Source organism: Haliotis cracherodii, unplaced genomic scaffold (assembly GCF_022045235.1).
Source record: "Haliotis cracherodii isolate W230 unplaced genomic scaffold, xgHalCrac1.p SCAF_7, whole genome shotgun sequence".
Classification (NCBI taxonomy): domain Eukaryota; kingdom Metazoa; phylum Mollusca; class Gastropoda; order Lepetellida; family Haliotidae; genus Haliotis; species Haliotis cracherodii.
The window spans coordinates 48,510,501-48,582,589 of NW_027266330.1; the positions used below are offsets into that span (position 1 = coordinate 48,510,501).

General features: G+C 40.2%; 4 protein-coding genes and 1 pseudogene across 5 annotated transcripts; 4 read left to right on the forward strand and 1 right to left on the reverse strand.

The window, feature by feature from the left end:
• The first annotated feature begins 967 nt into the window (after nucleotides 1-967).
• On the forward strand, nucleotides 968-3,153 carry LOC139448106 (uncharacterized; annotated as a pseudogene).
• A 2,454-nt stretch (nucleotides 3,154-5,607) lies between these two features.
• On the reverse strand, nucleotides 5,608-12,910 carry LOC139448153 (uncharacterized protein MCAP_0864-like). 2 transcript variants are annotated; one of them, XM_071229672.1, is made up of 3 exons: nucleotides 12,475-12,910; nucleotides 11,967-12,336; nucleotides 5,608-6,362 (listed from the first exon to the last, which is right to left on the reverse strand). In XM_071229672.1, exons 1-3 carry the CDS (start codon nucleotides 12,865-12,867, stop codon nucleotides 5,938-5,940), a joined length of 1,188 nt encoding a protein of 395 aa, XP_071085773.1. In that variant the 5' UTR covers nucleotides 12,868-12,910; the 3' UTR covers nucleotides 5,608-5,937. The 2 variants fall into 2 exon arrangements, with proteins under 2 accessions (XP_071085773.1, XP_071085772.1); XM_071229671.1 differs by having other exon boundaries at nucleotides 11,967-12,910.
• Nucleotides 12,911-19,394: 6,484 nt separating this feature from the next.
• Nucleotides 19,395-21,801, forward strand: LOC139447727 (uncharacterized protein MCAP_0864-like). Its single transcript, XM_071229198.1, has 2 exons — nucleotides 19,395-20,776; nucleotides 21,352-21,801. The coding sequence occupies exons 1-2, from the start codon at nucleotides 19,437-19,439 to the stop codon at nucleotides 21,743-21,745; spliced, it is 1,734 nt and encodes a 577-aa protein (XP_071085299.1). The 5' UTR covers nucleotides 19,395-19,436; the 3' UTR covers nucleotides 21,746-21,801.
• A 4,132-nt stretch (nucleotides 21,802-25,933) lies between these two features.
• On the forward strand, nucleotides 25,934-29,053 carry LOC139447887 (uncharacterized protein MCAP_0864-like). The gene is made up of 2 exons (XM_071229366.1): nucleotides 25,934-27,757; nucleotides 28,625-29,053. Exons 1-2 carry the CDS (start codon nucleotides 25,956-25,958, stop codon nucleotides 29,007-29,009), a joined length of 2,187 nt encoding a protein of 728 aa, XP_071085467.1. The 5' UTR covers nucleotides 25,934-25,955; the 3' UTR covers nucleotides 29,010-29,053.
• Nucleotides 29,054-69,257: 40,204 nt separating this feature from the next.
• Nucleotides 69,258-71,830, forward strand: LOC139448937 (uncharacterized). Its single transcript, XM_071230446.1, has 2 exons — nucleotides 69,258-69,406; nucleotides 69,853-71,830. Exon 2 carries the CDS (start codon nucleotides 70,055-70,057, stop codon nucleotides 71,828-71,830), a length of 1,776 nt encoding a protein of 591 aa, XP_071086547.1. The 5' UTR covers nucleotides 69,258-69,406; nucleotides 69,853-70,054.
• The last annotated feature ends 259 nt before the right edge of the window (nucleotides 71,831-72,089 follow it).

The window sequence follows — 72,089 nt, forward strand, 5'->3', positions numbered from 1 at the left end:
AAGGAAGACCCCGGTTATACTCCACAAACTTATGTTACATAATCAAAGATGTTTTTGAAGCATCCCTGCAACACTTGCAAAGAGGTCTCCGAAGCGTCTTCACAAACCTATCAGGGGTAATTAAATATGCTTTGAACCATCCCAGCAAAGTTCTTAGGAAGTCCCCGAATAGTCTCCACAAACTATTATCAGGAAATGAAAGATGTTTCTAAAGCATCCCCGCAACTCTGGCAAGGAAGTCTCCAAAGCGTCTTCACAAACCTATCAGGGGTAATTAAATATGCTTTGAACCATCCCGGCAAACCTTCTTAGAAAGTCCCCGAATAGTCTCCACAAACTATTATTAGGTAATCAAAGTTGTTTCTGAAGCATCCCAGCATTATATTATTCCAACACATACTATTGCTCATAGATAAAATGTCACACAGTCATAGCTTTATAGGACTAAAAGTCCATTTTGAATAATTACCTATCTAACATGTTATATACAATTTCTTTTCAGAATTGGGCCCACAAAGCAAAGCACTCCTGACGTTCTTGATGCTCCTTGCACAAGTGCTGCAGAAGGTCAAGAGATACATTCAAATTTTAAGGGATATAATTGCCTTTCAGTTTCATACATCCATAAATGCACACATGGCACTTTGCTTAATTCAGATCCACATTTAAATAGGCTTCAACTGACTTATCTCATTGTCAAAATGTATGTGGATGGTTCATGCTATTCAAAAGAAACATTTCTACATGGTGAAATAAATTATTCAGTAAATTATTCAGCAAATTACAAGCATTTTCTCTTGTATGATTTAAGATTTTGTATTTGTTTGTACATTATCATGTGCCATTGATTGTTTCAGGACTCACAATCAGTGACCTGTTGACTGATTATGTCCAGCAACAACAGAGGGAAGAGGAACCTGCTAAGAAAGATGAAGGGAATGGCACCCAGGCTGAGCCCAAGTCAGAAATGGACCAGCCCATATATGATGGACATTGGATGTCCATAGGCTTAAGCATCACCCTGATATCATTGTTTGCTATGTGTCACTTTGTTACCGGTGCCATGTTGGCTGATTTACTGGTGTTGATACGTTGATACGTTTGCACTGTATGTCACAACCTAAAGCCCCGCAGAGTGTTAATATGCTAAGAAAGACATTTGCTTCTTTCGAATCTCCCCTGCAGAGAGTCACTTTTTGTTCCAAGTCCCTCTTAGCCTCTAGTTCTAAGAATTTCTTCCCTGTGTTTCCACTTTACCGTCAGTTGCGTTCCTTTTTCAAAAACCAAACTTTTGTATCTGGCCTGGGCCACCGATTCCTCAGCCGGAAGAAAAATGCAAGAAACCTTGAGGACATATATGACTCAAACGTATATCAACAATTTGTTGTCAATGATGGTCTTCTTTCAGAAAAGCATCCATACAACATATCATGTGGCCAGTATATTTGATGGTTAATGAACTCCCATTCAAACAAAGGAAGTCCAAAACTAATATGCTTATGTATGGGATATGGTTTGGGCCAACAAGTACATTTTGTGAACCTCTTCAGGCATCTTTGTTAGACCATGAAACAAATGGTGTGCAGGTTGAAGTAAATGGTGAATCTGTTATTTGCCATTGTTTTCTTATTGCTTTGACTGCTGATCTACCTGCAAAAAGTGCTGTATTAAATATGGTTCAGTTCAATGGATCCCACAGTTGTCTTAATTGCACACAAAAAGGTAAAAACTTCCGAACTGATAAAGGTGGCAATGTGCACACATTCCCTTATGTTGAAGCGGACCATAATGGTCCAGCTCGTACCGCCACTGATTCAGTTAGAAATTCACTAACTGCTAGCTCTGTACAACCAGTTGAAGGAATCAATGGTTACTCCTTTCTTATGAATCCGACAAGCTTCGATTATGTTCGATCATGCAGTGTAGACTACATGCATTGTGTTCTGTTAGGCGTAACTAAATTGCTCCTTACCTTATGAAGATATGGTTTTCTTCAGCACATGCTGCAACAAGGTTTTTATTATTGCCATATGTTGATTCTGTTGACAATTTGCTTTGTTCAGGAAACCCACCATCCATCATATCAAGGCTGCCTAGATCTTTTAGTGAACATTTAAAATACTGGAAAGCTGCCGAATTAAGATCATGGCTTCTATTTTACTCAATTCCAATTCTGCGGGGATGTTGCCTTGTGTGTATTTTTATCATTACACTTGTTTTGTTGAAGCTTTCACCTTACTTTCAATGGACAGTATTTCTGAAGCAGATGTGACAAATAGTCAGGTTTTGTTAGAGTATTTTGTCTGCATGTTTGCTGATTTGTATGGAGAGAGATACTTAACACTTATGTTCACTCCCTTTTGCATTTGCCCTCAACTGTGCGAAACCTTGGTCCTCTCTTGGTACATTCTTGTTTTCCATTTGAAAATCTTAATGGCAATCTCATGCCTATGTTCCATGGTACTCAACATGTTGACTTACTAATTATGAATGCTTTTAACATGATGCAACTGATGCCTTTAATGCTATCCTCTGTAAAGAAAGATTCTCCAGCATATTAATTCCTAACAAAACTCTGCAAGAATTCCCAACACTACTTGCAAGGAGAGTTGGCCAAGACTTGTAAATTTATTGGTAAGGGCTTCAACAAGAAGCTCTGTGGTGTCCATTATGTTGCATTAATAGATTTCTTAGGAATTGAACACATGGACTTCATGGTCTTCAAGCAGCTTAAGTTGAGAGGAAAAACCTTTCATTCCAAAGAGTATGTCAGATCTTTGAAAAGAAATTCATCAGCAGTTATCTTCAGAGAAAAAGAAAACAAAAGAAGGGGTGTTATCAACTGGTTTTGTTTCACCCAAGATGTCAATTGTGTTTGTGTAAAAACCCCACTGTGATGACAGTTGTAAGATGCCGGCCTGCATCACTCCATATGATGTGGATGCAGGATCCATATTTTCTTCTTATGAGGATGAAGTTGACAACTTTCTTGGTATTGAGCCATCCCATGCAATGTTGGTGAAGGCACAGGCTGAAGACATGGGGGTAGTTATTGTACCAGTCAAAAACTTAATATCCTTATTGATCCCAGTTGTTATCGATGACACCCTTTCTCTTTGTGAACAACCCAACACCATATAAGGTGACCTGTAATGTAATTGAACTAAGGACATCATGAAATAACTCTAAATTGGCTTGTCTGGGACATTCGTTGAAAATATTAAAATAATTCAAATACATGAATAGTGAATCAAAATGTTATTTTTTTTATTGCATTAATGTAAATAACCTCAAATCAATATATTGGTAAATGCATGCATAAGAAACAAATACTTTATAAACAATTTTTCTACAACAAAAGAATATATTTTTTTATATTTTCATTTTCCAGAATATTGTATACTCAAATTCCTGCATTTGTTTTTACTGTGTTTAATAAAAAATATACCTAGAAGCATTAATTGTGTTGAGTATTTCATTATTTATATCTTTGTTGACATATATAGGATTTTCTAATTCATTGCATGTGAATTTATAAAATCAATAGTTATAAAGAAAATTCAAAATAAATAATAAAGATCATGTCATCAAGGTACCTAGATTTTGACTGAAGCTCAGTGTATTCATCTGTATTAATTGAAACGTATGAATTTAATACCATACAACAGTCCACCTTTAGAATTCACAAAATTATCGTAGGGCTAAGACTATCGCAACTCACATACTTTAACAGACTAACGACTGTCGTTGCGCTACAATACGATCGCCTTGTGGAACGGGCCTTGCGCCTCAAAGTTTACAATAACGTCACAAAACCCGATGACGTAATTTGTGGAATTTTGTTGCAAGATCCATCAGCGAAACAATGCAGTGTGACGTCAGCCTAGCAACAAGGTTGCTGGGGTCATCGAGTGTGCATAAGCTCCTCTCAACTCAACTCGACACGCAATGTCGTTGAATAAGCCAAGGGGTGTTAAGAGCTTTCAATATTTGTTCATGAAACGTGTTCCGAGAGTACATAAGCACGCTTTTTGGTATTACACAATGTGTAATACAGCTGTATGTTTATTAACGGGTGATCTCTTCACGCGCAAGTAATAAAATATACTAGTGCGCGTGAACGATATTGCACCAGTGCACATACGATTTTTAGTAACTCGATTTTTTTCTAATCCTATAGGTAATTAATTATTTTTTGTGATTTATGAGACTTTGTTCTTGCCGTTTGGGCAATATAGTGACATGTCTTACCCGATGTATTTCATTTATTCTCCTTAATAACTGTCCAGAATATACTGAAATTAAATATATATGAATATAAACATCAAACCATTATGTTTTACCCAAATAACTGGTAAATAAAATACTTGGAATGCAGTTTTAAGAAATAAGATTTTATTTGGGTTCTTAAATCCTTATTCACCTAACGTTCCAATTCGGCTGTATTTTATTTACTCCAGTACGTTTGTAAATACAGTACGACACGAATATAACGAACACGGATAGAGCGAACAAACGGATGCAACAAAATCTACGATTTATCTCCTATATACTATCATATAAAATTTACGTACATCACGAACTCTCTACAGCGAACTAACGGATATAGCGAGCTGATATCTGATCCCCGACGAGCCCATCTACCACTAATTCGTGACTTGTAAAGCGAACTGAGAAATGTCATTCATTGTCAAGTGTCACTGACAATCTAGTCTATATTTTGATTTTCCAATGTTAATTAAGTCGGTAGGATTACATGAGTTGGGTCGACGTATATCACGATAATGCCATATAATAGAGTTTTGTTGTCTGATCGGTGACCGTCTAACTAATGGAAAGTTTATCGTATCTTTATTCTAAACAATAATACTTTACATACACAATGTTCAACAATATATTCCTAAAATCAGTCTGCAACGCCATTTTGAAAACCGCGCCCTCTGCCGGCGGCAGTTGCCAGATCATTCGATTACACCCGAGCGCCCGCGGAGAGCGCTAAGTAAGCGCTCAGAAAGCGCTCAGAAAGCGCCTCGGCCTATTGAACGCATGCCAGGTGAAAACCATGGCAATTATGACCCCAGTGTGTATCACGGAAGCAGTTTCCAATGTACTGCGTGGATGGACAATGTCACGCTGCATGTCATGCTTTGGCCTTTCATCCGCAATAAAGTTAGATTTGTATCCATATCAGCTGGTCCCCATATCCATATCACCCCTCAGCCTTATAAAACACGGGCCTTTATTAAGTATTGAATGTATAATTTATTCTAAAGGGACATGATCCCACCAAAGTATGTGTAGTAATACGATGTTGTGTGAGTAAGATATCTCCACCCACCCCTCCTCCCACTTGTCCAGGTGGGTGACAGTTACAGCGGAGGCATCAGGGTCATCAATGTTCGAATATATCTCAATCCATCTAGCCGCCATGTTTATTCCTCCTGACGTAAATGCCAGTGTTTGACTTGGCATGTAGTGAACAGTTTGACGGAACATGTGGGTACTTATGTACGCCTCTGTACTAATTCTTGCAAGGAAATCCCAGGGGTTCCCCAATAATGTGGAAACATTCCGTCAAAGTTTATTTCAAGAATACAGTCTGGAGGAAAAAGTTTGAACGTCAAAATGTGTCGTTGATCCGCTTATTTGCGTCAGTTTCTTGGTCGTTTGAACAATGGAATTGAAAAGCGGAATATCCTGTAAATGTCACTTTAAAATTTATGAGCTAAAATCTGATTTGCCTTTGTTGAGAGCTGCATGGATGGACAATGTTGCAAGTCATGTTTTGGGCCGTAAAGTACAATCAGCTGAGATCTGTGTATGATAAAACTGTACACACTTAAACTTGTCCACCAGCCTTAGAAAAATAAACAGGATCCTGTATGAGGTACTGAATGTATTGGTTACAGTTTAATGTAAGGGTATAGTATGCTACATTCAACTTATGCGTTCGTTCACAACAGCTGACAGCATGACCCCACCAAAGTATGAGGTGCCATGTCCTCCATAGATTCCATTTGAGACACTTATCTCCACCCACGCCTCCTCCCCCTTGTTGAGATGGGTGACAGTTACAGCAGAAGCATCAGCGTCATTAATTCCCGGGTCTGTTTGTGCCAACCCGGCTGCCAGCTTCACTCCTCCTGACTTCATGATGAGGACAAACAAGTACTTGTGTGACCCAAACAGTTCCAGCTGTGTCCAGAACATGTAGGTTCCAGAGACAGGTGCAGTGAACTTCCCAGTGTTGTTGTACGCAGAGCCGGCGTTGTAGTCGACCTGACTGAATGTCAGGGGAGTGTTAGAAGGTGGCTTGCCAGGTGGGGAATGCGCGTGGAATGCCACATTTCTGTTTTTCGATGCTAAATGAGAGCAAAGAAATGATTACTAAATATAAAAAAGACACGAATCCGTTCTGAATAACATAAAAGGTCAGTGTAATAAATGTTATATTTGGGATAAAACTTTCTTAGTAAAGTACAGATGCTTGTACTTTACTAAGAAAGTGGTGTTACATTTGACCACTTTCTAAATGGCAGTGTGTATTCATAAAAGATCAGTACAATCTTTATCCAGAAACAAGAGTTAAAAGTGACTTGAGGTAAAATTGGGTTAAAAGTGGCGTTCAAGATTGTTGCATTGTCATAACGTACAAGATCTCTATCGCGCGCGCGTGTGTGTAAGTGTGTGTGTATGTGTGTCTGTATGTGTATGTGTGTGTGAGTCTGTGTCTGTATGTCTGCTTGTACTACTGTAATCGGCTTTGTTATCTGAAAGCACATCATCCCACACAGGCTACAGGTGCGTGTCTTTTTACCAACAACAAAACAATAACATCATAAAACCATAGTGCAGCTGTTTTATACAAATACATGTTCATACAATGCAACTATCCATTGCGTTATACATACGTCTATATTCAGTACACGAAGATCTATGGTATAACGGGCATGGTGCTGACAAACCTCGAAAAACCCGTGAAGATACTGGTTAGAATTGATCTTCAGCATCCCATGCTTGTTGCGAGAGCCGACTATGCTTGTCGTAAGAGGCGACTAACGGGATCGGGTGGTCAGGTTTGCTGACTTGATGGATGCATGTCATCGTATTCAAAATGCGCAGATCGATGTTCATGTAAATCACTGGGTTTTAATGACCGCTTCAGATGAGCTCTATTTCAATGAAGAATACCTGACCCCAAAATTGTAAATTATGGGATTTAAATTAATTTACGAAAAAGGCTGAGGATAGGTATGGTAAAGTAGGATGAAGAGAAGGTAAATACATGTATATACTAGTAAGTACACTTTTTAAACACATTTTATGTTTAACTATGAAATGAAACACGTGGTTAACAAAGGTACGTAAAAGAACTGTAAATATGAGTTAAGATAGCATATGAGGAGGTAAAATGAAATCATGTATCATATGAAGTCTCAAAAGTAAAGACAACAGAGGAAAAGCGGCTGGTGATGGCCACGTTGTGGTAGCCCGAACAAGGGGTGGATTGACCTTGGCTTAATTGAGCTTAGGATTAAAATACTCGGTGTTTTTACAGTATGAGCAGTTTATGAAGGCGAGTTAGGTAAAGGTCTTGTTGATTGTGTTAAAAACTGTTTTAATGTTGCTTTGTTTGTGTGTTCTTATTTAGGAATTAAACAGTTACACTGTGTGAACCTCCGAGCTTCAATAAACACATCCAAACTGACGTTCTATTCTTATAATTTCATACTTTGTAGTTTACTGATCTCGCCGAATAATATTGTAACAATGTTTGCTTAAATTTGAAGTCCCCAGTTTCGCCGAAGAACATTTCAACAATGGTATTATGTCGGTATTTGCCGGCTCTCGGTCACATACTTTTCCCGACTCATATTCAGTTACGCAGTGAAAAATAGTTCTTTGAATATATACAACATAATCTAGAGATATGTCCACATAATTTCATTCTCTGAACAAATTAACAAACAATATTTGGGATAAATCAAATCTTAAAAATAGGCAACAGGAAAGTGAACAAAAATATAAACATGACCTCGACGCACCGAGGCGATGTCAACCTTCAAGCGCGGATTTATATATGACGTCACATAAGTTTGTAAAGAGGTGCATTTCGAGTCGAACGGGAGCATGAGGATGAAATTTATTCTTACTGCTGTTGAAAATGAAGTTTATGCAGCAGTTATGGAAAACACCCCGACGCGTGAACCATCTCATTGCCCTAGCAAATTGGGAATATCACCGATTTATGAACGTGTTGCTTGCGTTTGGATAATCACAAACCAATTCGGACGATGTGGAATGGACTGTTGGGGACTGGACGGAGTGCTCTGAAACGTTTTGAGTTAATTTTCAACGTCAGGGTGTGTTGTATTTGCAGTTGAGGATTTGTCGCGTGTGCTGTAATACTTTGCTTAGCTGGTGTTTCTTGTCACCTGAGATGGACCAACTGTATGACCAGATGCCAGCTTCATTTCTGTGCCCCGTCATTCCTCATGTGCTGCCGCTTCTCGGCCTAGAATGCATGGAGTAGGTCGGCCAACTCAGAAACCGGAATAGTAATTCCGTCTTCGGATATTTTCTCGTCTCGATGACCAATCGGTAAAACAGGTAGGCAAGTTTTGTGTTTTTAAATTTTTTAAAATTTTCTTTCCTTACCTTTTTATGTTTTATGGTTTCTCAAAATCTTAGCTTTTTATTCCCGATAAGATAGTGAATTGGGTTTTAGTTTGGGATTGATCAGGAGCAGTCACTTTGATCTATGTTAGCGGCCCCATCTGAGCAGGATACAACATTGTTTTCATTGGTGCTGGATTCCTGTCATTTCCAAAAACAAGGCATCAAAGTCAGTATCGCTATTGAAAGATCGCCATTCCATATCCACATCACCGTAAGGACAATCCATTTTGTTTCATCTAGCATCTAGGCGACATTAAACACCAGAACCAAAGCATTTATTTATTTTTAAGTCATATGAAATGTTACAAGACAAGGCAAAAATACTAAATTAATTATATTCCTGATAAATGCAGGGATTAAAAAGAAAACCGATCGAGAATTCGGGGATACTCCGGAAAGTAGTTCCGGCAAATGTTCACACGATCAATTTCACAAAAAATTGTTCACGTGAACGCCAAATATCAGATCACGTGACTACCCAATTCAGCCAATCAGCATGAAAGAAACAGTGTAAACTTTAAAGTATGAACTTATTAGGTAATGTATTGGTTATAGTGTGACCAAGCCCATGAATTGAGGTTAATTTGATTTTGCTTAAGGCGGATAGAGGTAGAACCTCAAAGTTTTAGTGAGTTATTGAATGAGATACCAGTTCTTGTACCCAGGGCTATTTTATTTAGTTTAGATTAGGTTGTTAGCGTTTCGAACCTGAGCTGCAAAGTCGAGTTTGGATTGTGTAAAAGTTTTATACACTCTTCAAAAAACGAAACGCACAGGTGGTATGTAGTTTATTGAACCTGACTACACAAAAAATCCGGTATAAAAATTGGATATATGTTATTGGAAAATGTTGGTGGCCTGATATTCGACAAACGGCGAGATGGAAGACAAGGTGCTTTACGTAGTGGAAATGAGCGTTTTGCCCCACGTACGTGAATTCGACAAATTCGACAATTTGACAGCAAATCACTACATTAATCAAATTCTTCAACCGCACCTTCTTCCAATCATTGTCCGCCAGAGGGAGTTCCAACGCAGTAGACTACCTCCCTAATGCCAACATCAACCTCTTGCTCTGGCCGTCAAGATGTTTGATATCTCTACCCAATCGAATATCTCCTTGATGAACTCGATCGACGTGTACGTCAACGTCAGAACACACCGCAGGCACCCCCACAACTGGCCAATGTGTTACAAGCAGAACGGCGCAGAATTCCGCAGGACACAATTCGTACACTTATCCAGTCAGTGCCGAGGAGATGCAGAGCCGTGATTGCTGCCCGGGTTGGTCACACGAGATACTGAGTTCAGCGCAACCTTGTGGCCTTATGTGACATGACAATGAACTGTTTTCAATGCCTTTGTACAACGACAACATGTGACTATAGAGCTCCAAAATTTCATATTTGTATTTATGATATTAAATTAAATATATCGACTTTAATGTGTACAAAAAGTTTACTAAAAATCTACCTGTGCGTTTCCTTTTTGGAAGAGTTTATATGTTTAGTGTTTGTTTAGCAGCACGCCTGCCAGTGCCGCTGATGGCCCTCGTTAGGTCTATGTCGTTTTGACAGGAATTGACCATGTTACAAATGTGGTCTGTACATGTTAAGCGTTGATCAAACGTTACACCTAGAAATGTTGCTACTTTTTGGAGTGTCATTTCTGCCTTGTTTAAGTGCAGTTTTGGTGCTGAATTTGGCATGAAAGCCAGTGTTTTTCAGTGCTAATTTTGAATCCTCAGTTGGAAGACAGGGCATTCAGGGCTGCTGCACCTGCTTTTGGGACCATACTCCCCTCAGAACTAGAAAGCAAAAGTTTCTTCTTGAGACTTTCCCGTCAATTTTTTTTTATGCCAGTCTACTGTTTTTTATCACATATATGTAACAGCGCCAGTTAGCAGGACTGGTTGGAAATTAGACGCTTTAATTTTTTAATTTTATTTATTGATACATCTTGTACAGTTGCAGTCACTAGTGTATATATATATATATACTTTTATTCCTCCATAGGAGAGTTACAAGGTATAATATTAAAGATAATTACATGACAATAATTACATTGTCAGAGAATACCACCTTCTGCTTCCAATCGTCCGACGGCGTTGTTCTGTTGGGCTTCAGTTGGAGGTGGCATGCATTCGAATTTGTACAGTTGACATTCCGACCGACATACCCTTCCAAACTTGCATTGTATACAGTAATTTATGAAGTTTCACGAGTGGTGTAACAGTTACTTTTCTGTATTTTCCTGGCTAAGTTTTAATGATTCCAATATTCACATATGTGTTTATTTTTGTAGGAACATAACTTGCATTTGGGTAAATAAGTGTAGTGAGTGAGTGAGTGAGTTGGGTTTAACGCCGCTTTGAACATTATTCCAGTTATATCACGGCGTGTCAGCTTAATGTGGGAGGAAAGCCAAAAGAGATGCAGGTCTCAGACGTAAATAAGTGTAAAACAATTGACTTAGTTAGTAATCACAATCCAGATTGATGTAAGGAAATTTCATTGTTTAACTATCATTATGTGTAGTTAGTTGTGGGGCTCGACACAGATTTTCTTTGTTTGCACTGTTGTCAATATGTACCTTGACGTGACCTTGAAACTTCGACCATACTGAAAACTGTTTTTATTGCTTTTTCGTAAAAAAAGTAATGCTATTTGGTACATGTGTAGTTATTATTGGAGCTTAACATATATGTTCCATTTGTTTTTCACCTTGTTTGACAATGCTCTAATATTATCATAAAATGAATATTTGCTTGAGTAAACTGTTTCTCATCTAAAATTGCCAAACTGAGGAAGCTGAAGTTTGGCTTATATGTTTCTCTTACAAAGACATATATCTTTTTCAATTCGTTAGATCTTAGTCTTAGTTATAAGTATGTATGCAGAAAATATTGGATTATCATTGGTGACAGTAGCTTTTGTTCTTTGTCTGCCTTTGTTTTTGAAACTGTTGACTATAAATCCAGGTGATCTTTCAGTCTTAAGTAAAATATTGTGTCCATATCGGCCCTTAACAATATGGCTCCAAACCTCATCTTATCTTATCTTAACGAATCCCTACTATTACCAAATGAATTTTATTAAGAACTTTTAAATGCATCTGAGATAATTAACTATTATCTTCTACTTATCCTTCTTGGTCTTGAATGCATAAGTTCTTACCTATACGTCAAATATATTAGTATAAAATAAAGCAATATCAAATACCGTTAGCCTCTAAACAGTGCACATAAAAAACTTGAATGTCCAACAATGTGCTAAGCAAAGACTCACCAAGTGTCGTCACCAACTGCTTATTGTCCAGAGATTGTTTTCGTACAACGGCCAAGTCAGCTTTCAAAGTCGCTACTTCTGAGATCGTCAGACTGATATTATTCTCTGTCGTGTGAACATCTGCCGACAACAAGTGTACATCTTGAGAGACTTGTGTCAGTGAGTACTGGTTGTCCAGGGATTGTTTCTGTACAACGGATAGATGATTTCTCAAAGTTGTGACTCCAGTGCTTGTCAAGTTTAGGTTCTTCTGTGTCATATGCAGACTAGCAGAAGTTGTGTTCATGTCTAGCTCCAGCCTTTCGACTTGTTGTGATGTACGGAGTGCCAGCACGTTTGTCGCTTGGAGTTCCATGTTTTCTACCACCTGCTTATGTGTGAGAAGTTGAACCACAGATGACGTATTCTTAATTAAACTATCCGCCTCCCTCTTTACATAATACACAGTTGAGTTTACCAGACTAAGCTGTTTGTGTAACATCTTTACATCCGACTGAACTGCACTTACCTGTGCTGTGTTCAGTTTGACTTCGTGGCTGATTGGATCCAAGACTGTTCGGTTTACTTGAGTATTACCATTACTGTTACCCCGTTTCATGTCATTCACCTCTGCTTTCAACAAAACGAGGTCATTAGATGACACCCGCAGTTCAGTCTTTAGGGACGCCACTTCGTTTGTCAGGGAAGAAATCTCAGCAGCTGCCTGTGCCTTGTGGGACTGTAGATCTGATTGAAGCTGCACAGTCGTTGTCTGAAGGCCGGTCACAGTTTGTTCGAGAAGGGTGACATGGTTTAAAAGGCTGGAGAGGTCTGTACTACCATCCGGTTTTGTCATAGGCAGAATCAGTCCAGATAGAGACCCACTCAGTAATATACAGAGAGAGAAAACGGTCACAAACATTATGCATGTATGATGGCTGACGAAGTCACTTTGAAAACTTCTGTACACCTCTCTTCATTTATCTATAGTAGTGGGTCATGTGAACAGTGCATCTGCAACTGTTCGAGATGTCATGTAAAACATGATACTCCAATTCATGATTTCATTACCTGGGAGCAGGTGACAGCAAGCAATCTAAAGGCCGCAACAAATGAATGCATTAGTAATGTCTCATTCGTCACCACTCGCCCCTTTCCGTAACCTGCAAGAAGACTCGTCCCCATATCGATGAATGTTATGTGCGAAAATACGACAAACCAATCAGAATGCGCGTATGATTTCAAATTCTTCGTCAAAGAATCCCTCAGAAATGATTTGTGATTTTACATATCTCTTGCATCTAAAAATATACCAAAGACACAGTTAAATGTGTTCAATCATACTGTTTAATTCCGCACGTCCAGATGTGCTTTAAATTGCATCTGAAATATATATACTATATTGGGAAAATGTGTGAACGATTAGGCAACGAGTTGACAATTGTTTTAGGTATGCCCGTTTGCGCTAAGATGGAACCCGGTCGCAAAAATGGCCACGATAGGGGCACGAGTCGCTATTCGGCTTGTCCCGGAATAACACGAGTTGGTCACGAATGAGTCATGTTTGTGACCCCGTGAGGAACCGGGAAAGAATGTGTTCTGCAGCACCCCTTTGATGGTAGTAGTAGGCGACCAAAGTGGGCGAGATGTTGTTGTCACTGGAAAACGTTTTAAAATTTTCTAATGCCAACACATTTTGCGTTTGGGTTATAAACGCAAGGACATCAAGACCTATTATTATTTTTATACAAACCTCAAATCAAAGTTGTCTTTTCAAACCACATATAAGAAATGTTAAAGCTACATGGTTAAATGTCCTTAATACACTAAAGGTCTTTTCAAATACGAAATGACCAACACACTCTGCTCCATCTCAACAGAATATGGAATAGATCTAAACTTGATTATGACTGTTTTCACTTTAATCAACTCGTATTGATATATTTGATATCAAAAGACACCCAGGTGTGATATTCTCTCTCTCTCTCTCTCTCTCTCTCTCTCTCTCTCTCTCTCTCTCTCTATATATATATATATATATATATATATATATATGGTTCAGCTCGCAAATCGTACACTCAACAGCTTCAATCCATTTATATCGGGGTCTTAGAGTGTGCCTGGGTGTATTTAGAAGTGCCAATTTTCTTGATAACAGAAGTATAAAACTGGTACAGCAATGTGTTTCTCAACTCCATTCCAATCCATCTAATGCAGCATTTAACACTGTTTTTAATCCTTTGTTAGCTAAGAAATATAACGCAATTCGAACACTTGGTATCCGTATTCAAACACAAACTAAAGGTGCAAATTCAAATCTTTCTTCAATTGCTGATTTCAAATTATCTGAAGTGCCACTGCGGCAGTCAATACAGACCGAAAACAATGCCGAATCAACGAAAATGGACATGGCTAATACTCACTCCTTATCAAATCAACAACATATCATAAAAATTGTAACACCAATATACTAATTATACAAGAATATACACCGATGGATATAAAAATGGTGACAAATACGATAACCTGATGGAAGAGCCTAAAGGTGCCTCATTGGCCCTGTAACTTGTGATGAGAGAAGTTTCATATTTCTTTCCGACAGATAATTATGCTTACATGAAATAAACAACTTTAAAATTGACCGTCCCTTTTTAGTTGAAGTTTTGATGCCGAATAACCGTTGATTTGGTGTCATACCTTAACTGGTTTAAGTCACTTTGAGGAAGTTAGAATACGAAGGTGTCGCATTGGTGTCTTTACACTTATTCCTTTTTATTAAAGGAAGAGGTCTCACCTTGCCTTATTTCTTGCCATTACCCTGTGACTGCCAAACCCCTGTTCCTAGAGTGTGTAGATTTTGCAATGATTCGTCAACGTTTTATACTATTCAAACTATTGCCGATCTTTCTAATACCAGTTCTAACCACTAAATATTAGCACTGTTGAAGGAAAATAAACTTAGAATTTGATAAATTTTAAACGTCTGTTTCCTGTGATAATGGACTGATGTTTTAGTGATCTTTAATTCTGCGTTTTTCAATGTAAGACAACTAATCCTTTTTCTTTCATTGACTTGACCGGTGGTGTTTTGACTTTTCTTTACAGAGAAGCTTTTTGAAAACTGTATGTAAACAAGATCAACAAAGACCGATAAACTTCGTATCGAATATCTTGAATACCACAATAACTCCATATCTAGATATAAGTCCATACATTTTCTGTAGTTTTATCATAAAAAATCGAATCGGTCGTGTTTGGCGTCTCCATCTGTCACAGTGGGCGGTGCTTATTTAGGGTTGTGCTATAAATAGCAAAGCGCATGGTCAAGTGTCATGTGACACATTCGATGCATTTGTGGTCAAAGAGTATTGTGGTGTATATATTGCTACGGCAGAACAGCAGCACAACATCAGTTTAGGTAAATGTAACAGTAACGATACAAAAATACGAAATTGTTTAAAACTTTAATTATTACACAGACTTTTCAATTAGTGTTTAGGAAGAGGCCTTAATTGAAACACCAGACGATGAGCCAATATGTCTTAGCTTGACTAGAATATTTGAATAAGTCACGCGTATCAACATAACAATGCACAACTGATAAATAAGTAACGATATAAACTAGATGATTTGACCGACATTAGGCCTTTCTGGATAATATTGTACTTACGATAAGCGAAAACTCCAATACATGTATTCCATGACAAGTTTAATTATGGATGTACTGTTCTTGCACATACTTTTCACACACAAAAATGAGTTTGATCATTAGATCCACATGCATTTGTCCCATGTATTTTTTGTTCGGAGGATGTGGATACATTTCGCGCACAAGTTCCAAGACACATCCCGTTGTCTCCACGTCAATCCTTCCTCTGCTGCTACGTTTAATATCCGTTTAGATATTAGAGAGGCGCCATGTTGTTGATTCGAGTTGACAGTCGTTATGTCATCTTGAAGTGTAACTTTTTCCACGAAAAAGTCATCGATGTCGTAATCGAAATGACTAAAGGCTCCTCTGATCATCTCGAACAACTCTTCCGTCTGATAAGGTGTCACACGAAAATATATATTTTGCGCTCACAGGGCATGGTTGCCAGGAGATCGCGCGGTCTGAAAAGGGGCAAACAACGGTTTTAGAAAGTAATTAGAAGATATCCGCAGTGCAATCGAAAAATACCATGTACAGCATGTTTTTATAATAGCAGTCACAAAAACATTTCTTCAGTAATTTATTAATTCATCCCGAGGTGTTTTTTAAATTTTTTTTATGAAATAACTTACTCTATTATTGAAAGACATTTACTTTTATAAATGTAATATTTTATTTCGTCCTCCTGCTCTCTAGTTAGTTAAGGTTTGAGAAACACATACACCAAATATTGATGGCCTTATGCTAATGATACGTGGCATGCCACAAAAGGAATCAACATGGAATCTGGGTCACTGGGACCCGCAAAGGTTCACGGATCGAGTGACTTTGGCATGAGGAGCTTTCGGACAAGTGTGAGTCAGCCCAAAACACATTGCTACCAGGCAATAAAGACATGTGACTGAAACGACAAAAACTTACGTTCACTTGAAAATATGTTTGACCATTATCGGGGTTTTCATGATCGTTGTTATCAAGATTCAAGATGTAGGCAAGACGAACACGACGAAAAAACACAGTATTGAAGTCACCGATTGCCATGTACATTGTGAGAAATGCTATTCATAAACTGCAAATATAGTCAATCATAGGATTACGTTTAGTGCCATGATACATATTATGGTGAATGTTTCATAAACACTGCTTTTTTTCATCACCATAAACGTATTTCGTTCTCGTCCAGAATACAAGCACAGGAGTAATTTGTGTTTTGGAATGTAAGGAACACATAAATCGTGGACATTTCCAAGTAACACTGTATGAAGATGTGTAGTTGACACATAGGTAGGTTTTGAAACCAAATTCTTACGCGATTGTTCGAAAGCATTAGAATAGGCCAAAGTGGGTGTGTGTTTAAATGTCGCCGCCCGTTTACGCACTTGGTTGGTTGGATTGTTGTTTAACGCCGCACTCAGCAATATTCCAGCTATATGACGGCGGTCTGTAAATAATCGCGTCTGGACCAGACAATCCAGTGATTAATATTATGAGCATCGATCCACGCAATTGGGATCGATGACATGCATCAACTAAGTCAGCGAGCCTGACCATCCGATCCCGTTTATTGCGGCAAGCATTGGTTGCTGAAGACCTATTCTACCCCGGAATCTTCATGGGTCACTTCCCAATGAAATTTGTGCTATCATGACGTCATTGTGACCTGTCAGATCACCCGTATAAGCTCCGCCCACTATCCAATTATCGATAAAACTATAATTATTTCAGTGAAGTTCGTATAGATTTCTAGATATGTTGTATTTGTATGTTCCTGGAAAGTCCAGTCTGTTGTTAACTGCTGTTGAACCTCCTTCTTTTTCACAAATAATGGCCTTTATTTCATTTGGCTTTGGGCTTTAGGGTTTAATCTTTTAAAATAATGTACGATAGGATGACGACGGAAATATGTTCAGTCTTTTTTCTATCCCTCCTAGCTTGTCGTGAGGCAACATGTGTTAAAATAGTCGAAAAATTTTCACTTCCACAGAGATGACCATGGACGGACCATTCTGAGGAAACGCACGCTCCTAATAGACTTGCAATGTAGGTGACCACATGTTCAGAGGCAAAAAAGGATTATTAACTTCTGCGGAAGTTTTAGTAGAAGGTACCTCCATGCGCTGGACTAGCCTGAATCGTTTCATGTTTTACGATTAGGAGAAACCATGATAACATGGCATATTTCATTGCTTACAATATCCATCACTGGTTTGACTGGTCCGGCCTCATATATTTACCAGTTGCCATCATATAGCTGGAATAGAGATGATTTGGCATTAACAACAAATAAACGATCATCGAGGGAATATGTCTTACCTGTTTCTGGTCCTGTCTTTGTTTAAAAGTTAGCACAATACTTAACGAAATATGTCTTCATGGAGCAACTTTATGGCGAGTGTGTGTTAGAGGGTTTGGTTTGCTACTTTATTTCACATTATTTCAGTTATTACATGGTGTGTCATTTTGATGGAGGTTAACCCCAAAGTGACGCAGGTCTGTTTCGGACGATTACCACGTAGCACAGATATGGTTTCTTTAAATAATTCTTTAACTTCTTTTATTTGAATATAACTTTTAAATTTTGTTGTTGTATGTTAATGTCCCTATCTTACTTCTTAGCTTAGATACTGTGTACTGTATGCACTTTATTAATTTAAATATCTATCACAGGTTCATGTGTATGCACCTATAATGCTTTATGTATATTTGTCACGTGTTGTTTTTTCTTAACGTTCTATTGTCATGAACTGTGATGTACAAGTTCCTGAAAAGGTTATAAATTATTAGTATTATTTACAGATTAAAATTTAAGATATGCAACAGTGACGGTTTGGGTGAGCCTGGCACAGTCAGGCTGGTTAGGCTCATCATCTCAGGAAGCGCTGCCTAAGCAAACCAACCCAGAACTTTTCGGAGAATGTGAAGACTCCTCAACACTGCAGCCTTCTGCATTACCCAGTTTGTCAGAAGGGCTGTATTCCTGGTAGCAAACCCGGGTACACTCCCAATATCAGTCAACAGATTGGGGGGTACCAAACCTAAAGCACCAAGAACAATGGGGAGTCGGACATTTCGAAAGCGACATCCACATATTTGCTATGTTTTTCCTCAAACTTTTTAATCTCATTAGGGTCAAAGGGGACAGAAAATTAAATGATACAAATGATTTCATTGGATTTATCAAAAAGGACAAGATCAGGTATGTTGGCCTGGATACGTCTGGGGCTGTAAATGGGCCTATTCCAAAGAATTTTGTATTGATCATTTTCCATGACGCCCTCTACATATTCCGGGTCGTACCATGGATGGACCTCTGTGTCGGAACCACACGCATGGCGAGGACGGTAATAAAATGATCGAGGTACACCATCATGTCGTTTAAGATACTGAGTTTGTGCCAAAGCTGGGCATGCACTGACAATGTGTTGGACAGTATCATTAAATTCATTACATAATCTACATTTCATATTTACATTTTGATGCAAAATCACACATTTACGGTTTCGAGTGTGAAGTGACTGGTTCTGAGAAAGTATTATCATTATCATTATTATTATTATTATTATTGTTGTTGAGACACAGTTTCGGTTTGAAAATTGAAAATATCATGGAATTGTTTTGCTTTGACAAGCTACTGAGCTGACATAATTATCTCAATATTATCTGGCTCACAGTATTATCTGGTTGCTTTTGACAACACATTTGAAATTCCCACAGTATACCTACACTAGAAAAGGATTGTCATGTTTTGTACTTTGACATCTTGTTAAAGCGAACATTCACGTGATCCGTCATACTGAGATAGCAGTTGGTTTTAGCACAGCAGACAAATTGACGAAAAAATGTCTGTGGCTGTTGTGTTTCTGTGCAATTTCCTAATTGGGACGCTTTCAGGGCTCATTTTGCCGATGACCAAGGTTGATGGCAGCGCCGATATATCCAGCATCATAAACCACGTCGCCTCGCTTGAACACACTGTTACTGGTCTGCAGACGACTACTGGGCAGCTGAAAACAGATCTCCAGACAAGTAGGGCACTACAGCAGTCGGCAAATAGGGAAATTGCCTATTTAAAAGATGAAGTGGCATCTTTGAAGGCAGATCTGCGGTTGTCGACAGAAGAACTGAAAATTGTGAAAGCGGAACTTAAAGATGTCAAACAGGGCAATGATAATTTTCAAATGAACCAAACGGGGCTGGATTCTATCAGTCTTGTTTTGGCGTCTAACTTGGCACAAGTGAATACAGTGCAGTCAGAGGTCAGGATGTTTAGTAATCAACTAAACCTTATAAACTCAACGTTGTATGATGTAAAGAGAGAAGCAGATGGATTTATTCGAAAGGCATCGCCAATATTCCAGTTAATTGCTCAAAGTCAGTTGATAGAAAACATGAAATCTGCAAAGGTTCTGGCACAGAATACGTCTAACCAGATAGCACAGCTTGCGCAAGACATGAACACAACTACAGCAAACATGCTGAATGCCACACATGTTCTACAGTCAGTCAATGCAGATCTACAAACTGTGAAGAATAATATCAGTCTTACAAGCTCAGACGTCACGACTTTGAAAAGTGACATGGCAGGTGAAAAGAAGCAATCTTTTGACAACAAGCAGTCGCTGACACAGATTTCTCAGACGATGCAATCTTTAATGGGAGATCTGAACACAACTAAAGGAAACATGCTTAATGTCACTCATAATCTGCAGTCAGTCAATGCACATCTACAAACTGTGGAGAGAAATCTCAGTCTCACAAACTCGGACGTCACAGCTTTGAAAATAAACATGGCAGATGAAAAGAAGCAATCTTTTGACAACAAGCAGTCCCTGACACAGATTTCACAGACGATGCAATCTTTAATGGGAGATCTGAACACAACTAAAGGAAAAATGCTACATGTCACAAATGATCTGCAGTCAGTCAATGCAGATCTACAAACTGTGGAGAGAAATCTCAGTCTCACAAACTCGGACGTCACAGCTTTTAAAATAGACATGGCAGATGAAAAGAAGCAAACTATAGACAACAAGAAGTCGCTGACACAGATGTCTCAGACGATGCAGTCTTTCACGGGAGATCTGCGCACTATACAAAACAATCTCGGTTTGACAAGTTCGGATGTCAGGAATTTGAAAAGAAATATGTCTACTTTAGCGGGACAGATCTCAAGCTTTCGGTAAGATGCCATTATTGCTGTTCATATGTTTTTCTCATGATATACTGTGTTGGACAGATCTCCATGATAACAATATTGTTAGTGATTGTTAGTTAAACATGTACAATCCAAATAGAATCTCAAAGTTAATACATAAGTGATCACTGTAGACGTGAAACATCACTATGGATAAGACTTTAAGAACAGTTTTCAACAAATATTTTTTACATCTTATCTGTGTCCTATTTCGTGGTGATACGAGTTCCTGTGTGTATACACAGGTCACAACGTTGCATAGATCAGTTGGGTGGGTGTTTCTTGGCCTTCGGTCTGCCCCACACTGAAGCACATGCACACAATGTGATGTCTCCACTCGGTAGATACATGTCTGTAAAGAAGTGTGACCTGAAAAGGAAAATCGAGTGCCCATTGGCCCACTGACCAGGCAAATAATAATGTTGCGCAATGGCGGGGAATATAATCTGGCGCATTGTAAATTAATGTACACACATATTAGTGTCAACACATTTCCAAAATCCTTTGAAGTGACACCATGTATCACCCATGTCCTTGATGCCTTCCTTCTTTCCTTTCAGTCCAGAACCAAAGACACCAAATATAGCATTCAACGTTTATCACCCTACAGACCAGGTACCTGGCGCAGACATTATCTTTGACTTCAGTCTTTACAATGCTGGGTCATGCTACAACACGAGTACAGGGAAGTTCACTGCACCAGTCTCTGGAACATACATGTTCTGGACACAGCTGGTGCTGACTGAATCCGACTCCAATACGTATATGTACATCATGAAGACTGGCGGGTGGATGGCGATGGACACAGATATCAAGGACAATCATGCTTCTATGATGGTTATCAATCATGTATTCAAGGGCAATGATGTATGGGTGACAACGTCAAGCTCCCACAACATCGCTAAGCCATTTCCGTCCTCACATTTCGGTGGAGTGCTATTGTCAGTGGACTAACATTTGTCTGGAAGAGGGCCTGTACTAGAATGTACTTAGTAAAGACGGTCCAATTACCTTACTTCATGTCCTTATTCCTGTATCTGATGTATGTTCTTGTAGTGTCTTGACAATCCAACTCTTCACACGTCTAGATTAGCAGACATGTATACTACTCAAAGAAGTGAGAATATCCGATTATTTAATTTTACTACAGTCGATCTGTCTCTTTAACTTATTTTCAGTAGTTTATACCTACTCAGCCGAATAAACTACTATATGTTCTACATTTCCTTTGAGAGCACCAGGCCTTTGAAATGGCAGCATTGATAATCTCTATACAACAGTTTACTGAATCTCAATCCAATATTAAAGATGGCTACGGCATTTAACATGCGAGTAATACGTAAAGTGAAAGCAGCAAAATGGTTCAGGCATCCAATGAAAGATTTGGGTTTATTTAACGGACTTTTCAGCTTAAAGAAAATCTAATACACATGTGCAACTAACGAAAAAACATTACATCCGATCTCCAAACACGTATGCGTAATAACAATGGTTATTCCGTGCTTGTGGTACGTTACGTTACTTATAAAAAAACTGGTTACACGATGTCGAGTTTGTGTGTGCATGTCTTAAAACATGGAAAACAGATCTATACATGCTTTTGAAACAGAAAACACCTGACAGATTGTGAATGGGGAATAGTGGTAGGGCTTGGCCAGAATTCACCGATTGGAGATCCACCTTCATCTTAGTCAGTAGGATCCTAACGTCAGCAACGTACCAATTAATACACACGACATCCCATTTCAAAGACTTGCTTGCTTCGTGACGTTCAAGGAAATCTGTTTCATCAAAACATGTTAAATAGGCATACAGTGTACATATTTACACCAACAAAAAGTTGTATGTGGTTTCATTGTTATCTAAAAAGAAATAACAACTGCCAAGATCACACAACCAGCGCGAATGCATATCGACAAACCGGCTACAGACTGAGCTGTAGCCGTGACGTCATAGTCGAGAGACGCCCGACATTTGTTCTTTGTTGACAATGAAGTGATTTTCCCTTATCGGTGTATTAAAGACGCGAAATGGGGTGCTGGCTTGGTGCGGGTATACTATTAAATCAAGCAAAAGTACCAAGTGTCTTTTCTTCAAATTTCCAAGCTAAAAGGCCGTTTTAGAAAGGAGGAAGGTTTGGATACAGCGATGTCAACGGAAACAAGCGGTGGAATTTTTGCGTTCTTTGCATGTTGATGCATATGCCTATGAGAGAAATCAAGACAAACTAAAGGAACTTTTTTCATATAAAAACAGAATAACTGATATCAATGAAGAGTTAGAAAATATATCATGTTCAATGTTTTGCCTTGGGAATTCATTTCAGGTAAATGTCAATGTGAAAACAGTGTCTGAGTGTCTGTTTTATTGGATACATGTGTCTTATTGGACATATGTTTATTGTGGACAATAAGGTAAGAGGTGGACCCACGGCTTGTCAAATGGGTTATTGTGTGACCAAAAAAAAAATATGTTTTAGGTTAGACAAGAGTGAATGTGATGTACATGTTTTACTTTAGCCTGTAAACATTTACACGGCGTTAAAAAATCCAGCTACAACCAAAATTGTTCGTGGTGAGTATGGTAGATATTCAATCTATATTTTGCTTTCAAACGCTGCATCAAATATTGGTAAACTAAACTCGTTTCACAAGAAAATGTTACAAGTTATTATTATTAGCTGCAAGTTATGGTAAAGTTAATTGGGTATCGAAAATGAAGATGTAATTGTATAACATGGGGTTTGGGTATAGATTGGAACGAAAGTTTGTTGGTAGCATAGATTCTATTAAATCAATGAGAAGGCTGAGATACATTGATGTGGAAAGTGTGCTAAACGATTTTGGTTGGTTGGTTTGTTCTTTAACGCCGCACTCAGCAATATTCAAGCAATATTCCAGTAAATAATCGAGTCTGGATCAGACAATCCAGTGATTAATATCATGGGCATCGATCCACGCAATTGGGATCGATGACATGCATCAACCAAGTCTGCGAGCCTGACCACCCGATCTATTGCTGCCTTTGTGACCGATACACACAGTTCAATTCCACTGCAGACCGTCCGAGAACCGGCTGACCAAGAGTTACCACCCCTGCACAGGATCGCTACTTTCGACTGTTCGAACCTTCGTCATAGCAATGCAAGCCACGGAGAGTGCAGGTAGTATACCTGGTTTGAGAAGGATATCGGACCAGACTGTCAGGAACCATTTTCGCGAGGCTGGAATCCGACCCAGAAGAACAGTTATCTTCCCTGTTTTGCAACAGATCCATCGACAACGACGCCTGCGTCTGGACCAGACAATCCAGTGATTGATATCATGAGCATTGATCCAAGCAAATGGGATCAATGACATGTATCAACAAAGTCAGCGAGCCTGACCACCCGATCCGGTTAGTCGCCTTTTACGACAAGCGTAGTCACTTTTTACGGCAAGCATGGGTTGCTGAAGACCTATTCTACCCCGGAATCGTGCTAAACGAAAAGTCCATTGTTCGATTCCGACTATATCATAAGTCTATTCATCATACAAGGTGGTCGTTTAAAGGCCGTTCCGGTGATTGCACATGTCTATGACGTAATCGGCTGGTAACGATGTCTCTAGTCACCAGTGATGCTCAAAGCTGATACGAACCACACCCTAATGCATTGAGTCGTATCTGATCATCCGAACCTTCTGTGTAGTTTTGTGTATACAACGACTATGCAACATCTTCCAGGGTGTGTTCCTTTGTCATTGTCATGTCTGTTGTCTATTGTGTAGCGTGTAATTACAACCAATGTCTTACATTAAACGATGGCGAGTGGGTTACCAACTTGTAAATGAATATGACTAAAATATTAACTATTCACAGTCACTATTCATTCGAGTCCTTATTTTTCCAATATGCAATGTTTAATGAGAATATATCGTTGCAAATAGTCGTCTTGCAGACGATTATTATCCCTTTTGTTCAATAAGCAATGTTTAATGACATTATTTCGCCTTGCCTTGCAGACGATCATTGTCGTCAACAACTGAAAGCTTTTCATTCCAACGTCACGCCGAAGACTCAGGTTCGATTCCCGACATGGGTACAATGTGTGAAGCCCATTTTTCTGGTGTCCCCCGTCGTGATATAGCTGGAAGATTGCTAAAAGTGGCGTAAAACCATACTCACTCACCCACTCAAACACATGACTAAGTTATCCTGAATATATTTATATATATTTGTATGACTGACTTTGGTTTTAATAAATTACCTTTCTCTAATATAGTGTTTGACAGTACTGGTGCTGGTCACTCAGTGCTCCCCGCCAGCAGCCACGTGTATTCACGCCACAGAAGGAACTATAAATGAGACTGTCCTCATGTGTGCACGAGCACGTACGGAACGCGTAGATTAGATGACATAATATTTGTCTTTTACAGCAAACTTAAAGTCAAGGTTCGCCAAAGGTAACTACCTCTACTGTCATAATGAAATCAGCTTTCCATTGACTCAGAAACTGGCGTTACACACACGCAAACAATTAATGGATGAAATGAATGAATGAAGTATATTAAAAATTGCTCCTTATAAATGACAATGATACAAGAACGTACTTACATCTGTTCTTCTGATAACAATGAACAGCAATGTAGCAATCTTGTTATCAGAAAAGAATAAGGTCCTATTCAGAAACCACAGAATGTAAATGAGTGTGTCATCGAAGAAAATGCCACACTAGCCTTACCCAACAGATACTTTTCCTGTGAAACCCACGAGCACAGATATAGTTCTGGCAAATCTAGAAACATAATCAGGCAAAATCTGGGATTCGAACTCACATCATAGGTTTCTGGTATGAATACGGAACAGCCAATTGCAGCGCATTAGACGACCAGGCCACTTGTGACCCCACACTTTCACGAGATAAGAAACAGTCAGGGTCACGGTTATGTTTAAAAGAGGAAAAAGCATATCAGAATCGCCTTGCGTTTACATTCTTTTGAGCAAAGAAATATCTTTCTGCTATCTGGTTCACAGTGGCTTCTAAACACATGTTAATCTCACAGTACACCTATGCCAAAATAGGAGCTTCATGCTTTGCACTTTGACATCAAGGACATAACTTTGACACGTGATCCGTTACATTTTGATAGCAGTTGAATTTATCATTGCAGACCAACGGACGAAAATGTCTGTGGCAGTTGTGTTTCTGTACACTTGTCTCACTGGGACGCTATCAGGGCACGTTTTGCCGATGACCAAGCTTGATGGCAGCGCCGATATATCCAGCATCATAAACCACGTCGCCTCGCTTGAACACACTGTTACTGGTCTGCAGACGACTACTGGGCAGCTGAAAACAGATCTCCAGACAAGTAGGGCACTACAGCAGTCGGCAAATAGGGAAATTGACTCTCTAAAAGATGAAGTGGCGTCTTTGAACACAGATCTCAGGTTATCGACAGAAGAACTGAACATTGTAAAGGCGGAACTTAAAGATGTCAAGCAGGGCAATGGTAATTTTCAGTTGAACCAAACGGGGCTGGATTCTACAAGTGTTGGTTCGGCCTTTGACACTCCACAAGTAAATACAGTGCAGTCAGATATCAGGATGTTAAGTAATCAACTGAAGCTTGTAAACTCAACGTTGAATGATGTAAAGAGAGAAGCAGATGGATTTATTCAAAGTTCCGCGCCAATACTACAGTTAATTGCACAAAATCAGTTGACAGAAAACATTAAATCTGCAAAGGTTCTGGCACAGAATACGTCTAACCAAATTGCACAGCTTGCGCAAGACATGAACACAACTACAGCAAACATGCTGAATGTCACACGTGATCTACAAACTGTTAAGAAAAATCTCAGTCTTACAAGCGCGGGCCTCACAACTTTGAAAACTGATATGGCAGTTGAACAGAAGCAAACTATTGACAACAAGCAGTCGCTGACACAGATTTCTCAGACGATGCAGTCTTTAATGGGAGATCTGAACACAACCAAAGGAAACATGCTTAATGTCACTCATGATCTGCAGTCAGTCAATGCAGATCTAGAAACTGTGGAGAGAAATCTCAGTCTTACAAGCTCGGACGTCACAGCTTTGAAAAGTGACATGGCATATGAAAAGAAGCAATCTTTTGACAACAAGCAGTCCCTGACACAGATTTCTCAGACGATGCAGTCTTTAATGGGAGATCTGAACACAACTAAAGGAAACATGCTTAATGTCACTCATGATCTGCAGTCAGTCAAATCAGATCTACAAACTGTGAAGAGTGATCTCAGTCTCACAAACTCGGACATCACAGCTTTGAAAAGTTACATGGCAGTTGAACAGAAGCAAACTATTGACAACAAGCAGTCCCTGACACAGATTTCTCAGACGATGCAGTCTTTAATGGGAGATCTGAACACAACCAAAGGAAACGTGCTTAATGTCACTCATGATCTGCAGTCAGTCAATGCAGACCTAGCAACTGTGGAGAGAAATCTCAGTCTTACAAGCTCGGACGTCATAGCTTTGAAAATAGACATGGCATATGAAAAGAAGCAATCTTTTGACAACAAGCTGTCGCTGAAACAGATTTCTCAGGCGATACAGTCTTTAATGGGAGATGTGAGCACAAATACAGGAAATAATCTGAATGTCACTCATGATCTACAGTCAGTCAAATCAGATCTACAAACTGTGAAGAGTGATCTCAGTCTCACAAACTCGGACATCACAGCTTTGAAAAGTGACATGGCAGGTGAAAAGAAGCAATCTTTTGACAATAAGCAGTCCCTGACACAGATTTCTCAGACGATGCAGTCTTTAATGGGAGATCTGAACACAACTAAAGGAAACATGCTTAATGTCACTCATGATCTGCAGTCAGTCAATGCAGATCTAGAAACTGTGGAGAGAAATCTCAGTCTTACAAGCTCAGACGTCAGCAGTTTGGAAAGAAACATATCTACTGTGGAAGAACAGGTCTCAAGCTTTCGGTAAGATGCCGGGTTTGCTGTATACATGGTTTACATAAGAATTAGTGTTTGGACAGGCTTCCACGATAATAGTATGGGTAGTGAATGTCAGTTAAACATTTACTGTCAAAGTAGAACGGCACATTGTTAATGTGTGTGTACGCACTGTCCTTTTGTCATAGAGACACTATTGCATTACAATGAAAAATCACTATGGATAATAACTTCAGTGAAATTAATCTTAATAACATTTTCAACAAGTAGTTATACATCTCTTCTGTGTCTGTGGCTGATATTTTATGTAGCCTTTGATAACATCTTTTTGTGACTGTTGCATATGGCTGAAATAATGCCGATCCGACTCACTCACTAATATGTTCATGCTGGAATATTCTCAACTGGTTCTCACCGTAAATAGGTGGACAAGTTCTGATGCGATGTAAATCAATATTTTTTTCATTCATTATCATCACGTGCCACATGTGATCCTGAGTACAACGCACACGTAAAGAAATCTGGTGAAGCAACGTTGGTCGCGAAGAATGAGTTGGATGACCAACAGAGTTCGGCCACTTGACTCCTGAGAGTTTCTAGCACATGTGGTGTCTCCTTTGTCACGTCACTTAGAAAATGTCTTTGTTAACCTAGCAGTGAATGTGTCCCTGCTAGGATTAGATGGTAATGTCACCATCGCCTTCTAGCTCCTCACGGGCGACTTTGGTGATGTATTCCCTGGGAAGCTGAGAATGAGTGCCACCAATCCATTGATCGGGTGAATGGAATCCATTATTAATGGACTTGTATTATAATTATTAACAACATATACCCGAACTGTTCACAAAAAAAACTTTCATTAAACTCGTTGATGCAAGCTGTCTTTCCTTTCAGTCCAGAACCAAAGATTGCATTCAACGTTCATAGCCCTACAATCCAGGCACCTGGAGACCTCCTGTTTTTTCATCACGTTTTCTACAATGCTGGATCGTGCTACAACACGAGTACAGGGAAGTTCACTGCACCAGTCTCTGGAACATACATGTTCTGGACGCAATTGGTACTGATTGAGTCCAAGTCTCAAACGTTCATTTACCTCATGAAGACTGACGGGTGGATGGCGATGGACACAGATGTCAAGGATTACCATGCCTCTATTGTTGTTATCGATCATGTTAACAAGGGCAGTGATGTATGGGTGCAGGCGGCAAGCTCCAACAACCTCACTCTGAGAGTTCCGTCATCACGCTTTGGTGGAGTGCTATTGTCAGTGGACTAACCTTCTGAAAGAGAACCTGTACCAGAATTGAGTCAGTAAAGACGGTCCCATATTTCCTCACGTCATGTCTTACATTATCAGATTTTTTTTAAACAGTAATGTCTTGATAACAGTTCACACGTTTAGATCATCGGAGTCCATTGCAGCTCACATTCATCTACATCCGGCCGATCAAAAGACATAAAACAGCCATATTGTTTTAAGGAAATCACCAGGCCCATGAAGCTGCAACATGTGTGCTCTCTCTACAATAACTTTCAGAATGTCAATTCAATCTTACACATGACTACCATTTTGAAAAGTCATTTCGGCATATCACCTCTTCGGAACGTTCAGGCACGAACAGATTGCACGTTTAGTAAGACTTGGTTAATTTGAATGCACTTGTAATTGGTGAGATTATTTTGAGAGAAATGTGCGTATAATACGTAAAATGTCGAAGTATTCCACGGCTAATACCTTTAGGAGATCAAGTGCACACACAATATCATATCTGACACTCAAAAAAATAGGCCCTTCCATGATACGACCCAGAATACGTAGAGGGCGTCATGGAAAATGACAAATACAATTTTTTTGGAATAGTCCCGTATACAGCCTCAGACCTATCCAGGCCAAAAATAACCCTTCCATGTCCGTTTGGAGAAATCCTATGAAATCATTTATACCATTGAATTGTATGTCCCTTTTGACACTAATGTGATTGACAATATTGTGGAAAAACTTTATTGTGTATACTTTTTTATATATTACAGGGCATGATACCTAATGCTGCTGCCACATCATATTTGACTCATCATATTGCTTGTCTTTGGTTGCAAACAGTATTCATTGGTCCAGTGTGGTCAGTTACTGATTTCACAATTCAGTTGTGTACATGCCGATTTCTAGGTTAATTTTTGCTTTTCCATTTGGCTTAAACAGTATAACGGAAATTATATGAATGGATTACTAAAATAAGTTGACACCATGTGTTCTCAAAGGGTAAATCCTTTGTCCTGTTGTATCGCTATGTCCAGCATAAAACAACATTCAATCAATCACAACGAATATAATTTGTAGATGTGCTATTATAACACATTCATTTCTCAGATTGCAGGCAGCCGTGACTCAACTGGCGTATTGTCAACTGTGTCCGAACACTCACACTCACTCGTGGCTGTTCAGCATTAAACGCCGAGAAACACACACCAATGCCTTACCGATATTTGGCACATGGTCAATGGTGGAGGCGCACCTGTCTGATTTGTATTACCCTGACAGAATAATCAGCGTTTCGCTGGTAAGATCATATTGTCCCCATACATTTTGCAGACACATAAACGAACCCCTTCATACGAGTGTGCCATAACACCAACTACAATTGGTGAACACAAATAAGAAAAAATTGTGAGTGAGTTGGGTTTAACGCCGCTTTTAACAGTATTCCAGTTATATCGCGGCGTGTCAGCTTAATGTGGGAGGAAAGCCCGAAGTGATACAGGTCTTAGACGTTTACCACTTCGGTGAAACCCACGAGCACGGGTATGGTGCTGACAAACCTAGAAACATAATCGGGGCGAACCGGGATTCGAACCCAAAATCATAGGTTTCTGGAGTGCCCAAGGGACGCAAATCTGCACAGCGAATCGCGGCGCCTTAGACGACTGGGCCGCCCGTGCCCCCCAAATAAGAAAAACCTTCACCTGACTGTTGACCCTAATGATGCTGTGAGTGAGTTAAACTTTAACGTCACATCGACAATATTTTAGCCATATAGTGACAGATCAATTTATACATCAATAATGAATACAGTTTGACTATATAAAAACCTGTCGACAAAGGACAGTAAAACAAACCAGACTATCACAGATATGAATATAAAACAAGCATGGAACTATAAAAAAGATGTAACAATACACAAGATATGATAAAAACGGGCTATCGATCGCCAATCACTGACGATACATCACCATACTGGGGACCATGGGGACTTACAGTTCCTTTGCTACCTGCATGGACCCCAGCAGGATTTATACCATATCCTCAGTCGCTGGCGACTGTGCGCATTTTTCGTCAAAATTAAAAAGACAGATATTCTATGTTTACAGACTAGGAGATATAAATATTCATTGAATGAAAAGGGACTTACACTATTCTCTCAGGGGGACAGCCAATAACCAATCTATATTCCACCTAAATTTTAAAATAATTTTTGTACAAGACATATCAACATAATTTGTTGTACAATTTTATTTTTTTTAAAAAGAAGAAGAATTAAATGAGTACTAATGCTATTAAATGATCTTTTGTCGAAGAAAATTTGAAATACTTATCCCTTGTGATGGAAAAATCAACACAGTCAAGCAGGATAAGCTTGATGGATCCTCATCCTTCAATAAATACTCGTGAGTATATCTGGAATGGCCAATACGACATCGTCGCATAATGACCTTGTCAAATCTGGACTGACAACCCAAGTAGGTGTTACCGATAGTTGGCTTAATTTGATGTAATTTATTGATACCGACTTGGATGTCCCACTTCTCTTGCATAAGATCTCTGATGTAACATCTGATCACAGGTTTAAAATCACTGAAAGGAATTAGTAGTTGTGTCACAGATTGGTTGAGTGCCATTGTGTTCCGCCATTGTGTTCAGCCATTGTGTTCAGCCATTGTGTTGCCTGTTATGTCCACATGACTGGGCAACCAACAAAAGACGATGCCATATTGGCCAGTTGAAAGATCTTTATAAAGTTCTAAAATGTTTAAAATAATTGGATGATACGATTTTTGGTTTGTTGTTTAACGCCACACTCAGCAATATTCCAGCTGTATGACGGCGGTCTGTAAATAATCGAATCTGAAACTGATTTCTTACATTAAATGCCCGCTATTTAGAATATATAAACCCGTGAAGATTCCGGGGTAGAATAAGTCTTCAGCAACCCATGCTTATCGGAAAAGGCGACTAACGGGATCGGTTGGTCAGGCTGAATTGGTTGCTGCATGTCATCGATCCTAATTGCGTGGATCGATTCTCATGATATTAATCACTGGATTGTCTGTTCCAGACTCGATTATTTACACACCGCCGTCATATAGCTGGAATATTGCCGAGTGCGGCGTTAAACAACAAACCAACCAACCAACCCAACAGCGAGTAAACAACATTAACAACAAATCTTATTCACTTATAGTTTCTTTTTTTTTTCCTGAAGTGGTTTCAAACCATTATTATTATTATTATTATTATTATTATTATTATTATTATTATTATTAGTAGTAGTAGTAGTAGTAGTAGTAATAGTAGTAGTAGTAGTATTTTAAAAACCATGAAGTAACTTTTTTTTGGTGAATTATATTTATCAAGACAGGGAATCAAAACGTCGAAGAGAGAACTTTCGTTTCCCGTCGACTAATTGTAGAAGTTATCGCCATTAATTTGAAAAAATTAAAAAACTTATGACAGTGAACAAAATAATAATGAATGATTTGGTACCCCACAATATCTTATGTATATCTCAGGTATACGCGTGTATAAGTATGTGTGTGTTTGTAGGTATATGTGTTTATGTGTAATACTGTAATATATATATATATGTGAATGTGTTATTTTCTCATTACTTGTATATAATTCCTATGCACTGTACATATATTCTTCACAATCATAAATATATATTACCATGTGGAGAAATGTATACAGAAGGCCTCATTAGTGTGTAACTTGTGCCTAATCCATTTGATTTTCCGCATTAAAATATTTTAAAATCAATTGTTGGTCACGTGATCTCGTTTATTCCATTAAAATTCATAATTGCTTTCATCAATTTGTCGTCTAACGGATAACAATATTCGATGTACACATGCATGCGTATTTCCATGCACTTATATAATGGTTACCTTATACGTTATGTTTGGCCAACGAACACAACTTTCATCATTGGCACAACGTAGGACCAACGTATTGAAGAAATTTGACAGCGGCCACACGTCCATAAACAAGGTAATGCCAATTTCCGATATTTATATTACGTGAGTGAGTGAATGAGTGAGGTTTTACGCCGCTTTTAGCAATACTCCAGCAATATCACGGCGGGGGGACACCACAAATGGGCTTCTAACATTGTACCCATGTCGGGAATCGAACCCGGGTCTTCGACGTGAGAGGCTAACGCTTTAACCACTAGGCTACCCGACCGCCCCTATTTATATTACAGTTGTGCACATGGATGCAGTGTTACAAGAATGCTTGGGAAATTATCATGTGTCAGACTAATAATTGTGATATTTTACATTATCCACCTTTCTGACATCTTATACGGTATATATCACATGCATGTGGATTCCGCATTACGTCGTTGATTAACATAGGAAACTGGCTTTGATGAGCGTGAGTGAGTGAGTAAGTTGGGTTTAACGCCACTTTTAACACTATTCCAGTTATATCGCGGCGTGTCAGCTTAATGTGGGGGGAAAGCCGAAGTGATGCAGGTCTCAGACGTTTACCACTTGCCAAGAGACGCAACTCTGCACAGTGAGTCGCGGCGCCTTAGACGACTGGGCCACCCGTGACCCCGACTATGATGAGATAAAAACGTACATGTAAACGTAAATATGTCAGTAAAAATATTTTTGTATCCTATGATTGATTGACTGGGATACAGTAATGGCACAGTTCAGTTTTCTATAAAAAAGATTCGTTCCTGTCTATTTGCGACCTCCATTAATGTATGGCGTACATTTGCGGCGATTTCACGCAATTGGATGGACGAGAAGCGGCTTTAATTCCATCTCCGCCAAACCAGTTCATTTGTATAGGTTGCTGAGTCCCGAATCGCATGTGGGAGTCGTGTCCCCGCCGAGGGTGTTAACCTGCAATAGAATCACAAACATGGAGTTACTTTAAATGAATATACGAATAAGTACATACACATGACTACTCATTATTTTCATGACATAGTTTCGGCGCGGCGTGAAAAGTATCTCTGATTTTATTATTTAGTTTGTGGGGAAATAATCTTCATGGTTGTTGCTGAAACCAACGTTAAACGATTCTTAGTTACTGGTTTTGTTTCAAATTTATAGCTGCAATAAAAATAAATTGTCAACGCATTTCTTTACATCTCATGTTTCCAATTAATAATACCTAGTTTATTAGACAGGACAAACGAATTGAAATAAAGCATGTAGAAGGAATAAGATAACCTGTATATTGGACTGACATAATAGAATGATTGGTTTTGTTTGTTTGTTGCTTAACTCGGCAATGTTCCACACGTATGACGGCGGTCTGTAAATAATTGAGTCTGGACCAGCCAAACAGTGATGGACATCATGAACATCTATCTAAACTATTGGTATACGTTTGGTTTTCTGCTCATCATCAGAGTCGGAAATCGGGAATTGCGGCGCCGTGGAGGTCTTGACCACCCGTATCCGTTGAATGATTTAGGACCTACCTTAGGGAAAGGGTATTTTATCGGAAACAGTGCTATTTTGTTACATTTGATTATTGTAGTGCAAGTAATAATTTCACAAAACAAATGTACACGCTTTTTTTTTCATGCCCTTATTTTCATCCGTCTTATGGTGAAAAGGTAACTTGGTTCTGCAATATTCAACTTGGAACAGGGGCGATCGGGTAGCCTAGTGGTTAAAGCGTTCGCTCGTCACGCCGAATACCCGGGTTCGATTCCCGGGTACATTGTGTGAAGCCCATTTCTGGTGTCCACCGCCGTGATATTGCTGGGATATTGCTAAAAAACGTCGTAAAATAATATCAGAGGATAAGCCACTGGCAATGTGCCGACTAAGCCACAGGCCGCCGATAATAAGCCACTGGCAATGTGTTTATCGACCCGTAAAGATCCGGGCTAGAATAAGTCTTCAGCAACCCATGCTTGCCGTAAAAGGTGACTATGCTTGTCAACGAGCCTGACCATCCGATCCCGTTAGTCGCCTTTTATGACAAGCATAGACGCCTTTTACAGCAAGCATGGGTTGCTGAAGACCTATTCTACCCCGGAATCATCATTGGTCGAATTGGGTTTGTACACATCAACGCGCGACCCGTAAAGATCCGGGGTAGATGGTCTTTGTTGTGCCCTCGTATTCCGATTGCGTGGATCGATGCTCATGATATCAATCGCTGGATTGTCTGGCCCAGACTCGATTATTTACAGACCGCCGTCATATAGCTTGAAAATTGCGGAGTGCTGCGTTAAACAACATGAAACTGAAACTTAAAGTGGTGGTTTGTGCGTCGAAGGTTTGGAATGTGTAATCTGCTTATCTTGTGGGAGATGCCAGATGTGTGCAATCATTTATAGGAGTGTCAACCTACGCAACTCAAGTGGCAGTTGTGGACAAAGGTTATTATAAACTGTTTCCGGAAGCAAGAATACTGGTCATCATTCATGCATAATGTATATTCCAGTTATATTTCCGTGTTTTATCTGCAGGTCTTTCTCTGGGCAAATGTCGCCGATGACTTAACCTGACGGTAGTGCTGATCTTACCTCTGTCTCAAGTCACGTCACACTCCTTGAGACCCGTGAAGATCCGGGCTAGAATTGGTCTTCAGCAACCCATGCTTGCCGTAAAAGGCGACTAACGGGATCGGGTGAGTCAGACTCGCTGACTTGGTTGATGCATGTCATCGTATCCCAATTGCGTGGATCGAGGCTCATGATATCAATCATTGGATTATCTGGTCCAGACTCGATTATTTACAGACCGCTGACATATAGCTGGAATCACAGGAACTCGATATTGCTCTATGTACAAAAAATATACGTCCCCCATACTACATAAAAGATAAGGAGCATCACCCGCCATATTGGACTGTTTGTTTACATCAAGCAAAATATACGATTCCTACCTTTAATCTTTTTGCCACCGGATATTCTCGCGCAAGATATTCTCTAAGGACCTAAATAACATATCCATGTACATGAACCTGTCTTGTTTTCTGTTTTTTTAAATGAGAAAATACCTTGTAAACTTGCAAGTCGAGTAACCGCGATCTTTTCGTTAGCGGAAGTAGTTTACTGGAACGGGCTTAAAGAGCTACGAGTTATCTGATTGACTGAGTGAGTGAGTGAGTTAAGATTTAGTGCATATATATTATATTGTTTAGTATGTGCAAGTGTTCACTGTGAATTTGTGGTATTGTCTATAGTATATTGTTTTGGAAGGCGTTAGTTGTTGTATGGTCATTGTGCTTGTTGTTCCCTAGTGTTCCTCCGTGGAGTTGTGGGATTGTCATTGTGCTTGCTGTGTCCTAGTGTTCCTCCGTGGAGTTGTGGGATTGTCATTGTGCTTGTTGTGTCCTAGTGTTCCTCCGTGGAGTTGTGGGATTGTCAATGTGCTTGTTGTGCCCTAGTGATCCTCCGTGGAGTTGTGGGATTGTCAATGTGCTTGTTGTTCCCTAGTGATCCTCCGTGGAGTTGTGGGATTGTCATTGTGCTTGTTGTTCCCTAGTGTTCTCCCGTGGAGTTGTGGGATTGTCATTGTGCTTGTTGTGCCCTCGTGTTCCCCTTGAAGTTGTGGTATTGTCATGGTGTTGTGCCCTCGTGTTCCCCTTGAATTGGTGGTATTCTCATGGTGTTTATTGTGCCCTCGTGTTCCCCTTGAAGTTGTGGTATTGTCATGGTGTTGTGCCCTCGTGTTCCTCCGTGGAGTTGTGGCATTGTCATGGTGTTTGTTGTGCCCTCGTGTTCCCCTTGAAGTTGTAGTATTGTCATGGTGTTGTGCCCTCGTGTTCCCCTTGAATTGGTGGTATTGTCATGGTGTTTGTTGTATCCTCGTGTTCCCCGTGAAGTTGTGGTATTGTCATGGTGTTTATTGTGCCCTCGTGTTCCCCTTGAAGTTGTGGTATTGTTATGGTGTTGTGCCCTCGTGTTCCCCGTGAAGTTGTGGTATTGTCATGGTGTTTATTGTGCCCTCGTGTTCCCCGTGAAGTTGTGGTATTGTCATGGCGTTTATTGTATCCTCGTGTTCCCCGTGGAGTTGTGGTATTGTCATGGTGTTTATTGTATCCTCGTGTTCCCCGTGGAGTTGTGGTATTGTCATGGTGTTTATTGTATCCTCGTGTTCCCCGTGGAGTTGTGGTATTGTCATGGCGTTTATTGTGCCCGTGTGTTACCCGTGGAGTTGTGGTATTGTCATGGTGTTTATTGTATCCTCGTGTTCCCGTGGAGTTGTGGTATTGTCATGGCGTTTATTGTGCCCGTGTGTTCCCCGTGGAGTTGTGGTATTGTCATGGCGTTTATTGTGCCCTTGTGTTACCCGTGAAGTTGTGGTATTGTCATGGCGTTTATTGTGCCCGTGTGTTCCCCGTGAAGTTGTGGTATTGTCATGGCGTTTATTGTGCCCGTGTGTTACCCGTGAAGTTGTGGTATTGTCATGGTGTTTATTGTGCCCGTGTGTTACCCGTGAAGTTGTGGTATTGTCATGGTGTTTATTGTATCCTCGTGTTCCCCGTGGAGTTGTGGTATTGTCATGGTGTTTATTGTATCCTCGTGTTCCCCGTGGAGTTGTGGTATTGTCATGGCGTTTATTGTGCCCGTGTGTTACCCGTGGAGTTGTGGTATTGTCATGGTGTTTATTGTATCCTCGTGTTCCCGTGGAGTTGTGGTATTGTCATGGCGTTTATTGTGCCCGTGTGTTCCCCGTGGAGTTGTGGTATTGTCATGGCGTTTATTGTGCCCGTGTGTTACCCGTGAAGTTGTGGTATTGTCATGGCGTTTATTGTGCCCGTGTGTTCCCCGTGAAGTTGTGGTATTGTAATGGTGTTTATTGTGCCCTCGTGTTCCCCGTGAAGTTGTGGTATTGTCATGGTGTTTATTGTGCCCGTGTGTTCCCCGTGAAGTTGTGGTATTGTCATGGTGTTTATTGTGCCCTTGTGTTCCCCGTGAAGTTGTGGTATTGTCATGGTGTTTATTGTGCCCTCGTGTTCCCCGTGAAGTTGTGGTATTGTCATGGTGTTTATTGTGCCCTCGTGTTCCCCGTGAAGTTGTGGTATTGTCATGGTGTTTATTGTGCCCTTGTGTTCCCCGTGAAGTTGTGGTATTGTCATGGTGTTTATTGTATCCTCGTGTTCCCCGTGGAGTTGTGGTATTGTCATGGTGTTTATTGTGCCCTCGTGTTCCCCGTGAAGTTGTGGTATTGTCATGGTGTTTATTGTGCCCTCGTGTTCCCCGTGAAGTTGTGGTATTGTCATGGTGTTTATTGTGCCCTTGTGTTCCCCGTGAAGTTGTGGTATTGTCATGGTGTTTATTGTGCCCTCGTGTTCCCCGTGAAGTTGTGGTATTGTCATGGTGTTTATTGTGCCCTTGTGTTCCCCGTGAAGTTGTGGTATTGTCATGGTGTTTATTGTGCCCTTGTGTTCCCCGTGAAGTTGTGGTATTGTCATGGTGTTTATTGTGCCCTTGTGTTCCCCGTGAAGTTGTGGTATTGTCATGGTGTTTATTGTATCCTCGTGTTCCCGTGGAGTTGTGGTATTGTCATGGCGTTTATTGTGCCCGTGTGTTCCCCGTGGAGTTGTGGTATTGTCATGGCGTTTATTGTGCCCGTGTGTTACCCGTGAAGTTGTGGTATTGTCATGGCGTTTATTGTGCCCGTGTGTTCCCCGTGAAGTTGTGGTACTGTAATGGTGTTTATTGTGCCCGTGTGTTACCCGTGAAGTTGTGGTATTGTCATGGTGTTTATTGTGCCCGTGTGTTCCCCGTGAAGTTGTGGTATTGTCATGGTGTTTATTGTGCCCTTGTGTTCCCCGTGAAGTTGTGGTATTGTCATGGTGTTTATTGTATCCTCGTGTTCCCGTGGAGTTGTGGTATTGTCATGGCGTTTATTGTGCCCGTGTGTTCCCCGTGGAGTTGTGGTATTGTCATGGCGTTTATTGTGCCCGTGTGTTACCCGTGAAGTTGTGGTATTGTCATGGCGTTTATTGTGCCCGTGTGTTCCCCGTGAAGTTGTGGTATTGTAATGGTGTTTATTGTGCCCGTGTGTTACCCGTGAAGTTGTGGTATTGTCATGGTGTTTATTGTGCCCGTGTGTTCCCCGTGAAGTTGTGGTATTGTCATGGTGTTTATTGTGCCCTCGTGTTCCCCGTGAAGTTGTGGTATTGTCATGGTGTTTATTGTGCCCTTGTGTTCCCCGTGAAGTTGTGGTATTGTCATGGTGTTTATTGTGCCCTCGTGTTCCCCGTGAAGTTGTGGTATTGTCATGGTGTTTATTGTGCCCTCGTGTTCCCCGTGAAGTTGTGGTATTGTCATGGTGTTTATTGTATCCTCGTGTTCCCCGTGGAGTTGTGGTATTGTCATGGTGTTTATTGTGCCCTCGTGTTCCCCGTGAAGTTGTGGTATTGTCATGGTGTATATTGTGCCCTTGTGTTCCCCGTGAAGTTGTGGTATTGTCATGGTGTTTATTGTGCCCTTGTGTTCCCCGTGAAGTTGTGGTATTGTCATGGTGTTTATTGTGCCCTCGTGTTCCCCGTGAAGTTGTGGTATTGTCATGGTGTTTATTGTGCCCTCGTGTTCCCCGTGAAGTTGTGGTATTGTCATGGTGTTTATTGTGCCCTTGTGTTCCCCGTGAAGTTGTGGTATTGTCATGGTGTTTATTGTGCCCTTGTGTTCCCCGTGAAGTTGTGGTATTGTCATGGTGTTTATTGTGCCCTTGTGTTCCCCGTGAAGTTGTGGTATTGTCATGGTGTTTATTGTGCCCTCGTGTTCCCCGTGAAGTTGTGGTATTGTCATGGTGTTTATTGTGCCCTCGTGTTCCCCGTGAAGTTGTGGTATTGTCATGGTGTTTATTGTGCCCTTGTGTTCCCCGTGAAGTTGTGGTATTGTCATGGTGTTTATTGTGCCCTTGTGTTCCCCGTGGAGTTGTGGTATTGTCATGGTGTTTATTGTGCCCTTGTGTTACCCGTTAAGTTGTGGTATTGTCATGGTGTTTATTGTGCCCGTGTGTTCCCCGTGAAGTTGTGGTATTGTCATGGTGTTTATTGTGCCCTTGTGTTACCCGTGAAGTTGTGGTATACGCCATTCTAGGAACAGTTTGGTGGAAATCGGAATGTAGCGACACGAGTATATCTATTCAGCATTAGGGGCGGTCGGTTAACCTAATGGTTAAAGCATTCGCTCGTCACGCCGAAGACCCGGGATCGATTCCTGACATGGGTACAATGTGTGAAGCCCATTTCTGGTGTACCCCGCCGTGATATTTCTGGAATATTGCTAAAAGCGGCATAAAACCATACTCACTCTATTCAGCATTAAAAGCTGTGAATATTGATCTTCATAATCTTAAGAAAATTCAGTGGTAGATGATAACAGTGTTCACTCGGTATGCCTTCAAATGATAAATGTTGATTTTAATACCTGCATGATATCTAACTAGGACTGACATTGTTGTTGACATATAGGCAACAATATCACCGGCTGGTGGAGACCAGTGAGCCTGGTGGGGTGGACATTAGTACCTGCTCACCAATGTATGCTTGAATCACTACAACAGTGATAAACGTCACAGGACCCAGCCTGCCGTGATGCTGTATCAAACAGTATATCGACGTCATCTGTCATCCTGTTGTTGATCAATCAATATATCTATTGTGGAAAGGGCCCGATTGATCTGCTTCGAACATAGGTAACATCTCCCACACATCGGTATTTATGTCCAGCTATACACTAGGTCACATCAACCGCGACTGGACGATAGACTACGTGAATAGATATTAAAGCAGTTTCCGTCTGCTGAGATCAATATGTGAATTATATCGTTATGTTTATGATAATCGAATGGCATGATGTGACACCTTGCACATGTAATCTGAAACCCAGCTTGCCGACCGCGTCACAAATGCCGTCAGAGCACTGGAGGCACTGCAGCATGGTAGCGCTTGTGAATATAGCAATATGCAAACGAAAATAGGAACACAAGTCGTGCATATATATAGTGAGTGAGTTAAAATTTAACCTCGCATCGGCATTATCTCAGCCATATAGCGACGAGGCATATATATAAGGCGGGATCGATATCGCGACCAGAAATAGACCATTCACTCTAGACACCTTGCGATTTCCCCGGAACTCACGAATATAAAAGAGGATATTTTTTTTTGAAACAGTGTCACTGGTCGAGGATTGAACTGCCCAAACCTCCCTGATTACCACGGCAATGCCAGATTTGGCAAGTAACTTAACTGGGCTGGTGTGTTTTAAGGCAGCGATTAATGTCAGTGTAGATGACTGTATGATCGAAGTATTCTCACTCGGACCCGGCTGGTCCATGTTATCAATCTTCTCGAGCACACACACCAGCAACAGCACCATATGACAGTGTCGTCTGATTTACCGGAAATATTAATTGACTTTTTGTCGTATGGCCCTGTCACACAACTACGTTTTTAGAGTAACTTGAACCTAGCGTACGCTGTCATACGTCGAGCTTTCATCGAGAAAACGTTTTTGACGTATCCATAGCGTATACATAACGAGTTCACCGTATATGTAACAAATGTCCTACGTATTAGGAGCGTATCACTGAGCATATACATAACTTATACCAGCATATAAAAGCGTATTGCCAGCGTGTGTCCGGCGTGTTCAACGTATGACCAGCGTATGAGTAACGTATCACCAGCGCGATTAGCGTAGGGGATAGGTGCCTAAAACGAGCCCCGTGGTAGTATAACTAGTAGTGTACACCCATTCACCAAATTACTTCATACACGCAGTTGTCTTCGGTCACCATTAAAATGCCTCCCAAGAAGAAACCTGCCAGGGGCCGAGCAACATCTGGTAAAATGTCAATTTGAGGATGTCATGCCGATGTTGGAGAATGGCTTTTTCTGCTTGGTGCAGCCTCTCAGGATCCTTCACCTCCATCGTCTATGATGCTTCCATCAGAAGTGATGAGGAGGTACTCACCGGGACCCAATATAGACAGAAACCCCCAAAACGCTGGCACTACGGTACAAATACGCTAACTAAACTTTAGAAAGTTATTTTGTCGTCAGACATACGTCGAATACGCCATATACGTTGGTTGTATACACGTTAGAAGTAGGTTACGCATACGTTATCGATACCTTAAAAAAACACTTTCACCTTCAGCCAACTCATGTCGACGTATGTCAGCGTATGGGTAACGTATATCTGGCGTATGTAAACGTATGTACATGTACCTCTAACGTATGCCTAACGTATGATTCATAATCCATACGCCGAAAGTTTTGTGCATGCACAAAAATGTTTTTAAGCCTCGGCGTACTACAACGTATACCAGCGTGCAGCCAAATAGGGGTAATTTGGCTATATTGCTTTTAGCGACTTCTTCTAAATGAAAGAATGGCAAGGAGTATTTAAAAAAATAAATGATTTAATAAAGTGGTTCGCAAAATAAATGATGTTGTGAATGGAGAAAACATGGTTATGTCCCCATCAGTTACAAGACAGTTATGATGTCAAAACCGTATTTCCCTAAGTCCTAAAATATTTCTGAAAGTAATTGATTTGTTAAACTGTTACGAAATTGACTAATATATATAATTTTGATTATTTCATAATATTATAATCATTATCAATTAATTTCATGTTATTAAATTTTTTACTTAATTATTTTACTTCAGGTAAAAACTTTCAATAATTAATACGTTTGTCGTGGTGATTCTTGTGTGAATGATCCCATGTTGCTTGTGATGTATGTTTGGTTGATTCATTGTAAGGTATTTATAAGCAACATTTTGAACACAGTTTCAACAATATCTTACAATTGAATATAAATTAAACAAAATATGCTTGTCGTATGAGGCGACCAACGGGATCGGGTGGTCAGGCTCGCTGATTTGGTTGATGCATGACATCGCTCCCAATTGCGTGGACCCGTGAAAATCCGGGGTAGAATAGGCCTTCAGCAACCCATGCTTGTCGTAAAAGGCGACTTACGGGATCGGGTGGTCAGGCTCGCCGACTTGGTTGATGCATCAATTGCGTGGATCGATGCTCGTGATATCAATCACTGGATTGACTGGTCCAGACCCGGATTACTAACAGACCGCCGTCATATAGCTGGAATATTGCTAAGTGCGGCGTAAAACAAGATACCAACCAACCATAAATGTAAAGGAAATATACACTGCCATTTTCTCATGTGTAGGGACCATTCCGCCATTGCCCATAGTCGATACAAATATACAACACGTTTAAATGAGTAAACATAAATTTATATACGTGAATAAGTATACAGTTGTGAAAAACATGTCTTTCTGAGCACTCTAGCCTTATCATTTCTTATGGACAAGAATTTTGTCTGAAAATATTTACGTGTATGTGACATTGTTGCATAATTACAATTCGCCGTCATTCGCTTGGTGTTCAAACATGGCAGAGAAAGGTCATCGCTGATCAGCTTGTTTGTGGGGGTGATCAGCTTGTTTGTGGGGGTGATCAGTTTGTTTATGAGGCTGATCAGCTTGTTTATGAGGCTGATCAGCTTGTTTGTGGGGGTGATCAGCTTGTTTATGAGGCTGATCAGCTTGTTTATGAGGCTGATCAGCTTGTTTGTGTGGCTAATCAGCTTGTTTGTGGCGCTGATCAGCTTGTTTGTGGCGCTGATCAGCTTGTTTGTGGCGCTGATCAGCTTGTTTGTCAGGCTGATCAGCTTGTTTGTGGGGGTGATCAGCTTGTTTATGAGGCTGATCAGCTTGTTTATGAGGCTGATCAGCTTGTTTGTGTGGCTAATCAGCTTGTTTGTGGCGCTGATCAGCTTGTTTGTCAGGCTGATCAGCTTGTTTGTCAGGCTGATCAGCTTGTTTGTGGGGGTGATCAGCTTGTTTATGAGGCTGACCAGCTTGTTTATGAGGCTGATCAGCTTGTTTGTGGGGGTGATCAGCTTATTTGTGAGACTCATCAGCTTGTTTGTGGGGCCGATCAGCTTGTTTGTGAGGCTGATCAGTTTGTTTGTGAGGCTGACATACTTGTTTGTGGGGCTGATCAGCTTGTTTGTGGGGCCGATCAGCTTGTTTGTGAGGCCGTTCAGCTTGTTTGTGGGGCCGATCAGCTTATTTGTGGGGCCGATCAGCTTGTTTGCGAGGCCGATCAGCTTGTTTGTGAGACCGATCAGCTTGTTTGTAGGGTATGTAGTCGGGGCGATCGGGTAGCCTAATTATTAAAGCGTTCGCTCGTCACGCCGAGGACCCGTATTCGATTCCTGACATGGGTACAATGTGTGAAGCCCCTTTCTGGTGTCCCCGCCGTGATATGGCTGGAATATTGCTAAAAGCGGCGTTAAACTCACTCACCCTGTAGTCACTGTGGACACGATGCAGTCACTATGTAGTGCTGTGGTCATTATGTAGTCACTGTGGTTACGATGCAGTCACACCATAACATAGACTGTAGGCTGTTTAGTGCAGGTGTTAAAACGAGACTGACTGACACATTGATTTACCGGTTTGAATGGCAATTAAAATATGTAGTATGCTAGAGTTGAGACAGATGGAAAGTTATCTTTCGTGGAGGCTGACTGATAAACTGGCTCAGCGAAATGCCTGGGAAGCGTTATTTCAAATACCTTGTACTAATCAGCGCCGGATGTTTTATATTCTTGATGGCCGTGGGAATGCGAGGCACAGAAAAGTACAATGCAGATATTAAGTAAGTCTGTTTTGATTGGAAGACTTATGTACACGCTTAGTTCTCATCTTTAAATAGTGGACAGATAAATAGATTGTAGAACTCATCACCTCAACCGTCTGGCACCAAACAGTAAGCGCTTATCAATCATACATGTGGGTACGGTATCCCCACTTAAGACCTGTACACGCATAGTTCGAAGGGTGTATCGGCACACTCCTATAAGCTGCTTTAAGGTCAACTTTAGCCATAAAAGCTCCTGTCAGAAGTTCGTTCAGCGCATCATGAATTTTCTGGTAAGAGACGGACTCCTTTGTAGCAAAATCATTCACTGACCCTCCTTTGGGTAGGCTGAAATCATGAATCAAACAGATGTCCGTGATATCCTTGGCAGTAAGAGCACTCGCAATGAGGAGCTTGTTTAATACTGCTCATAATGCCCAAATTCCATTACTTCGCGAATCCTCCTCTCCATCTTCGGGGGGTTATCTGCTGCGAAACATGACTTATGATTGTTTACTTCACTGGGATTTTTTCCCTGTTGACAATATCAAACCTTCTCACACTGAAAACACGAAAACGTCGTTTGTTTCCGTATATGGTCATTGGACGGAAAAACGACTAAATATTCATTAAAATTGATTAATTGGTCAGCGTCTAGAAAGTGTCCAGAAAAGGGTCGAGTTTTTCAAGCGTAAAATGGACGGAAAAACGATGCTTTTTGCTCCGCCTTGTACAACTGTTAACGGCCAATCAGATGGCGCTGGTCCCCCGACGCGCGTGATGTCCAAGGCTTCCTTTCGGACGCTTTAGGTTTCGTATTTCTGGCATGCCTTGCTCTAGTATCTCTCGCGCGCAGTGCAGCGAGAATTGCTGATAAGCTAGTTTTAGGATATGTTACATGTTAATGGAATTCAGACATGCGCCAAGAAGTCAAACCAAACAATGTTACTAAGTTTATTGTTGTAACGGCTATGTACAGTTACCCCTATCGGATAATAGGTTGTGTTTCATTTGGTTATAACAATAACTATTTTTTTAATGTGAAGTTTACAAGATATACGACTTGGACGCGAGGTCGGTCTCATGACGTTCTTAACGTGACTGTATTCTTGAAAAGGCGTAAACACTGACTACTTCCACATTCCTGGGGAAAACCCGTGGAATTCCCCAGTACGAATTCATACAGAAGCGTGGTTGCAAGCCCATTTAAGGATACCCTCGCTACAACCCATCCCAGAGAGAAAAAACACGAAAAAAAATCCAAACTGTCGCAGTGACAATTTACAGAAATCTATGAATTTACCTTAGTATCTATTTGACTCATCTTCACAATCACCTTTCAATGATCGGCCAATTGATCAGTGATGCCAAAGGCTTGAAATAGCCACAGGTTAATTAACAACTTCGAAAATATCTCCCGTCACGTTTATCGTGTCGGCCATTTTGACGTATTGTACTTGATGTAAATGTATTACGACGCTCTGTCATTGTGATTGACTTACTGAGGTAATTCTGTAAAAGATCTTCTCATCTAATGAGGATATTGTTTGGAATATATTTCTTGTAAACATACTAAAACATGTGTTCCTCGCTTTGGGGGGAACTATATTATTCCGGGGTGGCCCATTAAATCTAGTAGTAAGTCAAGGCACCATGCGTGATCTGTTATTTTATGTGTTTAAATTACGATTTGGGGCGTTAATAAAATACACTGACGCAAGTATATTCTATTCAAATCAACTGGCTAATTGAATATGCTTTCTTTTACATATTACATAACATCACTGCACAAAATATGAACAGTTGCAGTAACACACTACGGTAATCGCATCAAACATCATTTTCAACTGTACAGTATATCAGTATTTCAGTTATATCATGGTGTATCAGACTGATGTGGGATAAAAATCCGAAGTGGTTCAGGTCATCCAATGGGTGTTCGGGAAAAGGTGAGCGTATCCTGCCACACAAGTGGCACCCGTCACAAACACATGCAAGGACAAGTCAATTGTTCACCTGAACAAAGCACGGAAACACACAATGATGCCCGTCCTCAGTTTTACCGAGCATGTAAATTATTTTGTCCGTCAAAAACATGGACGAGTATAAACAATATGTTCATTCACGTAATACATGTCATACATTTGACAAAATGTATTGACTCGGAGCATTATTGTTAATCACAGCGTATGCATTTGAACTCATCACCCATCCTAATATTGATAACCCTTCTTGAAGATCTATGAAATCAGAAGCTGCAACACTCTATCTTTTAACTGGCATGTTAGACTTCTATTTCATTACTCAGTTTTATTTGCACGGATTACTATGGAAGGGACATTGTCTCGTTGTCGCATTGTCGCATTGACGCCTTTACAAAAACAAGCAAAACGTGTCAAAATTAACAAAAGCGCGACAATTGGCCATTTGTCGCATTGTCGCGTGTTCGCATTGTCGCTCTTTGATAATCCTTTTCTTTATTTTACAAAAGGGCGACGATGCCGTAACGCGACATTTTCAAGGTCAAAATATGTCTCGTTGTCGCATTGTCGCCCCATCACAAATGTGTATAAAAGGCGTAAAGTTCAGTTATTGTTACAGTTAGGAAGTTCAAACTGATAAATGTACGTCTTGAAATGAAAACAGTCCGTCCGCGAGTCCATAAAGTTTTATTGTGAGCTCTTCTCTAAAAGTGCTTAGTGTTCAACTCCCAGTTCCAAACACGTAGTACCTCCTCAATAATCCACATACCTCCAGTGCAGTGGTCTTCCGGAAGATCTTACTCTTGACCGTATTAGACAACTGACGAGGGCATTGCCTAAAAGTAGGGCCGTGCCGGGCCAAGACGGGCCAAAGTGTTATTGGCTAATTACTTCATTATCGGCGATCATATATTATTATTGATGCAACATACACACATGACATTAATGAACAATCACCAACCAAAAACGTGAAACATAATTAGGTATTTCGGAGTAAATCGCTTGAAATCCAGAAAGTGGAGCTGTGTGTAAGCGTCGCTGATCTAGGTAACATGTAAAAGAGCAATCGTTAAACGAAATAAGATTTGAAACGTATCAAATACTTCTAGCTCTTGCGATATAAATTTCCATCTGTCGGCATAGTGTTTATATTTATAGGATAGTACTATATCTATGTAAATACCACTAAATAATGTCACTGTTCATCGTGTATAAAGCAGACACGTTGTTTAAAGTAGGCCTCTTCTCCCCATACTCTCAACAGTCTCACAAGTGTTCGGTCCAACTCGGCCCGGGCTGTCAAAATCAACTTAAACCTCACAGATGTAACATGAAATGGATTCACACCTATAGATTAGTATTATATCTACCTAAATATCTCTTTATAGTGTCTCATATCGCGTTTTTTAAAGAAAACAAGGTGCTCAAAGTGAAGCCCTTTTCCCTCTACATTCTCAACATAGTCTCTATCAGAAGTGGTGCTCGGTCCGACTTGTCCCGGGCTGTCAAAATCAATTATACACACAGATGTATCATCAAATGTGTTAATATCTGTAGCTTAGTATTGTATCTACATATAAAACACTTTATAATTTCACAGTACATCGTATTTAAAGAAAACAAGGTGCTCAAAGTGAAGCCCTTTCCCCTCTAGATTCTCAACATAGTCTCTAACAGAAGTGTTTGGTTTGTGGTAGGTCCGACTTGGCCCGGGCTGTCAATATCAACTTTAAACACACAGCTGTATCATCAATGTAGAGGGAAAAGGGCTTCACTTTGAGCACCAAGTTTTCTTTACATACCGCGATCTGAGACACTATAAATTGGTATACAGGTAGACATTATATCATTTTGTCTTGGAACATCTATAAGATGTACAGCTACATGTATTTACCAAAAGAAAGAATCTACGTTTTTACTTCATTAAATAAACATTCACTCATTGAACATCTCCAACAGTTTTGTCCATGTTGAGATCCACTGAAATGGTTAGTTCACTTGTTACATTTATATAGAACAGAACGATATTTGTGATTAAATATGATTGTGGATACATTTACCTAGGCTATATTTTAAAATTCAACAATAGCTTGCGTGTGGTTTGTTTGGAAGCATAAAATCAACTATTGTTTGTAAAAAACATTTGTGTGTGTTAATATATATGTTTTTTAAAGGAAGAGGTGTTTGAATAAATAATTATTTGTGTGTTCACAAACCCCTATCATGTAATTATATTTTCCTGAATAACATGTTGTTTGCATGTAAAATAAATGTCCCTGTTCACCTATGTAGAAAGTCGATAAGCGAAATAAGACTGAGTAACAGACTGTGTATTATAGATCCATAGAAATACGATTGCATAGACGATCATTTCAGAATACAACAGGTGTAAAGTGTGGCTAATTGACATGTATCTCGATGACTAATTGAAATGTATTTCGCAGGTAATAATCAATAAACATTGTGACAGAAAAACAAGTGACGGATTGAGTTGAATTTTAGTTTTGCGAAAAAGGTCCGTGGTTTCTGTGGATGAAACTAAGTTTGACAATGTTGCAAATGATCACCTTCTTTGACTTCATTACGGATTCCTCAACCTGTATCGAGGAGAATTGTTTACAGTTAAGTAAAATTCTAATTAAGATTTCTTAAAGCTGTCACGGTGGCAAATTCAAACTTCGATATCATGGTACACAGTTCTATTGTAAAGTCAGATTGGGAGTTCAAATTGGCGCTATGTATTTTTATCTCGAATTTGAAATAAGCGGTTAAATTTATATGTTTTGTTTGTTTGTTTGTTTTTTTGTTTAACGCCACACTCAGCAATATGCCAGCTATATGACGGAGGTCATGCAAATAATCAAGTCTGGACCTGCCAATCCAGTGATTGACATCACGAGCATCAATTCAAACAATTGGGATAAGATGATATGCATCCAATCAACCAAGTCAGCGAGCCTGACAACCAACCCGATCCCGTTAGTCGCATCTAACGACAACCATAGTCACCTTTTAATGCTGAAGATCTGTTCTAACCCTGATCTTCACAGGTCCAAATCTGTATGTGAGGTGAGGTGAAATTGGGTTTAACGTCGCGTCCAAGATTATTGCACTTATATAGCGACGTGCATGCACGTGTATGTGTGTGGCTGCTTGTACTAGTCCGGACTGATGCCGATTTATAGTGCTAGCTCACTGAGATACCATGCCGCAGTTTAACATGAATACCCCACTCAGACACAGTATACTGACTCCGAGCCGACCAGTCCTTGTTTTAGCCCCTTAATGTCGAGCGCCAGACAGGGTAACAACAAGTACCATCTTTTAACGTCTTTTGGTATGACGCGGCCGGGGATCGAGCCCCGGACCTTCCGCTCTCCGGGCGGACGCTCTACCACAAGACCACAGAGGCGGGCCCAAATCTATATGTATTTTTATGGTGAGGCGGTCGTGATCGGAGAATAGGTTCGAGAGTTCGGTACACACATTCGTGGTCAATATCTCTCATGTCGTGGATGATAGGGATTTTGTCATGTTTTGAAGAAATGTCATCACTGGCATGCTTTTGATGGTACACAAAACGTAAGCTTTACCTCGAACATGCTAGTTCCGGTCACAAAATATATGCTTTATCTTTTACTGATTTTTGTATTAATAACATTACAACGTTTCTCAAGGTTACAGACTCCAAGGATTCATTAAAGTGCATTTTAAGCACCTAAAATTGACAACTAACACCCTGATCGCAAAACTCCTAACGATTTTTACTAAAAATAGATACGAAAACTTTTGCTGAACCCGAGATTTGAATGACTGACAAATCCGTACTTTCTTGTGTTCTCATACATAAAACTGCAGTGTAAACATGATCTAACATGGCTTAATGTGGAATGTGTCTAGGATTGTAAACTTTCCATATTATTCCAAATTGTATGCATACACATGCGTCATGTCTTTATTTGGTTTTGTGTCTCTACCCGCAAACATATGTGGCAAGATACACCTTCCATGATAGTGGACGATGTGGACACTGACGAAAATTTCTACAACATGTCCAAACATTCCCAAACAGACAGAATCATATGCTTTCTGAAAGTCAATCCAGCACATCGTTGTTGTCGTTGTCGTTTTTGTCGTCTACGTCATCATTATCCTTCAAGGATAGTGGACGGTATGGACACTGGAATATTTCGAATATTTGGAAATGTGTGCATTTTAATTAATATAAACACTATTTTAAGGGTCAGGAAACGGGATTTTTCTTGTCATGAATGGCGAGTATAACAACTTGGGAAGCTAGCTTGACATTTCGTTAGTACGGTCCTCATACTTTCTTTGCCTTGTTTCTCCTGAATCTCATTAGTTTCAAAAGAAACAGATAAATCGGTCATACAATGCTTTCATTGGATTTATCAAAAAGGACCATATCAGGTTTGTTCGCTTGGATACGTCTGAATTTTATATGTAATTATCATTTCCCACGACGCCCTCTGCATATTCTGGGTCGTACCATTGATGGTCTCGGAGTCAAAACCACGCAGTACGGTAACAAGAGGATCGAACCATGCCAAAGATACTGTGTTTGTGTCAAGCTGGACATCAACTTTGACACAAAATCACACATTGACGTTTTCGAGTAGCAAGTGACTGGTTCTAGGTCGATTTGATATGGCACTTCGCTTGATTGACACTCATTTCTGTACCGTCCAGCACCATCAACAAAATAAACATTAACATTGATATTCAGTACTGCATCAATGGGTCGTTTAGGAAAATCCATTGAATGACTTGTTTTCAGTCTTGACATGCTTCACAAGAGCATCTTCAGATGAATAAATATGTGCAATAGTGCACGATTAAATTCAATCATGAAAGGCCTCCTTGTTAATCACAACACATACGTTAAAATATGGTGATCATCCTCATCATAAACAACTATCATCATCATTATCATTATGATGTTTATGTTCCCGTCAGAGTACATCGTATTTAAAGAAAACAAGGTATAGATATAAACACATTTGATGATACAACCGTGAGTTTAAAGTTGATTTTGACAGCACGGGCCAAGTCGGACCCAACACAAGCCAAACACTTTTGATAGAGACTATGTTGAGAATGTAGAGGGAAAAGGGCTTCACATTGAGCACCTTGTTTTCTTTAAATACAGCGAACCGAGACACTTTAAAGTTGTATATAGGTTAATATTATACTCGTTTATAGATGTGAATACATTTGAATGTACATCTGTGAGGTTTAAGTTGATTTTGACCGCCCGGGCCAAGTCGGACCCAACACTTCTGACAGAGATTTTCTTAAGAAAATACAGGAAAAGTGTTTGACTTTAACGGACCAGTTTTCTTTAAATACGATGTACTGAAACATTATAAAGTGGTATATAGGTAGATAAAATACTAATCTATAGATATAAAACATATTTGATGATACATCTATGTGTTTAAAGTAAATTTTGACAGCCCGGACCAAGTAGGACCCAACACAAGACAAACACTTCTGATAGAGACTATGTCTAGGATGTAGAGGGAAAAGGGCTTCACTTTGAGCACCTTGTTTTCTTTAAGTACAGCCATCTGAGACTCTATAAAGTGGTATTTAGGTGGATATAATACTAATCTATAGATGTGAATCCATTTGATGATATATCTGTAAGGTTTAAGTTGATTTTGACAGCCCGGGCCAAGTCGGACCGAACACTTTTAACAAGGATTTTCTTAATAAAATACAGTAAAAGTGCTTGACTTTAACGGTCCAGTTGTCTTTGAATGCGATATACTGTGACATTATAAAGTGGTGTATAGGTAGATATAACACTATTCTATAGATGTAAATACATTTGAAGATACATATGTGTGTTTAAAGTAGATTTTGACCGTCCGGGCCAAGTCGGACCCAACACAAGCCAAACACTTCTGATAGAGACTATGTTGAGAATGTAGAGGGAAAAGGGCTTCACTTTGAGCCCCTTGTTTTCTTTAAGGACAGCGATCTGAGACACTATAAAGTGGTATTTAGGTAGATTTAATACTAATCTATAGATGTAAACACATTTTAAGATACATATGTGTGTTTAAAGTTGATTTTGACAGCCCGGGCCAAGTCGGACCGAACACTTCTAACAGGGATTTTCTTAAGAAAATACAGTAAAAATGCTTCACTTTGAGCCCCTTGTGTTCTTTATATACGATGTACCGTGGCATTATTAAGTGGTATATAGATAGATTTAATATTAATCTATAGATGTAAACACATTTGAAGATAGATTTTTGTGTTTATAGAAGATTTTGACCGCCCGGGCCAAGTCGGACCCAACACAAGCCAAACACTTCTGATAGAGGCTATGTTGAGAATGTAGAGGGAAAAGGGCTTCACTTTGAGCACCTTGTTTTCTTTAAATACAGCGAACTGAGACACTATAAAGTTGTATATAGGTAGATATAATGATAAAATCTATAGATTTAAAGACATTTGATGATACATTTGTGTGTTTCAAGTGCATTTTGACAGCCCGGGCCAAGTCGGACCCAACACAAGCCAAACACTTTTTATAGAGACTATGTTGAGAATGTAGAGGGAAAAGGGCTTCACTTTGAGCACCTTGTTTTCTTTAAATACAGCGAACTGAGACAATATAAAGTTGTATATAGGTAGGTATAGTGCTAGTCTATAGATTTAAAGACATTTGACGATACATTTGTGTGTTTAAAGTGCAGTTTGACAGCCCGGGCCAAGTCGGACCCAACACAAGCCAAACACTTCTGATAGAGACTATGTTGAGAATGTAGAGTGAAAAAGGCTTCACTTTGAGCACTGTGTTTTCTTTAACTACTGAAATATGAGACAATAAAGTGGTATATAATTAGATATAATACTAATCTTTAGATATAAAGAATCTTAGGAACTTGAGAAGTGCTTGGACAGTTATTAACACGTGTCGTGTCAGTCCTTTGACATTCGCGAATATCCACTTCCAGAAAACATCCTGTGTTGGTTTAACACGAATTAGTCATAACCCGTTTAATATCCATTCACTCTTACTGTCCCCCTGTACCATTAAATCCCATGAATGGAAGTTAGCCGCAAGCTGTGACAAGGGGAAACTGTCTCTTCTTTAGTCCCGTCACCTCAATCTTTAACTGTTGTGCGTGTGGGTGACAGGTGCTATTGGTAAGACAATAAAAATGTTCTGAACAGGATTCAAATATCAAGTGATGTGCATGCCCAAGTTCATGTGCAGCTACATTTATTTTAATAGTTGTTTACACCAGGGCCTTGTGAACTTCATTTCAATGCCACATTTAACACTGCGACTATTACTAACAACGACAGATCATTTTTGAAAAGAACTTGGTATCAAACAAACGCTGACATTAACATTACAAGGCCTTGAGAAACACCTGGCTGTATTCGCTAACTTAAGTACAATTTCTACACAATATGATATGCCCCAAGCCGACCTCTGGAATACGCTATAAATACACGTTACGCTTTGCATTCAACACGGGTGAAAGTAATTCATTGTTGATGAGAATTTGATAATTGCTCAATTCATTGTACGAAGCGACCTCAGCCAGCAATTGTTTCGCTTGAAAGCAGCTGAAAGTTAGCGCATTGATGTAAGGCGAATCGCTGTACATCTCTTGCAAGCGATTGGCACTTCACAAAGCACTAAATCTTCCTCACTTCACACTGCTATTGCAACCTATTGTTCAACACGATTATATACCAGGGTTACATAAACTAATTTGTTTATACTGGTAGATATGATAACAGATCTTGGAAACTGTTTCAGGATAACTGTTGGAAAGAAATATAAAGAATTGTTTCTTTTAACCAGAGGGTGCCAAATTATGATGATTGAGGATTATTTGTTGAAGTGATTTCTTGGTTGTATCTTCTATGACATCACATGTTTCACAGAGACCTTGTTCAAGTTGGGTTGGTGATTTTGTATATCTACCATTTTTAAGTTTTAGTTTCTTAAACGAAGTTTTGAGAAATGTGACCTATGAGCTTTGTTTTTAGGAATTACATTTGTTGTGCTATCTTGTAATAATATTTTGTATTTATTTGTACTATTAGTGGGAATAGACCAAGTTTTGCCTGATACGCCCAATTATGTATTTTCTTGCCTACTCCTAGAAATGATTTACAAAACCAAAGATGTAGCCTTTCTGGAAGAAGTGTATCAATATTTTTAAACACTGCGAAATCTACACCCCAAAATTCTCAATTGTACTACATTATTGGTTCTATTAGGGTTTTAACGATGTTATTGTTAACTTTACAAGGAAATTATCTTGAAAAACGCCTGTTCTAATCTCTGGTACGCACCTGTCGATCTCCTAGTGAGGGAATGTATACAACTTTGAACTTTCCATTTGTATGAAGTTGTGGACATAAATATGTGTATCTGTCAGCTGTGGTGGAATTGGTTTTCCTTGTCCTGACCATTTAAGGAAACTGTTTCTTTAATTATGCTTTCCAACACTACATTAACAATTTGAACTTTACATCCTCTCCTCCCATAGCTTACACTTCCTTCATCTGCATATGGCATTATATGGCGGGGAACAATAGATGCTCTGCAGCAATATCTACTCGTTTGTTTAGGATTTGTTTAAATTAAATAGGTCCATGGGAATGAGTAATCGTTGGAAATATGTAAACAAAATATTAAAAAGATACGTTATTTTCATGTATGTATAATGCTATGCGTACCAAAGAAATACATAGCAATTATGAGAAATATATTTTTAGATATTGCTAACTGTAAATTACTATGATAAACATGTTTATGTTATTCGACAACAATCATAAGCGGGAGAAACATCATGTCCACGGCATGTTTACCTGCTTCAGAGGGCTGATGGTCCTCTGGGAGGCAAAGGGCAGGGTACCAGTCTGGCGCTATGTGTGACCATACAGCACTTCACCGCGGTGAAGCGTTGACCCATTTCCGTGAAGCAGGTCTGTCTGCCGAAAGGGTCGAAAGGGTCGAAACAGGCATACAACATATCGCTATGCTGAAAACGTTTACCCATTTCCGAGGAGCAGGTCTGTCTGTCTGTCAGGCATACAATATATTGCTGTGCGGGAAACGTTGACTGGGGAGCGAGATATTAGCATATTTGGGACATTGTGAATAATTGACATGCCAGGCTACAGGAGTAAACACTTTTGTGAGGTAACTCTCATAAATATTAATAACGAAATAAATATTAATTATTATGAAAAAATATAAATAGCTTTACCACAGTAGATATATCAATGTCAGTGTCAGTGTCAGTGTCAGTGTCAATGATCGTGTCAACTTAAGACTCCATTTTCCTTGAAACCAATAACAAATGTTTCACTTAGTCAATGTTTCGAAAAAAGATCAGTTTTGTTTTCATAATATGTTTGTTTTCTACTTTTATATAACATAAATATTTTAACTGAAATGTGTCATATTCTCATTCCTGATTCTGAAATTCTACATTTTGTTTTATCTTCTTAGTCACACATGTGCGCTTTATTACAGTATAGGTACTTGACTCAATAGGTGAGTTTGCTACAAAATTTCTTTGCGCCATGTTGATCCTCTGGATCAAAGTTATCTTGTCAAGTATGATGAAACGAATGTAAACAGTCTTGCACATTGTACAGTAGCAATCAGTATGGTGAATCAGTTCCACATGGAATCGTGATGTGCAGGTGAATTTTGACATGGGCACAAAATGTGACAAGTATGTTTTCCGAGATTACCCCACGAGGCGAAGCCGGCACTAGCTAGACCTGTGGTAGTCAGACAACGCCTATTGAAGGTAACCCAACGAATACAGCAAATTCTGTTACAGCACCATTACTTCAATCTAAGCAGAGTAGACACTAGATGACAACGCAGAAATCCTCGATATCAACCCAGAATTGAGACATTCCTTGACCTGCGACATCGACTGAAGACTCCATAAAATCATAAATATCTGGCAGTCAGAGCAACATATCTTCACGTTGTTCCCAGGCAAGTTATCATTCCCAGAACAGTGAACGTCCCGTCTCTCCCAACTATCTGATGAACAATTGACAATTAATGTGAATTAAAGTTAAAGGAACTTTCCAACAGACAACAGCAGGAGAAATTGGCAGTTGAAACCTTTTCCCAGTCAGAGAAGCCTAAGAAGACCGACGTTTGCCCACCTTGTTTTGAAGGTGAGAAAGAGGATTCACACACAATTGAAAAGACGGAGAAAGATCAGAAGAGCTTAGCTTGAACTGAGTGAACTTAAGTTCGTAGAGAGTCGAATGAGAACTGATCCAAAGCCAGTGAAGGTGAACTTATGCCCCATGCCTCCAGATCCACATTCTATATTAACCACAAGGCTAGCCCAGAGGCCCCGATTAGTATCCAATGACACCTATTCTGTATGAACTCCTCATATGACCCTCAGTTGGTGTACCAGATCTGAAATCCCTAGTTTCACTAGTGGTAGTGAAAAGGACTTTGCACTGATGAAAATGAAATTTGACAAACTGATCAATATCCACCCTCATTTGACTGAACAATATAAATATCTTATGCTGATAGCTGGTTGAGTGGTGGGCCAGGAAGGTTAGCATATGCTTTCATGTGTAACCCAATGCCTCAGACAAGAACAATGAAGTTACTACAAGACACCCGTGTGATCAACCAAGACAACTGAGGCAGGTAGAATTGACCTAAATCTTATTCATGCCTTATGTCAAATATGAAGACAGTGCAGCCTTTGAGACCTTTGATTTGACAGGTTACACATTGACCAGTATGCTGGAAATGAAGTGAAGTGTTGTTCATAAGTAGATTCCCTCTTGAATACGCTTTCCAAACGAATAAACGTTAGCTTTGTGTAGTACTGGCTCGACAGAAGTCTGGTGGGTGGTGAACAGGCATACCGTGTAACATTTCAGTGCTCGGTTACAGATGCAGTTCAGAGCATCCAGGGTAGTTTCTCTAGCTGTACAATCAAAGAGACATGACAGAGTTGATCATCCACAGCGGTCAGGTAGAGTCAGTCGTTCTACCCTATTTATCACAACTATAAATCCAACTACGGTCCTCACTACACAATCACTTTCTACGAAATCACGACCCCAAGTTCCCATCCAAGCCAATCACACACACGTTTTGTGCCTACTGTAATGATGAAGAATATCACCTGAGTGTATGTGAAGGTTTCAACTGGATCAAAGGGAAGGTGTTGGAAATGTGTAATCTGAAGAGGACATGTCATAGCTGCAAGAAACCTCATCTCACAATACTATACTCCTCACAAAAAGTTAAGCAACAAGTATTATTTTCCGTGCAACATTCTCATCAGTGTTGAATACCATCCACTGAGAACAAATTCAGGAAGGAGAATTACCTACGAATACTCGACTTAAAGCCTTTTCCATGTAGATTTTTCTGATAACACTGATAACATCGTCTGAACACAACCACCTTCAAAACACACATGCAAAATGCACGACATGCATGTTTTACACACTTCTCCCATGCACCCTGATTGCTTAAAAACTGCCAGCAAGGGTAATTTGTCGACCTTAACACTTTAGACATGGCTAGGTGTCACTTGACGCCAACTGAGGCTGCTCAGATTGTTGGAATGGTACATGGGGGTCTCACCCAAACTGCTGTTGCCAATCATTTTAATGTTCACCGCAGTGTCATCTCAAGAGCGATAACTCGATACCATCAAACTGGACTGATGACAGAGAGACCACGCACAGGTCGTCCAAGGGTACAACTCCTCGTGAAGACCGGTATTTAGCCACCCTAGCCCGGAGAAACAGGTTTACTGGCCAGATCTCTCCAGAATGACCTTCAGAGAGTTGCAGGAAACAGAGTCTCAACACAGACAGTAAGAAACAGACTTCACGCTCAGGATCTGAGGTCCAGACGACCAGTACGACATATCCCACTGCCTGCGCACCATCGACAACAGGGACTTGCTAGGGCCAATCAACGCCATAACTTGAGGGTCAATCGCTGGCGTAACCTTCTCTTCACAGACGAGTCAAGATTCTGCCTTGACTTCAACGATGGTAGGGCACATGTGTGGAGAAACCGTAATGAATGATATGCCAACTGTACAATTGCTGAACACGACCAGTACAATGGTGGAAGTTTGATGATCTGGGCTGGCATCAGGGTTGGACACAAAACTGATCTTGTGGTCATCAGACGTGGTACCATGACTGGAGTACGGTACAGGGACGAGATTGTCACACCTGTGATCATTCCCCTGGCACAACAAGCAGGTCCCAACTTCATCTTTATGGATGATAATGCTCGTCCACATCGAGCAAGAGTTGTCACTGATCTTCTTCAGACCAACAACATCACGCTTAAAGACTGGCCTGGATCCTAATCCCATTGAACATGCATGGGACATTCTTGGAAGGCGTGTTTATGGTCTTCATGTTCGTCCTCAGAATCTGGATCAACTTGAACAGGCCTTAAGGAGAGAATGGCAGAACATTCCACAACAGACACTTGATAGGCTTATCTGGTCAATGCCAAGACGTGTAAAAGCTTGAATTCAAGCCAATGGTGGACATACACGTTACTGAACATTGGATCATTGTTTCAAAATGACTTAAACTCAAATTTAAAGATTTTCATCTTTCAGTGCAGCACATTTTGCACGACTGTTTTTATCATACTGTTTTTGATCATTTGTAAACCTGTTAGGCATAAACGCTTTTCAGTTCCCTTTGAGGACAATGTGTGTTTGTGCTCTTTCTTTGTATTGCTTCAGTCAGTTTTTAGGTATTGGAATATATGAACATGGACTGACACATAATGGATTTGTTGCTTTTTGTGAGGAGTATATGTTGCCTGGTGTTGGATTTGGTTCAAATGCAGAATGGAAAGTATTGTACTTAATACAACAAACCGTTACGGGTCTACTTTTCACAACAACCCATTGTGTGAGGCATTATGTGAGATATGTCACCTGCACCACACTCAAACATTGACCAAACATTGAAGTGTCAACAAGGTCTGTGAGAATATGTAGGTTAATCGATTAAACCTGCAAATGTAGAAACGTACTCATTAATAATTATTTTCTGTCTCGTCAAGGGCGCTGCAATTTTCTGCAGTCCCAGGTTCGCCACTTTCACCTTACAGAATCACGCCATCGAGAACAAGGCCAAGTATCCAGATGTTTCCATGTCAATCCTCAAGTCGTTTTATGTTGAAAACTTCTCAGAGAGCATTCCAACAGAGACCGAGGCAAAAGGTCTGATCAACATGAGAGAACTCCTTATGTAAGGTCGATGCAAAATGAGACAGTGGGTTCGCAATGTACTTTCAGTTATCAAAGACTTACCCTGAGGTGCAAGGTCAGAGAGTTGTGACATGTGATTGGTACATGGAACGGATTATCCAAGGGAAGGTACTCTGGGGTTACAATGGGAAATGTGATAAGGATGTTATCACATACAAGATCGACCTATCCAGTACAGTCATCTCACCATGATGTACCGTTTATTGGCCAGCCAATCAATCCTATTGGTTATCTCATCCCCGACCTCTCCCGACCCTAAATCTAGTGCAAAACCTCTGGCGCTCCAAATGTCAGTGGGATGAACCTATTGAACCTGGTCACTAAGTGATGACAGGGTGACGTGGGAAAGTGAATTGACACTCACCCCTCACTTGATACACAGAGACAGAGCCTGACAGAGAAGGCTGAACTTACACAGCTCAGACTGATTCGTTCCCAGAAGAGATCACAGTGCTTTCAGGTTGCTTCCAGAGTTAGACAAAGCTGATGGTCTCATCCGAGTGGAAAAATGTGTCAAGCTGAGGACATACCTGACGATGTAAAGCACCCAATAGTACTTGGTCACAAACACCACATCACAAAGCTGATCATGAAGGATTATGACACACGTCTGCATCACTTTGGAACTGAGAATCTATTCGCCAACAATAAGCGGAAGTTTTGGAGTTTAAGAGGACGTGAAGCTATCCGGAATCAACAGAGACTATGTACAGACTGGCGATGGCATGCCAATCCAGATATTCCCAGAATGACTAACCTTTCTGTGTCCATGCTCCGTTTGTTTAAACTCCATTCAACACGTGTTTTGTGGAATAAGAAGATTCTGGTACCAGACATATCCTGTGTTGACGACACCAAAGCAGTCTTTCTCGACGATGTCGACTCAATATGACGCGTCGAACAGAATGTAGTGCTCGGAGACCTGCTGCTCTTAGACGGTTTCGTACGGTCTTGTCGGAGATTCTACGCAGTCTGGGTATTTGGGATGCGGTTGAGTTCGTCCTTCCACGTGGGTGGCGCAGTCGGATGAAGCATCTTGGGCAGGGATGGTCACTCTTGATCGTCCCGACCTTGGCCGATCATGTGTTGACCCATGCTTTTGAAACCGATCCCATAGCCTTGTGATGGTGCTGGGCGCTACCCTGGCTGGTAATGGGCGCTACCCTGGCTACAGCTGATCGGGTCGGGATTCCCCTGCCTGCAAGCGGCCTATGACGTTGTTTCTTTGCACTTTTGTTAATCTTGGCATGTTGTTGAACTGTCACTGTTCGATTGACCTAACCGCTCATAGTGGTGCTGCACGTGCAGTACGTGCAGCTTCATGGTTCTTTTGTTTATGCACTGGGTGCGTTTTCCGAAACGTACGTGTTTCCTGACTAATGTTTTGCATGCCTTTGTTGGAGTTCGGTCTTGACTGCCATCGAGTTCGGACGTCTTTTGTTTCTGAGCAACTTGTCTAGTGTTATACAACACACTTGATTGTTTATGATACTTCCTCTTTGGTTCTTTTGGCTTTCGATTTCTCTTCTGTTGGAGTGCATTCAAACTTTTAATTTCTATTTGGTGTTTGCTGATTGTTACAGTCAGTTGTTGTGGATAGTCTTCGGCAATGGCTGACAACAGAATGGAATGTGAGGAAGGATTTAAAGTGGTGGCTTCAGGGAGGAAGGGAATCGGCCGTATTCCAAGCAACCAAATACTGTCCCTCCAACTGCATGGTCTGATCTTACTTTTGTTTTTGATGAGCCAGCGCAGGTCAAATCAACCACCGATGTAGTTGAATATGATGATGGTTCAACGACCCTCTGTCATCTTATGACACAGTGTGCTTTGGCTAAAGCCTTGGCTAAGATCACTAGAGAAATATTCAGTGTTAAGCGGATGGCCAGGGGAGATGTTAGTGTCAAAGCAAAAACCGTTGAGGCTGCCAAAACACGTTTGCAGGTCAAAGAACTTGATGAACATTTTGTCACCACTCATGAGCCTGAATCCTTAATGCGAACACGTGGAGTCATCTATGGTATTGATCTGGATATTGAACTTGAGGCTGAGTTAAAACCTGTGTTACCATTAATGTGCTCTGCTGTGCGTCTGACCCGTGGGCCTGATAAGGTTCCCACCAAATCTGTTCTTCTTACATTTACTGGCCAGTCTTTACCAGATCATGTTGTCATTTTCTTCCAGAGATTTCCGATCCGGATGTATGTTCCTCATGCTCTGCGATGCTTCAAGTGTCAGTCCTTTGGGCATGTCTCTGCTAAGTGTAGGAGCACTCATCATGTGTGTGCTAAATGTAGAGGGAAGCACAAATATGAGGAGTGCAATGAAAGTTCCCTTAAATGTAAGAACTGTGGTGGTGCACACTCTGCGGCATACAAAGGCTGCATTAAATACCAGGAAGCTGTCCAGATTCAGAAAGTCCGAGTTGAGGGTAAGTTGTCTTATTCTCAGGCTGTTCGACAGGTGTGTGGATATTTAGATGTTGCTCAGGTTCCAGCAGTCCCTTAACCACCTCCTGCAGCTAAACCACTGTCTCAGGTTGTTACAATTTCTGATGTTGTGTCTTCTCCAGGCTTGGTGACTGCTAGTACTCAGACTGAAACTATGGAAGTTGAATGTCAGATCGATCCTGTTGTTGACATCATGCCTGAATCATCTTGCAAACCTCTATTTAACAATGTCTCTCCTGTTGATTTTCTCAACTTTATTATTTGTGTAGTTGCTAATCTTGGCACTACTCGTGCATTCAAGTCTGATGGTCTCCAGATGATAGCGTCAGCTGCCCAGTCGCTCTTGGGGTTAAAATTGTCCCCAGATGATCTGACAAGCATGGTTAAGGGTCAACAGTGGAAGTCCTAATCCTTCTTATGGCTCTCTTGATCCTTCAGTGAAATGCTAGATCAGTAAATGCTAATGGTCCGGGATTCAAGGTTTTTATTAACAGTCTTGATCCAATGCCTGATGTTATATGTCTTCAGGAGACGTTCCTGAATCCTAAACAGAAATTCCGTTGGGAAGGTTATGTCTGCCTACGTAAAGATCGTCAGGTTGGTTTTAGAGGTGGTTGTGCTATAGTCATAAAGGACACTTTGTCATTTAGTGAACTTACGTTGCCACCATCCCATTTAGAAGCGAATACAGTCAATATTCATTTGAATGATGAAAGATCAGTCTCCATTTTTAATGTCTGTAATAATGCTCTCGCTACCCATGATGACTATATTTCTCTTTTGAACATGTCAGACAATCTTACAGTTGTGTGTGGTGATTTTAATAGTCACAGTCCATTGTGGGGAGCTAGTAAGTTGGATGCTGGAGGTAAAAACATTGAGACACTACTTGATGAAAAGAATCTTTTCCTTCTTAATGATGGTTCTATGACCCGGTATGACTTGGCTTCTGCTTCATTTTCGGCCCTGGATTTGTCCATTGTCAGTCCACAACTGGCTCCACATTGTGATTGGGAAGTGTATTTGCAGGATTCATTTGGTGGTGATCTTTATCCTGTGTTTACTAGCCTTCAACTTGACCCAATCGCTGAACTGAGTGGTACACCTCAGCGGTGGGTTTTCTCTAAAGCTGACTGGTCTGCATTTACTGCTATGTGCTCTGACACAATCACGCCTGCTATAAACTCTATTGATATGGAGCAGTTTTCCAAATGCTTTGTCTTTAACATTATTGATGCTGCCAATAGATTTATAGGCACAAGTTCTGGTAAACGTCCGCTTAAACCGCCTGTTTGTTGGTGGATGGATAAATGCCAATCAGCACATGATGCCAGGAAGAGGGCAAAGAAAATTGTTGAAAGATCGGCTTTGCTGTGTGATTTAATTGAGTATAGGCACACTTCTGCATTACTGAAACGAACGTTATTGAAGCAAAACGTTTGTCTTGGTCCAATTACACCAGTTCTAAAAATAACAATACACCTCTATCCAAGGTATGGAAAGTGAAAAAGATTTCAGGTAGTTCAAGTTCCAATTGTGCTATTCCGTCTATTGGGTAAAGTTACGCCTGCAGCAATAAATATAGACAAGATTAATGCACTGGCTCAGTCATTTCTAAAAGTATCGAGTACAGATAACTTTAACTCAGATTTTTCTCCGCTATAAAGGAACACTTGAATCAGAATTCTCGGACATCTTACATTGTCCAACATATCATATTGCTGATTACAACTAAAGACTGCTATTTCTGGACGGAAAAATACTTCACCAGGAGATGATTCATTATATATGATATGTTTAAACATCTTCCCCTTATCAGCCTTGAAACCATGCTTTTACTGTTTAATAATATTTGGTTTGAAGGCAAACTACCGACTTCTTGGAAAAAAGCAATAGTAGTTTCAATTCCAAAGCATGGTAAAGATCCTACTGAAGCCACATCCTACAGACCTATTGCTCTTACCTCTAACATGTGTAAAATAATGGAGAGAATGGTAAATAACCGGCTGGTGTACTTCATGGAAAAGAACAATCTGTTTTCAGAAGTTCAATCAGGATTTAGAAAAAATAGATCTTGTGCTGATCATTTAGTGCAACTTGAAACTGAAATTAAAAAGGCATTAGGTAGCACTGAATATTTAATGGCTGTTTTCATGGACATTGAAAAAGCATTTGACATGTGGAGGGAAGGTTTGGTAATTAAACTGTATAACCTTGGAGTCTGTGGATGTATGCTTGATTGGATAAAAGATTTCTTAACGTGTAGAACTATACAAGTTTGCATTGGAATGTCACTGTCAGATATTTATATTTCAGAGAATGGAACACCTCAAGGAAGTGTGATCAGCCCAACATTATTTAATGTCATGATAAATGATTTGTTTGAGAATATTATATCCTGGTTGAAACATCACAGTTTGTAGATGATGGAGCATTGATGAAAAGGTCCGGTAATTTTGACACTGTCTTCCAGTCGTTCAACAGTCTCTCTATCTTGTACAGAATTGGTGTGTACATTGGGGTTTTAAGATTTCAGCTTCTAAATCTTCTGCTATCATTTTTACTCAGAAAAAGATTCCTCATACTTCAAAATTAGTCTTGTGTGGTTCTGAATTGGAGTTTGTCGATAAAGTCAAGTTTTTAGGCCTCTGGTTTGATAAGAGGCTCACCTGGAAACCACATAGGGACTATCTGATTCAGAAATGCAATAAAGTCCTGAACCTTTTGAGAAGTATTTCCAGTTCCAAATGGGGTGTATGTTAATGTTATATAGAGCCCTCATTAGATTTCGACTTGAATTCGGTTGTCAAGCCTATGCATCTGCATGTGCTACACAAAAAGCAAGACTTGATGTTGTTCCGTCGAAAGCCCTAAGATTATGTCTTGGAGCATTCAGTTGAGGCTTTACAAGTTGAATCGGGTGAAATGCCTTTAGATCTCAGGCGTGAAATGTTAGACGTTAGATTTATGTTAAAATTGAAATCATTTGGGAGAAAACACTCAACGTCAACTGTGTTGAATGATTGTGTAGAATATTTTAATGACACTTGGAAAAATGGTATGGGGCCTTAAGGGATGCGATCTCAGAGAACGGCTTTCAATCATACTGTGCGTGATGTTGCAATAGATGACACTACTGTTCTGCCTGAAAAGCCACCATGGCTGCTTGAACTACCATCAGTTTACCTTGATGTCCTGAAGCAGGTCAATAAATGTGAGCCAGCGCCTCGAGTTAAAGCTGTAGCTGAGGAACATACCCGAAGTCTACAGTGGTTGAATGCTATGCAGATTTAAACTTATGGCTCTAAGTGCCCATGTGTCTGGTCGTGTTGGTGCTGGTACATTCATCGTTAATGAAAAGAGAGAACTTTCTATCCGATTGGCTGATCACTTATTAGTATTTTCTGCTGAACTAGGAGCAATCATTGAAGCATTGCGTTGGATTGATGTTCTAAGGCCTGTTTCAGCGGTAATTTTCAGTGACTCGTCAGTGCATTACAAGCAATTCGGGTAGGTTCTTCCTCAGGGAGACAGGACTTGATCGACATTATTCTCGTCCTTTATAATGACTTAAGTAAAGATCTGTTAGATGTTGAATTTTCATGGATCCCCGCTCATGTTAGATTAATTGGAAATGAGAAAGCTGATAAATTGGCAAAAGCTGCACTAGAATTTGATGAATCCGAATAGGATGAAACAATTTTACCTTCTCCTGCAGAGTTAGGCACCGTCAGTATGACCCATGCTAAAACAAAATGGCAGCAGAGATGGGCATCATCCTTAAAAGGACGTCATCTCTTTGGCATCGATCCTTTTATCACTAAATTACACATATCTAGAAATAATCGGAGAGAGGAAGTTCTCTTAACCAGACTTCGTCTTGGGCATTGTGGCCTTGGTGCTTATCTAAATGTTATTAATAAAGACATTTCTGCACATTGTACAGTGTGTATCAGCTTGATAATGTAGCTCATTATTTATTGCATTGCCAAAAGTATGTTTATCAGCGTAAGGCAATGGTGGAGTCTCTAACAGTTCTCAATAGTGACTTCTCATTGTCTGGTATTTTCTGTTCTAGGGATATTGTTCTCCATGAAGTTCAGAATGTCATTCTCGCTTATATTAAAGCATGTAGCAGTTTTGATATTTTATAAAATATCCAGGTACTTAGAAAACCTTTATTATGGGCAAGGTGTAAATGGGCCGAGTTGCCCAAACACCTATAAAACATTTTACTAATCATCATCATCATCATCATCATCATGCCTTTGTTGTGATCACTTTGATCTCGGAAATTTGTCACTGACACTATAACACATTAAACCTCATTTTGCATGTCTTGGTCCGCTTAATTTGCTTTTATGGCCCAAAATATCCGTATTGCATTTGTTGGTTTTAAGAGTATATTTTCGATACAAAACCATATTGCGTAACGTATAGATTTGAAACTATATTCGATTCACTTCTCTCGTCTCTCTTCATATTACACCTCCATGTGACATGTTGCTGATTTTGTATTGCCAGAAACTATTCTACGTGTGTAATGGAAACATTCGAGGCTAATAAGGTTCATACAAATGTATATGCACAACTGCACAAATGTAAAAGCATTTCTGAATGACAGTTAACTCTACATCCTGTATTATATGTTTGAGAGAAATCGATGAACATCTCGTCCGCTGAGACGATGAAATGTTATGTATTTATGTAGTTATACTAGTGTTGCTGAAGACCAATTCCAATGCAAAATTAAAATATCCTTGATCGTTATTAAACTAGACATGCCCCGTGGCTTCAGACAGAAGGTTTTGGATTCTTGGGTGGCTCACGCTTTATATGTTCGACTGTTGTTTAACATCGTAGGGCAGCATGAAGTTGGCACCCCTGACGTAACAAGTCTCAAGCAGGGTTTAGTTTTTTTGTCTTAATGATTGAATGATGTCATTCGCTTGAAATAAAAGTTGCACCCAGTAAAGTTAGATATGGAAAGAAATCCAGGCCCGGCCATTGCTGAAAATGAATGTATATTAAGGTTCTGTAAACTTTGGGTGTGTGTTTGAATCATACTACAGCGGCTGATGACGGGGGCCTAACGCTTGAGGCGGCGCGGTTGGATTTCCCGAAGCAATACATGACAGTGTGGAGCTCAGTGATATGTTTTATTAAGTCGAGCATTCTCTGTTTTAGCTTAGAATGGACATCAATATAATCGTCCTGACCAGTTTTTGCCAGGCTTCTGGTATCACTGATGTCATGGCCCAGTGGGGTAGCTTATTTGAAGAATAAGATTATGGCATTAGTTTTGATGAAATGTGCACAATCTGAAAGAAATTGTCATATGATGATTCCGTCCCTATTTGACGTTATTTTTAGACATTGAGGAATTCAGTTAATTGGGAAATGAGGTGAGGTGAAATGTGAAATTGGATTTAAATTGCACTCATATAGTGGCGCATGCACGACTGTGTGTGTGGCTGCTTGTACTTGTCCAGATTGATGCCGATTGATAGTGCTAATGAATAACCCACTCAGACACTGTGTACTGACTCCAAGCCGACCAGTACTTGTTTTAGCCCCCTAAGTGCCGAGCGTCAGAGAGGGTAACAACAAGTACCTTTTTTTAACGTCTTTATGTACCATTTAACATACCATTATGACGCGACCTTCCGCTCTCCGGGCGGACGCCCTACCAAAAGACGGAGGCGGTCTCATCGGTAAATGAAAGCCTGTCAGCTTGGTAGTGTTTACCTGGGCAAGGTCTATTATGACGACTCACAGTCCGTTGTGACGCAAAGTATATGATATGGGTTGTCTCGCACATTGTCCTGATTTTATATATTCTCCAAACACTGTGGGGACAGTCGAAAATATCATCTGATAAGAGGAATACAAAGGGGTATCGAGTGGATAAGAAAAAGGAAGGACTATGTTGTCAAGGGATACAAAAGTGATAGTAAAAATATCAACGTTTGAGATGACTTGATCAATAATGGGGCATACACCTATCGTTTATGCGGCATGGCAAGGTCCGAATCAATCTCCCAATAACAATCTGAGTTCGCCTCCAGACACGTCCACGCCTAACTAGAAAGTCGAGAGTGAATCTGGACACACCTAAAAAAATAGCAAGAGACCATCGGCGATTTACTGGCTAGAATGTGTCGGTGGTACAACACGTGTGATAAGACGCATGGAGACGATTTCTAATCATCTGGTCAGTGACTTGAACTCCATGGCGAAAGTGAAGAGCGATTTCATTGGCTGTTTTGGCTCAATTTCTTAAATTCAGGTTTCTGATTAAAGGATCTTGGACTTGTGTTGTTGTCTTATTAGGGCGCCCTGTCCGGGGCGATCATTAGCATATTGTGTCTGCAGAAACCTGTTTAAAGGACTGAGACACATTGAACATATTTGCTCTTACTGCGTGTTACTCGTTTGAAGCATGCCAGTTGCCTTTATCGAGTTGTAGACGACGCATTCCCAATCTGATAAAAACAATACTGCATTTAAGCAAAAGTGCGGCTCTTGCCTGCTACTGTGGGTAATGAACATGAACAATACTAATGGCTCAGTGCGATTTGACGACCTTTCACATAAGTGTCAAAATATAAAAAATGACCTCTGGCCCCCGTGCAAGAAGGAATTGCTTGGTCCAAATGCAATGTTTCGGGTGCTTGGGGGCTTTAGATTTTGTTTCCATTCTCTGACAGTCATTTTTCAAGGCTGGTCTTGACCACAGATCATAACATATATTATATTTCAAAGTCCTGTACTTTCTGTGGAGAGTATACATATACTGATATATAATTTCATCGACATGGTACATATAGAATACATGACACAAGTTCATTCTATTTTCCAGAGTGACAAACAAGTTCAGCACAGTTCGGTCAAATCGGTGGATAGTTGTGACAACGATCTCCTACCCAACATCAGACATCAAGTTCCTGGCAGGGATACCTGGCTGGAAGGTCGTTGTTGTCGGGGACACTAAGACTCCAAGTGACTGGAGGTAACCATTACTACAGTCTAAGAGGGAATACAGGATTTAGGTTATAGACCCGAGGTTTATACACATATATAATTTCACTGTTACTATCAGCTATTTATGAATATTACCAATGAAGGTGGACTGATCGTGTGTTATGGCTTTCCCATATTTGCGCATTTGCATCTTACCGATTCGACACGCTAATCGGACAATTGAAGGCAGCTTCATTCTTGAGAAAAATACGAACTGATAATCTATTTTTCATGACGTCACATATTGACGACATTACGTCATCTGAAAAACAGGCCTTTAGTGAAGTGTCTTTGTAGGGTTGACATTTGTTCTTCATTTTCTGTAAATATGTAATATATAGACTAAGCTACTCAGGTTTCGTAGATGGATACATGTTTTTGAAAGCAAGGAATCTGTCACATATTGGTATTTATTGAAACCATTCCTCCTTTCAGGTACCCAAATTGTATATTTCTGAGCTTAGACGATCAGTATGAACTTGGTTTTGAGACGACCTCTCATCTTCCAGAGCGGAGCTATGCCAGAAAAACAGTTGGATATCTGTTTGCAATAGCCCATGGCGCACAAATCATTTATGAAACTGATGATGACAACCGCCCACTCGATTTACTGAGACAGTTCCTTCTGGATCCAACAATGTGGGGTCTCTTGTACAAAGGAGAAAAGCTCTTCAACCCTTACCACCATTTTGGACAGCCAACATTGTGGCCAAGAGGTTATCCACTTGGTTCAGTAGGAGAAAACATCACACTGGAGTATGAGCTGAATCACTGGAAAACCCCGTCCATTCAGCAGGGTGTTGTGAATGGTGATCCTGATGTGGATGCCCTTTTTAGACTGACCCGGAAACAGACCCATTCTCAACTCAATGTGACCTTTGATGACCGGGCTCCACCAGCAATTGTGCCAGCTGGGGTGTTCTCACCCTTTAATTCCCAGAATACCCTTTTCCTGTATGATGCATTATGGGCACTACTGATTCCAACTACAACAACGTTCCGAGTGTGTGACATCTGGAGAGGCTACTGGGCTCAGAGACTCCTGTGGGAGATGGGAGGACACTTAGGATTCTTCCCACCAAACGCTTTCCAGAAGAGGAATTCCCACTCCTACCTTAGTGATGCAAATGATGAAAAGGATCTCTATTTCCAAACAGAGCGCCTTGTGACCTTCTTGTCCAAATGGAGATGTGGAGCAGACAAGTCATTTTTTGACTGTGTGAAACAACTCTCAAAAGATATGTGTGAGAACAATTTTTGGAAGGAAAGTGACGTGATCCTGACTTCAGTGTGGATAAGAGACCTCAATACCATTGGCTATGAGGAACCTAAAAGAGTTCCACTTGTGTCTATACCTGACAAAACCCTTCCGATTGTAAATAAAAGGATTCAACACCAAACCAGGAACACAGGCGAAATGTCCAACGTTGTTTTCTGGGCAGCAGAACAAACACCTCCTTTGACATATTCCCCAGAAATACAAAAGACAGCCGTTTTGTCTCGATTAACCAAATCGGCATCTTATTGCAAGAATTACCCATATAATGCTTCAATATTTGACAATCGAATTACTATAAATACCTTCTCCAACATTCTACTGATTGTTGTCTTTAACTTCCCCCACTACCAGAACCTAGATCTCCTGGAGACTATTTATAGCATGCATTTTCCAAATATCTTATATTGTGGTCCAAGGAAAGACCGTTTTGATGCATACGCAAAGCACCTTACAAAACATGTCTCTTTTATTGAAGTTGATGTTGGTGATGGTTGGTTTGCCCAGAACTGTCTGACACAAGCAATGAAAATTAATTATAATGTAGATGGGTATCTCTACATTGGCGATGATACGTTGGTCAATGTTTGGAATCTACATAATCTTCCATTTGATAAACTTTGGCTTGTTAAAGCAACAGTATTGCAACAGTCCAAGAAAACAGAGTGGCCTTGGTTCAACAGTCCAAGAGTTGGCCTGAAAATGTATCAAGCTGCCCTAAACGCATCAAAAGTCTTAAACAAACGTCGGTTTGACAGTTTTCTTCAGATGTTAGCAAGGAATACTAAAAAGGTTGATGGATTATTGAAGTCAGCTTCGGACATTGCATATGTTCCAAGAAAATATAAAAATGATGTGATATATTTCATGGAGCATTTTTCCAAATTCAACCTGTTTGTTGAGATAACAATTCCTACTGTTTTTGCTGGTATTGAAAAGTGGGAAAATGTCCACAAAATGCCAGGAATGTATTTGTGGTATGATGGGAAAAGAAAACATGTCACAAAATATTTCAACAAGGATGGTATATTCCTCCATCCAGTTAAGCTATCAACTGTACTGCGGGCAGGCAAAGAGAGACAGTTTTTGTGTGGGACGTATCTACCTTTGACAATGAGAATGTCTCAAAAGGAATGAACAATACATTGCATCCATAACCTTGTAAGGATAATTTTCAGGACCTGAATAAAAGTTCATTGCCCTTACACGAGTGTAACACACATGTTGCACGGAAGCTCAACGGTTTGAGCACGCAGGTGCAACGAGTGACCCATGCGTGTGCAATGCGTGTTACACGGGACCGGGTTTCTGTTGAATTTGACAAATAGATCAAATGAATAGTTAGATAAAACAAAACAGATGTGAATTATGAGTTAATGAGCGACCATTGACCTGT

Bases quoted from the DNA above. Each gene is read 5' to 3' on its own strand.
- LOC139447887 (XM_071229366.1), top strand. From the start codon at position 25,956: ATGTCTGTGGCAGTTGTGTTTCTGTACACTTGTCTCACTGGGACGCTA. The intron at 27,758-28,624 runs GTAAGATGCCGG...CTTTCCTTTCAG, and splicing joins GAACAGGTCTCAAGCTTTCG to TCCAGAACCAAAGATTGCAT.
- LOC139447727 (XM_071229198.1), top strand. From the start codon at position 19,437: ATGTCTGTGGCTGTTGTGTTTCTGTGCAATTTCCTAATTGGGACGCTT. The intron at 20,777-21,351 runs GTAAGATGCCAT...CTTTCCTTTCAG, and splicing joins GGACAGATCTCAAGCTTTCG to TCCAGAACCAAAGACACCAA.
- LOC139448937 (XM_071230446.1), top strand. From the start codon at position 70,055: ATGTGGGGTCTCTTGTACAAAGGAGAAAAGCTCTTCAACCCTTACCAC.
- LOC139448153 (XM_071229671.1), bottom strand. From the start codon at position 12,867: ATGTTTGTGACCGTTTTCTCTCTCTGTATATTACTGAGTGGGTCTCTA. The intron at 6,363-11,966 runs GTGAGTCTTTGC...GCTCTCATTTAG, and splicing joins GCAGTTGGTGACGACACTTG to CATCGAAAAACAGAAATGTG.